The sequence below is a fragment of the Hibiscus syriacus genome, unplaced genomic scaffold (assembly GCF_006381635.1).
Source record: "Hibiscus syriacus cultivar Baekdansim isolate YM2019G1 unplaced genomic scaffold, ASM638163v2 tig00111311_pilon, whole genome shotgun sequence".
Classification (NCBI taxonomy): domain Eukaryota; kingdom Viridiplantae; phylum Streptophyta; class Magnoliopsida; order Malvales; family Malvaceae; genus Hibiscus; species Hibiscus syriacus.
The window spans coordinates 1,742,620-1,814,708 of NW_024063054.1; the positions used below are offsets into that span (position 1 = coordinate 1,742,620).

General features: G+C 34.5%; 3 protein-coding genes and 3 pseudogenes across 3 annotated transcripts; 3 read left to right on the plus strand and 3 right to left on the minus strand.

The window, feature by feature from the left end:
* Positions 1 to 12,014: 12,014 nt before the first annotated feature.
* LOC120158434 lies at positions 12,015 to 35,325 on the minus strand (annotated as a pseudogene).
* Positions 35,326 to 37,235: 1,910 nt separating this feature from the next.
* On the minus strand, positions 37,236 to 43,627 carry LOC120158296 (vacuolar protein sorting-associated protein 51 homolog). Its single transcript, XM_039169171.1, has 20 exons — positions 43,268 to 43,627; positions 42,952 to 43,091; positions 42,681 to 42,735; positions 42,465 to 42,572; positions 42,103 to 42,201; positions 41,904 to 41,981; positions 41,756 to 41,833; positions 41,447 to 41,602; positions 40,807 to 40,907; positions 40,633 to 40,700; positions 40,132 to 40,205; positions 39,927 to 39,993; positions 39,479 to 39,594; positions 38,852 to 39,118; positions 38,605 to 38,721; positions 38,341 to 38,412; positions 38,193 to 38,243; positions 37,838 to 38,056; positions 37,572 to 37,748; positions 37,236 to 37,463 (listed from the first exon to the last, which is right to left on the minus strand). Exons 1-20 carry the CDS (start codon positions 43,454 to 43,456, stop codon positions 37,353 to 37,355), a joined length of 2,343 nt encoding a protein of 780 aa, XP_039025102.1. The 5' UTR covers positions 43,457 to 43,627; the 3' UTR covers positions 37,236 to 37,352.
* Positions 43,628 to 58,325: 14,698 nt separating this feature from the next.
* Positions 58,326 to 62,610, plus strand: LOC120158344 (peptidyl-prolyl cis-trans isomerase CYP21-3, mitochondrial-like). The gene is made up of 8 exons (XM_039169212.1): positions 58,326 to 58,492; positions 59,079 to 59,262; positions 59,486 to 59,525; positions 59,820 to 59,870; positions 60,379 to 60,464; positions 61,146 to 61,283; positions 61,416 to 61,566; positions 62,124 to 62,610. Exons 2-8 carry the CDS (start codon positions 59,111 to 59,113, stop codon positions 62,208 to 62,210), a joined length of 705 nt encoding a protein of 234 aa, XP_039025143.1. The 5' UTR covers positions 58,326 to 58,492; positions 59,079 to 59,110; the 3' UTR covers positions 62,211 to 62,610.
* Positions 62,510 to 64,718, plus strand: LOC120158435 (annotated as a pseudogene).
* A 3,426-nt stretch (positions 64,719 to 68,144) lies between these two features.
* Positions 68,145 to 71,480, plus strand: LOC120158388 (ATP-dependent Clp protease proteolytic subunit 5, chloroplastic-like). The gene is made up of 10 exons (XM_039169244.1): positions 68,145 to 68,190; positions 68,225 to 68,379; positions 68,635 to 68,754; positions 68,858 to 68,972; positions 69,061 to 69,150; positions 69,281 to 69,326; positions 69,446 to 69,518; positions 70,710 to 70,744; positions 70,847 to 70,935; positions 71,183 to 71,480. The coding sequence occupies exons 2-10, from the start codon at positions 68,252 to 68,254 to the stop codon at positions 71,390 to 71,392; spliced, it is 906 nt and encodes a 301-aa protein (XP_039025175.1). The 5' UTR covers positions 68,145 to 68,190; positions 68,225 to 68,251; the 3' UTR covers positions 71,393 to 71,480.
* Positions 71,481 to 71,751: 271 nt separating this feature from the next.
* Positions 71,752 to 72,089, minus strand: part of LOC120158389 — a 1,132-nt pseudogene continuing 794 nt past the window's right edge.

Here is a 72,089-nt window from a genome sequence, read left to right on the forward strand (position 1 = left end):
AGCCCAATAATATCCATATCTCATTATTTTTCTAGCCATGGAAAGACCATTTGCATGTGTTCCACATATTCCACTGTGTACTTCTTCAATGATGCTTCTGGCTTCGCTGGTATTTAAACATCTCAATAGCATTTGATCATTGCTTCTTCTATACATAGTCTTGCCATCAAGAAAATATCCAGCAACCATTCTTCTCAAGGTTCTTTTATCAATTTCAGATGCATTTTGTGGATAACTTTGATTTTTGATATATTGCAGGATATCATAATACCATGGTTTACCATTTACCTCTTCTTCCACAATATAACAATGTGCAGGAATTTCATATACTTGCATTTTGATTGGCATCATATCAAATTTCTTAGTTGCCTAAAACATAGCAGCTAATGTAGCCAAAGCATCTGCCATTTGATTTTCTTCTCGAGGGAGATAATTGAAGGTGACTCTCTCAAATTCTTTCACTAATTCGAGGGTAAAATTTCGGTATTCCAACAATTTGGGATCTTTTGTTTCCCATTCACCTCGTAATTGATACACCACTAATGATGAATCTCCATATATCTTGAGACATTTAATTTTTCTTTCTATGGCTGCTTTCAATCCCATGACACAAGCTTCATATTCCGCCATGTTATTGGTGCAAAAGAACTCCAGTCTACTTGTAAAGGGATAATAAATATTTTCTGGAGAAATTAATACTGCCCCGATTCCTCGTCCCAAGGCGTTGGATGCTCCATCAAAGTAAAGCTTCCAAGATTCATCCTTTGTTATGAATTCTTCATTCATGGATATGCATAACACATCTTCATCTGGAAAATTAAAACTCAAAGGCTGATAATCATCTAATACACGACTGACCAGAAAATCAGCTATGACACTTCCTTTTATCGTTTTTTGGTTGACATATACAATATCAAACTCGGATAATAACATCTGCCATCTAGCCATTCTGTCTGTCAAAGCTGGTGATTCCATTAAGAATTTCAAAGGATCAAGTTTGTATATCAACCAAGTAGTATGATATAACATGTATTGTCTGAGTCTTCGAGTAGCCCATACCAAGGCACAACATAATTTTTGTATTGGTGGATATCGAATTTCACAATCAGTAAATTTCTTGCTCAGATAATAAATGGCTTTTTCTTTTCTTTCAGATTCATCATGCTGTCCCAGTACACATCCCATCGAATTTTCAAAGACTGTCAAGTAGAGAATTAACGGTCTATCAGGTATTGGTGATACTAAAATGGGAGAATTGGATAAATATTTCTTAATAATATCCAAAGTTTCTTGACATTCATCAGTCCAGACTTCAGGATTGTTCTTTCGAATTAATTTGAACACTGGATCACATTTATCAGTTAATTGAGAAATGAACCGAGATATATAATTTAATCTTCCCAAAAAGCCTCGAACTTCTTTTTTTGTATTGGGTGGTGGAAGATCTTGAATTGCTTTTACTTTATCTGGATCAATCTCGATTCCTTTTTTGCTGACCATAAGTCCTAAAAGCTTCCCAGAAGTTACCCCAAAAGTGCATTTAGCGGGGTTGAGCTTTAATTGATACTTCCTCAATCTCTGGAAAAGCTTTCTCAAATTTTGAATACGTTCTTCTTCAGTTCGGGATTTGGCAATCATGTCATCTACATATACTTCAATCTCTTTGTGCATCATGTCATGAAACAAAGTTACCATGGCTCTTTGATACGTTGCCCCTGCATTTTTCAATCCAAATGGCATTACTTTATAGCAGAATGTGCCCCACATGGTTACAAATGTTGTTTTTTCCATGTCTTCAGGGTTCATTTTTATCTGATTATATCCTGAAAAGCCATCCATGAATGAAAACCATGCATGTCCTGCAGTATTGTCCACCAATGTGTCTATGTGGGGTAATGGAAAGCTATCTTTCGGACTAGCTTTATTGAGATCTCTGTAATCCACACACATTCAAACTTTCCCATTTTTCTTTAGTATTGGAACAATGTTGGCTACCCATTCTGGGTATTTGGCTGCTTGTATGAAACCTGCATTAATCTGCTTCATCACTTCCTCTTTGATCTGCAACAACATTTCTGGCCTCATTCGCCTGAGCTTTTGTTGGACCGGTTTATATTCTGGACTGATTGGAAGTTTGTGCATCATTATATCTGTACTCAAACCAGGCATATCTTGATAAGACCAGGCGAAGATATCTTTGAACTCTTGAAGGAGATTTATCAATTCTTGTTTTATCTGGATTGTCAGAGTAGTACCAATTTTCACCTCTTTCATTTCTTCATCTGTTCCCAGATTTACAGTCTCAATCTCTTCTTTGTGAGGTAGAATTTGTTTATCTTCTTTTTCTACCAGTCTTAATAATTTAGTAGGAACATCACATTCCAGTTCATCCTCCCACTCATTGATTTCCTCCAGACATATGAGCTGCTCTAAATTTATCTCTCGATTAAATTTAGGAATAAACATGCTATTAACATTGTGACACCTGCAAATTTAAGTCGGATATATTTCCGAAAGAATATAGTAAATTTATGAAATAAATGAATGTAAAAATGTAAAAAATGTAAAGAATGATTTCCATTTGAAAATTTTAAAGAAAATTTCTTATATTTAATATTAGGTGAACTTAACATAATTTCCTTTACAAGATAACAAAAAGTTTTCATACTCTTGGGCTAAACATAAAGATTAGTTATGAATATTACTCTGTGTTAATATTAAAAACTACAGGAAGGTCTTCAGCGGTCCAATTGTTGAGTGTTTCTCCAGGAAAACAAGGGCGAATCCTAGCCAAGTATTTGCCAGTCTTGTTGTCATTCATGATCATGTTGATAAATAATCCTTTCATAGCTTCTTCAACTATGCTTTGATCTTTCCTCAACTTTTCTTCTTTAAAGGCCTCAATAATCTGTTGTTCTACATTAATTGTTCCCCCTGATCTGAATGTGGTCTTCAACTGTGGGAAAAACATGTGTTCCCAAAGGATTTCTTCTCCTTTCAACCTTGCCTTTCTATCTTCACATCTTCTTTTCATCTCTTTGTTCTTTTGCTGAAAATTAGGCTTAAATCCAAGCCCAAAACGATATTTCTTCATCTTCATACTTACAGGAACTGAACTCCCTTGAAGATTCTTTCCTAAACCTTTCCCAGTTTTAGCTCCGATGCCTAAAGTCTGTCGTACAGTCATCTTGGTGCAATCAGATAATCTGGGATGTGGAATTTTGCTTCCCTCTGCAATAAAGGTTGCATTGACAAATTCAAGAGCTCGGAAAGAGCATTCGAGAGCATCATCATTGGTTTCAATATACAGAACATCACTTGTTATAGACGCAATGATTGCTTCTTCAGCTCTTATGCATATTAGTTGTCCATCAACAACGAATTTCAATTTCTGATGTAATGAAGAAGGAACAGCTCCTGCAGAATGAATCCATGGCCTCCCTAATAAACAATTATATGTAGGGTGGATGTCCATCACCACAAAGTCAATATTGTACACGACTGGTCCGATTAACAACGGTATTTCCATTTTCCCAAGCACCTCTTTTTGAGTGCCATCAAAAGCTCGCACTATATTCTGATAACTTTTCATGTGTGATTTATCCACAGGCATTCTTTGAAGTGTGACTAGAGGCATCAAGTTAAGAGCGGATCCATTGTCAATCAATACTCATGGCAAAACATGACCATGACAATGTGTGGTAATATTCAAAGCCTTTACTGACCCCATTCCGCCTTCAGGTATTTCATCATCCGTGAACGTTATGTAATTGTCAGCGGCTATATGTCCCACAATTCTGTCAAGTTTATTGAGAGATATATCTTCAGGGATAAAGGTTTAATTAAGCATTCTCATCAAAGCATTTCTGTGTGCTTCTGAATTCATCAATAGATCAAGAATAGAAATTCGCGCTTGTTGTTTATGTAGTTGTTCAACCACACTATATTCACTATGTTTCAGGAATTTCAAAAATTCTTGCGCTTGTTTTTCTGTTACAGGCTCATTGAATGATGGAGGGGATTCATCATCAAATACCTTTTGGGGTATTACCATGGTTTTTCCTTTTTCTTTCATCTGTTCTGATGTATTGGATGTTTTGGGAGAGTAACATCTCCCACTTCTTGTAAAGAATCCGACTTCACTCACTGCTTCAGACGTCAAATCCAGACTCTGTATTTTCTCTTCTATTTTTTTCCAGAGAAACAGATCCTCCTACCATTGAAACATTGGTAGTATAATTCCAAGGTACCCTGCGGGTATCCTTGTATGGAAATGGTAAAGGAGTTGTGATAACTACTTTCGGCTTTGTTGGTGCAGGAATCACTGTAGATGATTTCACATTAATAATCATGGGATCACTTGTTCTCTGATTAGGTTTAGAATCTTCTGATGAGCAAACATCATCTTCTTTTTTCCCTGGTTCTTCTTCAAAGAATTCTATCTCTCTGTTATTCATCAATTTTTGCACCAAATCCCTAAATTCAGGACATAATTGAATTTCATGCCCCTTCTCTTGATGATATTCACAATAATTCTTGCCTTCATTATGCTTTGGCCTGAATTCTTATGGAATTATACTGGATAAGGAGAGTTGTTGAAATATCCAAACAAAAGGATATTTAATTTCAGAAACGTCAGTTTTTTCTTTCTTTCTGTTCTCTTCCTGAATTGCATTCACGTTTTTATCTCCATGATTTGGCAGCGGATGATTTTATGTAGATGGTGAATTGAATTCCAACTTTCCAGTGTTGATCAAATTTTGAACTACCCTTTTGAATGCCAAACAGTTTTCAATAGAATGACCCGTAATTCCTTCATGGTAAACACAGTGTGCCTTTACATCATACCATGGAGGGAATGGTGGTTCTATGGGAACCAAAGGATAGGGTCGTATGACATATGCTTTTAACAGTGAATCATAGATCTCAGCATAGGGTACTGGTAAAGGTGTAAAAGACAACCTTTCATTTTCCTTTCGAGATCCTCTGGACTCTACTCGATTAGTGTTTGTTTCTTCTTTCTTAACCCTTGGCTGGGTTATTGTAACACTTTTCGATGAATCCTTGTTGTAAGAGTTTGTATTGTTGACTTCATTCTCTTTTTTTCGGTACATAGGTCTTTTGGAACTAGATCCCTCATTTGATTCAATTTTTCCACTTTTCAAGACATTTTCAATGAGTTCTCCAGAAATGACCAAATCTGCAAAATTTCTGGTTGCATTCCCCATTAGATGATTTAAATAAAGAGCTTTTAACGTATGGACAAACATTACTGTGGCCTCTTTTTCTGATAGAGGTGGTTGAACTTGGACTGCTGTGTCACGCCATCTCTGAGCATACTGTCTGAATGTTTCGTTATTCTTTTTCTCCAAATTTTGGAGAGTCCATCTATCAGGGACCATGTCTGTTACGTGGCAGTACTGCTCTAGGAATGCCTTAGCCAGATCTTTCCAGGATCTAATGTTGGCTTTGGTCAATTGAGTATACCATTTTAAGGCTAATCCTGTCAAACTATCTTGAAAGCAGTGAATTAACAATTTCTCATCCTTTACATATCCTGCCATTCTGCGACAAAACATAGTAATATGGGATGAAGGGCATGTGGTACCGTCATATCTATCAAATTCGAGAACTTTGAACTTGATGGGGAGGATTAGGTCCGGAACCAAACTCAACTCACTAGCGTCAAACCCATAGAATGATTCAGTTATTTCCACGGATTTCATTCGTTCTTCTAAGCTCCTGATCTGTCTGGTTAATTCTTTATTTACTTTTTCTTTCTCATTCAGCTCATTCAAATCTGGGATTAGATGCTCAGCATTAAAATCCCATATTTTCACATATGATATAAGTGGATTTTTGCTTGAAGATGCAGGATCCACTTGTTGATTTTCATGTGGTTTGGCTTCTTGAAATGCTGATGTGCGAGCATTGATTTGTATAGGTGTAGTACCAGAGTGATGAATTGGTTCTGGTGGGAAACCTAGAGAATACATAGGTTCTTGGCCGAAAGATACAGGATTTTCATGCATTTTTCCAATGATAGCCTGCTTTTTAAACATGTCTTCTATTTTCTGCATCATGCTATCTTGTGAGTTTGCAATACTGGCTTCAATTTTCTCTAGCTTCATTCTCATCTCTGCTTGTTCTTTATTATGTTGTTCCTCAATAAGTTGTATTTTATCCTCCATAATTTTCTTAGTAGCTTGTCTAGTACTGTAGTGATGTTGTATTTCTCTTTTGGCCAGAATAACTACGATTGAAAATTCTTTTGATATTATTTTTTCAAATTTTAATTAATGAATGTTATCTTAATAATAAAAATTATACATAAAGAAAATAATGTAATGAATAATGAATGTATGCAAAATGCATGTATGCAAAAGGTATTGATCCCAAAAAGTTAACTGTCATAGAACAACTTTCATCGGCATACAAAAGTTTCTTTATAATAGTTCATAACTACAGATAAGGCGTAGCTTTCCTATTAAGCTCTATAATTTCTTTCATTAGCCATGACATATTCTTTCCGAACTTAGAAACTGGATCAACGTGATGCTCAATTATTTTTGCTTCGACAGCTAATTCCCCAACATATCTAGCAAGTTCGCTCATTTGTACCATGGCCTCGAATACCATATTACTTCTTTCTTCACTTCTTTCTACATAGAAATCAGTTGATTTTTGCCATTGTTCATTAGTTCCTTCGAGAGTTTGCTCTAACTCAGTGATTCTGACTTGACAATTGTGCAGAGTTTTTTCAAGATCTCTAATTCGTCTTCACAGTGAAGCACTTTCCTCATTACTTTCTTTAAGATCACTAGGTCCTAGACGAACCTTTTCTTGAAATAATGACTCTTCAAGTTGCAAAATGTAAGCATTAAACTCTGAGTTTTTGTTTCTAGACTGATCCAGATCTTCTTCAAGTTTTGTTCGTGCTTCTTGCGTCCTTTGATTAAGCTTCTGGATTTGAACATTCTTGTTTCTGTATCTTTGCATCCAATTGCTAGCCACTTCTTGCTCTACCTCAAGTTTGGTGTTGAAATTCTTTCTTTCCAGGTCCCATTTTTCTTTTTCAACATTGAACTCTTCAATCCTTTGGCCCCTGACTTCAAGTTTGGCAATCAGATGGTTCATTTCAGATTCAAATCCCTTGAACATGATATTTTTCTCACCTTCAAATTTATTAAAGATGTCATTCTTCATCTCTTCTAAATCTTTGGCTCGATCCCTTTCTCTTTGCATTTCATTCATAATCTCGCGGTGTTCAGCTTTGTGTTTTATAATTTGCTCTCTTCTATCAACCTCAAAATCTTCCATTTTCTGCTTTCATTTCTCAAGGCTTTTGAGTAGACGGCTATTCTTTCCTTTCAGATCTTCAACTCGACTTTTCTCGATGTTCAATTCTCTGGTCATATGTACTGTTGATCGGCTCGGTCCTGATGCTCTCCGGGATTTATATAACTCCTGGTAATTTTTCTTTAATGTTCTGAATTCACCATCAACTTTTTCTTTGTTTTCTCTCAACATTGCACATTGTGATGAATGAAAGTCAATGTCAACACCCAACATAGCTTTATCTCGTCTCATTTGCTCTAATTCTCTTGACCAACCTTCTTTTTCTACTTCAAACTCAGCTCTCAGGATTTCAATCTCTGATGGAACCACCTTAATGCGATCTTCCATAGAGATATCCTCATTTTGGTCTGGTAAAGGGATATTTTCATTTTTCCTGACAGATCTCCATTCCTCATAATCAGGAGTTAACATTTCTTTTGCTGTTTTAGCTCGGATACAAAAAGTTGTTTTCCAAGCTGTAAAGGCCTCCATGATATTTCTTTTATAATTTTTGCTGTGGAATACGAACTCAGAATAATGTAATCCAGTGACAGGTACAAATTGACGACCTTCATACTGTCTTATGACCAGAAGTGGTGCATATCCAATTCCTCCCCACAATCCGAGCAACATTACCCAGTTGTAATCACCACATTTGTAAAAGAATTCCCTTTGGATTTGCCACGGAGCTCGCCAAACAATGTCATCGCTTTGCAGATTTCGAAAGGCATTAATCCACATATCTTTCGTAATTTTTTTCGGCCATTCTTGCTCCAGAAATTCTTTTAATGGTGAGTAGTCCGTATTAAAGCGCCGGTATGAAACCTTTTTTGTCCTCCAAAAATGGCTACGGATCCATACATATAACAAATGGGTACACCCTGAGAATTATCCACCTCCTAGCTTTCTACAAGCGTTTAACGACCTGAAAGTCACTGCTAGAATTACAGAAGCAGGATTAATCCTTTTTGGTAGCTGCTCAAACAAATCTACTACTGCAGCTTTAATATATCCCAATACTTTTGGGAAGATGACCATACCATACATACCCAGAGCAAAGAGATCAAATCGTACTTTATTGTCTGGATGACTCTGAATAAGTTCTTTAATGTTGGTCCAAGCAATGCCTTCGCTTTCGCCCTTTTGTTTTGTACGGGATACCACCCATTCCTCTCGTACTCCTGCAATCTTTGCTAATTTAACTCGAAAAGGTTGAGTTTTAATTGACCTTGAATAAATTCGATTCTCCAAAGCCCCTTCTATATGTAGCAAAGTTGTGTACTCTTCAATAGTAGGAACCAAGTCCTCCTTATTGAGAGTGAAGCAATTGTACCCTGGATTCCAGAATTGAATTAGGGCTCGAAGTAAGTCATCATCAACTTCGACATAGAGCAAATATGGGATGTCTCCGTAAGTCTGATGAAACTGTAACTTTTTGTTTGAATCCCAACTCTCCCAAATGCCTCGCAAATCTTGCATATCATTTCTTTTTAGTGAAACTGGAGCATAACTGGCTAAGTCAGATACATAGTCATCCTGCAGACTGTCTCCTCCTTGTCTTTGTAAGTCCTCAACCCACTGTCTTACTTCTGAGTTTAGAACTATTTGATTTGAACACTTTTTATCCATGGATGAAAGTTTTCCAATGAGACAATTAACACGAGGATAAATGCCTTTTATCCTGTATGATGCTATGCAAACAAAATAAAGAACACAAAAAAATGAATTAGTTTACATAATAAAGGAAAAAATAATTTAATAATAATGTCTACCTAAATATCTTTATTTAAACATGCTTTATTCATACTTTAAATAATTTAAATTCACATGCAATTTATTCAGTAAGAAAATAAATAAATTAAAAGAAAAGTTAGAATTCATTTCTCCTGTGTGTACACCTATTTTGGACAAAATTTCGGCATGGCTTCAGATTGGAAGAGTTTCTAGGGTTTATTATATGCAGGGTTTCAGATCTAAGAATAAAGGTACCCGAATTGTCCTTGTTAGTGCCCCCTTGGGCAGTTAACCCTCAATCCTAGTCCATCACAGACTAAAGTGGATCGAGTTCAATTCGAGGGGATACACTTCTCTATGCCTGACACGGAGAATAAATTCTCACGAAGACATAGAGCATATGAACCCCGAAAGTTACTTGCTAGGTCTGACACGGAGAATAAATTCTCACGAAGACGTCGCTTTCACTCCCACTTAAAAGGGACAAACTCAATTATAGAGCTTTATGTTATGCAATGCAAGTGTTGTATGTGAGGAGAAATGTTCAAACCTTTAACAGAAAAATAAATAATGAAATAAAATGCTTGCAAATAATATATATAAATACTATGAAAATAATAAGTATATATATATAAAATTTGAAAAGAAAGAATTATAAATTAAATATATAAATTTTTAATTTATAATTAATAGAGACAATTTATAATTGATTTTAAAAGCTTGAATTGGGTCCCCAGTGGAGTCGCCAAGCTGTCGTAACCGGTTTTAGTCCGGGTGCGAAATTTTTACTTGGCGGGAAAAGTGATGTGAATAAACTAATGATTTTGATTTTTAAAAAAATATTTTGGGAGTCGCCATCGGCCTTTTGGGTCAGGTAGGTCGAATACCTAAAAAATCATCTTTTAAAAGAGTTTTTAAGAAAACATCATTTAAAAGATAAATTGATCTGCGTTTAACCAAAAATTCGTTCTTTTTAGAAATAAAAAGGGATTCGTGGTCGGTTACGTTTAGGGAAGGATTAGCACCCCTACAACGCCCAAAATTGGTACTTTTTAATTATAAATTGTCTCTATTATTAGAAATTTAAATTTTCAAAAATATATTTAATTTATAATCCTATTATTTCAAAATTATAATTATAAAAAAATATTAATTTATATATTTATAAATAAAATATTTATTTATTTAGAAATATCAGAAAAGGACTTCTAGGTGCCTTAAGAAAGCTATTTATTAAAAAATAAATAAATAATTAAAACAATTAATTTATAATTTAAAAAATGGGATATTTATTTATTTAAAAATATCAGAAAATGGACATCCAATTGTTTTAAGACTGTCCTTTCTTAATATTGAAAAATAAATAAATATTAAAATAGGATTAAAATAAGTTAAAGTAATTAAATAAGATTTTAATAAATAAAATAAATATTATTTATTATATAAATATATATATTTATGGTTAAATAATAATAATAGTAATAATAATTAAAAGTAAACATATAAAATTAACATATAACTAAACAATGAATAAAATTAAAACTATATATTTAAAATAAATAAAACTTGTAAAAAATAAATAAAAATTGAAATTAGTGACTAAATTATAACCTAATAGAATTAAATACCTAATTTATAATTAATTATTTAAAATTACAGGGATTAAATATGTTATTTTACTCATTTATTAATTTACGGACTAAAATAAAACTATATTAAATTCATATATCAAATTAAAAGAAATTAAAACATGTTATTCGGGGTTTAAAATATTAACTAATAAAGTTACAAGGACTAAATCGGTTATTTTAATTAAAACATATATTTTATGTTAATGACTAAATTATAAGTTAAATAAAATTAAGAGATCAAATTAAAACGATCATAAATTGATTTCAGTGACTATAATGGAAAATTACAAAGTTACTGGATTTCGGACAGGGTTTGTCCTTTAATTAATTACACACAGACCCCTCCCCAAAACGACGTCGTTCGGAGAGGGGTATATAAGCCCCAAACCAGACGGCCTTTCGGCCAAAAATCAGTTTCTCCTCTCTCTCCTTCTCTCTCTTTCTGAGAGAGTTTTTTAAACTCTCTCATCCCTCTCTAACTTCCCTCATCGGAGGGAAGCCGGTCACCGGCCGGCATCCTTGTGCCGCCGATAAACTCACCGTCGGCCACCGCTTCTGGTGGCCGGAAAAGCAAAAACCTCCCGAACGATAGATCCGAGTGATCTACGTTCAACTTTGTCCTTAGTTTTCCTTAAAACGTCCCGTATTTGCCTAGATCTAAGAAAAATACCTTCGGTATTTTGTTTCTACGGCGGCCTATGAACTCCGGCGACGTCGCAGCTTTTTCGGTAAGGCTTCTCTTAATTTTTGCTTTGATCTTTTGATGGTTTTGGTTGCTGTGTTCTCTCTGTCCTTTCTTTTTTTTTCAGGTTCGGTTGATGGCTTTATAGCCATCACCGGCGCTTGTCTCGGATCAGGTAAAAGAGTAGAGTTTGGTGAGTCACCAAACTTCCAGTGGTGACTCACCGTCGGGGCGACATGTGTGCGGTTGGAGTGGTTCTTCTGGAAACTTTCGATGAGGCGTGGCACTGACGGCGGCGTGGCAACAGCTGAAGCGTCAACGTGGAGGCGGTGGCTGAGCAGAGGCGGCGGCTGGCCTTCTGGAAGATTGAGGCGGCTGGGAGTTAGGGTTGATACAAACCCTAAACATTTAGGGTTACTGTTGGGCTACCAAATATGGGCCTTTGTATTTGGGTTGGGTCTGTAATAGTAAATAAATAAAATTATTTAATAATAATAATATAATAATTATAATTATAATTATAATTATAATAATAATAAAATATAAATAATATTAAAAAAAAACAAAAAAAAAAAACGAGTATCTTCACACTGCAAATACTTTACCACTCTAGAAATGGATGATAAGCTTCAGGCATCTAAAAATCTAATATCAAAGGAGTGGGGATGTATCTGCCACACGTTCAAGGCTGCATATTCCTCAAACATTTTTTCAGCTGTGCTTCACTATATCCCTGTCAAAACCCAAACAATCAACTTTAAGAGGCAATCTTAACAACCAAAACATTACTTATCCAACTAAGAACAAACATCTAACTCTTGTACTCAAGTTCTTAAACAACAACAACAATAATACATCAGCAAAATCCAGGAAAAAAAGGTCAAATCCTAGTGCTTTTCGATTAGAGGAACCAAATCATCTCAATAGTATATGCTCACAGATTAACAGCACCCTAGCAGTAATAATCAAATATTTATATTTTTTTTCATTGCTTACAAGCTAAGACCCAAAATATTCCCATCAGGTACAGAAATCCTAGAATATAAACAGTGGTGCATTTGTTATAGAGGTGATAAGTCAAACAAGAGGCCACAACACTCGATTACTCCATGCTATAATAATGATGTTGCCTTGCAAGATGATTGACATTAGTGTTGGACAACACTCGATTACTCCAATTCAATGCATGGGCATATCTCACGTCCATCTTGTTAGCCCTTGCCGCTTCATCTCGTAAGATTGAATATATATCAGATATGGCATCCAGACCAGATTTCTGACGATCGTCAGAATACAGGGAGAATTTTGACATTTGCATCAGCCTAAGAGCCTCATCCACATCACTCTGGGCCACAGTTTCGGAGAAACGAAGCCTTGATAGCTCCTGTGAGAAAATCATATCAACTTTACGTCAATTGCACTTCAAATGATAGAAAACTGCTCTACCAAGGGGCAGATATTTTTCCACCAGAAAGTCTTATTGTCAATCTACATGGCAGATTTCATATTAGCAAACTATGAGAAAAGAGAATTTCATTGTAAAGAATAAATCTGAGAGCAATGTGTGACACCTATATATTTCAGATCAAGGCATTCCACATCCTTCACCCTTCCCTTTGCCCAACCCAAAGAGAACTGAACCTCCCACCCCGTTGAAGCAGACCAACAGATAGTAAGGTATTATCATATCATAAGAAAGAAGAAAACCAGCACTTACCGCTGATATTCGAGAACGCTTAGTAGGGTTCTCACAGTAGTATATGAATGAGGTGCATTTCATTTAGCTTCTTCTTGCCGAATGCTGGAATAGGCTGTAGCAGTGTACTCTTCCAGCTCCTTCGGAACATAAGGGGATAATTTTCATGCAGCAGAAATATATGCACTACAAATGAAAAACATAAAACAAGATTAATATATAGAGAAATCAAAGCTTCTAGATGAAGATTGTGGCATAGTACATGAACTTAAAAGAAAATCAACAACTTTAAGAAATCAATATATGTAGCTACCATTACCAAATACATGTAATATGAACAGAAACAGGTATTTACACAGCACGCGTATCGTTATCAACCAATGAAACAGATTAGCTTCTACAAATCCAGAAAGCAGAGGAGAGATATGAGGACAAATTTCACAGCTTTTAGTCATTTGCATGACTTTGCACCCCAATTTCATCATGTTAATAAAAGATAAAACTATAATAGGAGAGAGTTATCTATTAAATACTGACAAGTTTTCCGTGGAAAAGCAGTTACTGTGCTTACCGAAGAACAGACAGCTCAAGTGGAGTGAACCCAAGAGCAGGCGATTCTTTATTCTGGTGCACATAAACAACATGCCTTGCCATCTCAAGATCACTATCCATATCTGCTCGATCTAAGATCTACCACAGAAGATCAAATATTGACAGAAGGGCTGGAGGATGGTTGATGTTTTCAACTGGAGTTCTACGTAGGTCATATCTTCCCCTTCAAAATAAGTTATAGGACTCAATAAATTTGATTTTGCTTATAGATCAAAAACTCTCATAGCCTGAGTTCTCTTCTTTTTCTCCCCCACTTATTTCCATTTCAACTCGTGAAGGATGGTTCCAAAAATAATAAAGCATAATTGAAACAAGTTTGAAGGACCTAAAACAAGTTTACCAGGCTGGATTAGCAGCAGCAAGAATTGTAGTTCTTGCATTCAGAGAAGTAGCGATCCCTGCCTTTGCAATACTGACAGTCTGCTGTCCCATAACTTCATGTATTGCTGTACGATCAGATTCATCCATCTTGTAAAACTCATCAATAGCACAAATACCCATATCTGCTAACACCTGAAACAGAAATAAGATGTCTCTATTAAACCATAGGAACCTTGGAAATAATAATTAGAAAAAAGAGGTCATATTTGTGATTAATGATAATTAGATGTAATGGACCATATTTGAGATTAGATGTACCAAATGCACATGCGAAACAGAAACCAACTCAAAATTATGATTTATAACCATTGGCAGAACAAGGCATACTTTTTAACATGGGTGATAGAGAAGGTTGGCAAGATCTATATGGTCCTAAATGTAAACAATTGTAGTTGCCACATTCTTCTATGCCTTATCATACCATAAACATATCCCTTTAAATACAATAAATAATAGAAAAAAGAAAAGAACACATCTCACCAAGGCTCCCCCTTCCAAGACCATCTCATTCGTGACAGGATCTTTCTGCACAGCCGCAGTTAGACCAACCCCACTGCTTCCCCGGCCAGTGGTATAGACTCCCCTTGGTGCTACATTTATAATGTGCTTTAGAAGCTGACTTTTAGCAACACCAGAATCACCCATCAAACAAATATGTATATCTCCTCTGATCTGAGATTTAAACAAGTAATTCATTAATGCTATTAGTCAGTCAAAATGACAAATACAAAAGGAAGCAACTACCAAGTATAAATTAAAGAAAATTCTTCGGTAGAAAAGAAAAGGGAGTGATGACATTAATGCCATATTGCTCATGGGCATAACTTGAACTTTCCAAGTAAAATAACAAAAAAAAAAATGATTTGACCAACTTTTGTAGTGAGTCATATTACTAGTGATAAATGATAACAAAAAGAATTAATGTCAAAAAATAAAAAAAGAACATAAGATGGCATACTACCTTCATCCCATCCTTTAGCTTACGGTGTGGAGCACCCACAAGAAGAAGAAGCAGAGCTTTTTTAACATCATCATGCCCATAAATTTCAGGTGCTAATGACCTTGACAACTTGTTATATATATTACCATCCTCAGCTAATCATGCAATTTGCTCCGCTTCATCTCCCCAAAGTTCATACCTGCAGTTGAGCATAATTAAGTGAAAATGCATGCACATGCATATTACTCGGATAATAATATGTTTCAGTGAAAGGAGATCCGTGACATCCATATCAGATGTCTTCTTTGTAAGCTAACATACTGGCATTATAAAGCATAAAGATGGATGTTGTCGTAACCGGTTTTCGTCCGGGCACGAATTTTTTTACTTGGCGGGAAAAGTAATGTGAATAAATAGTTTTTGAAATAATTTGGGAGTCGCCATCGGCCTTTTGGGTCAGGTAGGTCGAATACCTAAAAATCATCCTTTTAAAAGAGTTTTTAAGAAAACATCGATTAAAAGATAAACTGATCTGCGTTTTAACCAAAAATTCATTCTTTTTAATAATAAAAAGGGATTCATGGTCGGTTACGTTTAGGGAAGGATTAACACCCCTACAACGCCCAAAATTGGTACTTTTTAATTATAAATTGTCTCTATTATTAAAAATTAAAAATTAAAAATATATTTAATTTATAATCCTATTTAATTCAAATATTTTTAAGAAAATATATCAAACATAAATAAGATATTTACTTATTTAGAAATATCAGAAAAGGACTTCTAGGTGCCTTAAGACAGCTCTTTTCTTCGATATTAATAAATATTATTAAATTATAATTTTTACCATGATATTTAATTTTAAAATACCAGAATAGGACATCCAGTTGTATTAAGACTACCATTTTCTTTGATATTGAAAAATAAATATTAAAATATGATAAAAATATAATTTATTTAAAATCAAATTAAGATTTAATATAAATTATTATTTATTATATATATATTTATATGACTATATAATAATAAAAAATATTTAAATATAAACAAGTAAAATTAAAACATAAAAAAATAATAAAAAAAATAAAATTAGAACTATTTATTTAAAAGCAATAAAACTTTATAATAAATGAAAATATTTAAAATTAGTGACTAAATTATAATCTAATAAAATTAAATACCTAATTCGTAATTAATTATTTAAAGTTACAGGGATTAAACATGCTATTCTCCTTATTTATTAATTTGGTGACTAAAATAAAATTATATAAAATGCATATATTAAATTAAAAAAAATTAAAAAAATGTATTCGGGGTTAAAATATTAATTATTAAAACTAATGGACTAAATACGTATTTTATCTAAAATATTTAATATTACGATTAAGGGCTAAAATATAAATAAATAAAATGTATAGACCAAAATAAAAGGAACATAAACTTGATTCAGTGACTAAAATGTAAAACATATAAAATAGAGGGACTACAGACAGGGTTTAACATTTAAAAATTACACAAATAGCCCTCCCCAAAATGACGTCGTTCGGGAAGGGCTATTTAAGTCCCATAATCGGCTGGCCCGAAGGGCCAGCTCTCATTTCTCAATTTCTCTCCTCTCTCTAAACAGAGAGAGTTTAAACTCTCTCTCGTCCCTCTCTAGCTTCCCTCATCAGAGGGAAGCCGTCTGCCGCCGTAATTCCCACCGCCGGCCACCGCATCCGGTGGCCGAAAAAATTTATTTTTACACCACAACGTAGATCGGACCGTCCTAATGACGGTTTCGGTGTTCTTTTCTTTTAAATAGCTCTCGATCGGAGCAAATCTAGGAAAATACCTTCGGTTTTCAAAGGTTTTTGGTGACGTTTGGAGGCCGGTGGTGACTCCGATCAAGGTGTTGTCTTCCCCGGTAAGTTTCTTTCGCTCTTCTCTTTTTGTTTTGTGGTTTACTTTCTGTCTTTTTTTTTGTTCTCTGTTTTTGCTTCTTCTTTTTTTCTGTTGATTTTCGTGGTTGCCTTCTTTCTTTCTTTATTTTGCAGGTGTGGTGGCTTTTATAGCCACCACCGAGGCTTTCGTCGGACCGGTCCCTTAGGAGGCTTTCGGTGAGTCACCGAGTTATGTGGTGACTCACCCCTAGAGCTTGCGACATGGGCGGCGGGTGTTGAAGCAGCAAAGCTTCTGGAGTCTTCAGCGAGGCGGCGGCATCGTGGCTGAAGTGGGTTCGAGCATCTGGCAGCTGACCGTCGGCAATGGTCTCTGGCAGCTGGAGAGGCGGCTGCGGCGCTAGGGTTAGAAACCCTAGTTGAAACCCTAAATGTTTAGGGTTTCATTTTGGTCTGGGCCGATTGATTGGGCCTTTGATTTGGGCTTGTAATTATTTTTTTAATAATAATAATATATAATAATAATAATAATAATAATAATAATAATAAATAAATAAATAAAAATGGGTAAAAAAGTTAGTATCTTCAGCTGCCCCTCTTTGCTCATTATTGTGTTAACAAGAATAGGGCAAAGACGAAAAGATAATAAATTTTTTTTATCCATTCGACTTCACTTGATTATGATGGAGATGTTGAATAAATTCTTCTCTTTCTTCAGATGAGTTCTTCTCATTAGGAACTTTTCGCTGGGGATGATGTTGACCTATTTCCTTTTGTGATGTAATCTAGCAAAGGTTGAACAAGCTCTTCTCATTGTGAACTTCTTCTTCTTCAGATGAGTTCTTCTCATTGTGAACTTCTTCTGGAAATGCTGATGATGATATATCTCCTTCTGTGATAAAATTATGCAAAAGGTTGAACAAGCTCTTCTCATTGTGAACTTCTTCTTCTTCAAATGAGTTCTTCTCATTATGAACTTTCTCTGGAAAAGCTGATCCATCAAGTGATGGATTTGAGCAAAAGGTTGAACAAATTCTTCTCATTATGAATTTCTTCTTCTTCAGATGACGAGTTCTTCTCATTATGAACTCTACCTGGCAATGTTGATCCATCAAATGATGAATTTAAACAAAAGGTTGAACAAATTCTTCTCATTATGAACTTCTTCTTCTTTCTTCAGATGAGTTCTTCTTATTATGAACTCGAACTGGTAATGTTGATCCATTGAATCATGAATTCAAGCAAAAAGTTGAACAAGTTCTTCTCATTATGAACTTCTTATTCCTTCTTCAGATGAGTTTTTCTCATTATGAACTCGAACTGGAAATGCTGATCCATCGAGTGATGAATTTAAGCAAAAAGTTGAACAAGTTCTTCTCATTATGAACTTCTTCCTTCTTCAGATGAGTTCTTCTCATTATGAACTCAGACTGGAAATGTTGATCCATTGAATGATGGATTTTAATCTTTGCTAAAATCTTTGAAATTCCTGTTAAAATTCAACATGGATAAAATGAATGAAAATGCACCTATTTTTGCAAATGCCTAAATATGATGCATGAAAGTTAAGTTTATTTGATTTCAAATTGGTGAACTGAGTATTTCTTCAGTTGTGTAGAAATCCAATAAATCTTTCTTCTTCAAATCGGAGAATCTATCATCTTTGACAAATGTAGATGTAGATATAATGTCACAAAATCTCTTGAGAACAAAACTCAATGGCACAGGATCTTGAAAAGTTTGCACTCATGTAACATGTTGATTCTGATAACTACTCATCTAATTATGAAGTGATCTCTCAAGATGATTTCACAGATATGGATAGTTCTTTTGATACCGAGAAAATCCTGAATTCTGATTCTGATGAGGAGAGTAAACTGTTATACTTGATGGAAATGGGATACTCAAATGCTATGTCTTCAATAGCCATGGGGATATAATCCTGATTCATCAATTGCAGAGTTGACAGATTTTATATGTGCTGCTCAAATTGCTAAGGCTGCTGATACACTTCTTCCGGTAAAAGATAGGAAACCATTATGCAATGATCCCAATTACAAGAAAAGGCGAAACTTTGGCTATGATTTTCTTAAAAAAAGAAGCAGAGGAAGCTTGAAAAGAAGCTTCTTAATGAAGACGATCATGCAGTTCATCTTTCAATTCCAATGATTGCTTCTGTGGTTCCTACCGAACCAGATCAGATAACTCAAAGAACACTTCCAGAAGATGCTATTGGGTCTCCTTATTTCTACTATGAGCAAATTCATCTTTCAAATCTAATGATTGGTTCCGTGGTTCCTACCGAACCAGATCATATAACTCAAAGAACACTTCCAGAAGATGCTATTGGGTCTCCTTATTTCTACTATGAGCAAATTCATCTTTCAAATCTAATGATTGGTTCTGTGGTTCCTACCGAACCAGATCAGATAACTCAAAGAACACTTCCAGAAGATGCTATTAGGTATCCTTATTTCTACTATGATAACGTGGTACTTACTCCAGTTAATGTTTGGACTGGAATATCACAGTACTTATTCGATGTAGAGCCAGAATTTGTAGATTCGAATCATTTTCATGCTGCTACACTGAAAAGGGGCTATATTCATAATCTGCCAATTGAGAACAGATTTCTTCTTGTTCCATTTCCAAATAACTCTATGATGGTGATAATTTGCTTACTTTGTATTCCATGCCTTTAAAAGTATTAACATAAAGTGATATTCAGAAATCTTTAACTTATTTCAAAATTATGTTAATCCATTTACAAAATAAAAGAATAAATTAAATTTTCGAAAATAAATTGAATCTCAAATAAATTAAATTTAGAGAAAATAAACTTGGAATTTATTAATAAATAGATAAAATTGTATTCAAAGTTATGGCAAGCATAGGAATGATAAAAATTCAAGTGACTCAACAAATTATTGGCATAAGTATTTCTAAATTAATCAAATTGACACAATTTAGAGTACTGATGTAAGCTTTTGTCTGAAAGATCTCAAACGTTGTCAAAATGCTTGTAGATGTGAAGTTTCTCCCAAACTATCAAAATCTTAAGAGGGTTCAATTACTAGATGCCTAATATCAATATTCATTTGAGCCGCCCATTCAGGTTTTCAACTCAAATCCTTCCTTTGGTTACAAGATACCCTTTGCGAGTTTTCATCTTGACCCCTTTTTTTCTCTCTTCTTTTTTTTCATCTTTTCATTTTTTCTTCAAGCATAATATTTCTTGACAGAATCCGAGTTTATTGGATTTTTCAGAATTTTCCATCCATTTCTGCCAAGATTAACGCTCCTCCGGAAAAGGCCTTTTTTACAATGTATGGCCCTTCCCAATTAGGCATCCATTTCCCACGAAAATCTTTATGTATAGGCAAGATCTTTTTTAGTACTAGATCACCCTCTTGGAATTATCTTGGATGTACTTTCTTGTCATGAGACTTCATCATCCGTTTCTGATACATCTGTCCATGGCAAATAGCTTTCAATCTTTTCTCCTCAATAAGGTTCAATTGATCAAATCTAGCTTGGATCCATTCGGATTCATCCAATTTTGTTTCTCTCAACATTCGAAGCGATGGAATCTCAACTTCAATTGGTAAGACTGCTTCCATCCCGTAGACTAAAGAAAAAGGTGTTGCCCCAGTAGATGTTCGAACAGTAGTTCGGTATGCATATAAAGCAAAAGGTAACTTCTCGTGCCAATCTTTGTAAGTTTCAGTGGTCTTTGTAATGATTCTCTTGATGTTCTTATTTGCTGCTTCAACTGCCCCATTCATATTTGGACGATATGCCACTGAGTTTGCATGTTTGATCTTAAACTGTGCACAAAGTTCGGTCATCATTTTGTTGTTCAGGTTCAGAGCATTATCTGTAATGATCCTTTCTGGTAGGCCATACCGGCAAATTATCTCTTTCTTTATGAATTTGCAGACTGTGGACCTCTTAATATTGGCATATGAAGCAGCTTCAACCCATTTGGTAAAATAATCAATTGCCACAAGGATGAAGCAATGTCCATTCAATGCTTTTGGTGTGATTGCCCCAATGACATCTATTCCTCACATAGAAAATGGCCAGTGTGCTGTCATTACATGTAAAGGAGATGGGGGTACATGAATCTTGTCTGCATATATCTGGCATTTATGACATTTCCTTGCATAATCAATGCAATATGTGTGCATGGTAGCCCAATAATATTCATATCTCATTATTTTTCTAGCCATGGAAAGACCATTTGCATGTGTTCCACATATTCCACTGTGTACTTCTTCAATGATGCTTCTGGATTCGCTGGTATTTAAACATCTCAATAGCATTTGATCATTGCTTCTTCTATACATAATCTCGCCATCAAGAAAATATCCAGCAGCCATTCTTCTCAAGGTTCTTTTATCAATTTCAGATGCATTTTGTGGATAACTTTGATTTTTGATATATTGCAGGATATCATAATACCATGGTTTACCATCTACCTCTTCTTCCACACTATAACAATGTGCATGAATTTCATATACTTGCATTTTGATTGGCATCATATCAACTTTCTTAGTTGCCTGAAACATAGTAGCTAATGTAGCCAAAGCATCTGCCATTTGATTTTCTTCTCGAGGAAGATAATTGAAGGTGACTCTCTCAAATTCTTTCACTAATTCGAGGGTAAAATTTCGGTATTCTAACAATTTGGGATCTTTTGTTTCCCATTCACCTCGTAATTGATACACCACTAACGATGAATCTCTATATATCTTGAGACATTTGATTTTTCTTTCTATAGCTGCTTTCAATCCCATGATACAAGCTTCATATTCCGCCATGTTATTGGTGTAAAAGAACTCCAGTCTACTTGTAAAGGGATAATAAATATTTTCTGGAGAAATTAACACTGCCCCGATTCCTCGTCCCAAGGCGTTGGATGCTCCGTCAAAGTAAAGCTTCCAAGATGCAGATGCATCATTTGTTCCGACTTCTTCATTCATGGATATGCACAACAAATCTTCATCTGGAAAATTGAAACTCAAAGGCTGATAATCATTTGATACACGACTGGTCAGAAAATCAGCTATGACACTTCCTTTTATTGCTTTTTGGTTGACATATACAATATCAAACTCAGATAATAACATCTGCCATCTAGCCATTCTGCCTGTCAAAGCTGGTGATTCCATTAAGAATTTCAAAGGATTAAGTTTGGATATCAACCAAGTAGTATGATATAACATGTATTGTCTGAGTCTTCGAGTAACCCACACCAAAGCACAGCATAATTTTTGTATTGGTGGATATCGAATTTCACAATCAGTAAATTTCTTGCTCAGATAATAAATGGCTTTTTCTTTTCTTCCAGATTCATCATGCTGTCCCAGTACACATCCCATCGAATTTTCAAAGACTGTCAAGTAGAGAATTAACGGTCTATCAGGCATTCTTGATACTAAAATTGGGCCATTGGATAAATATTTCTTAATAATATCCAAAGTTTCTTGACATTCATCATTCCAGACTTCAGGATTGTTCTTTCGAAGTAATTTGAACACTGGATCACATTTGTCAGTTAATTGAGAAATGAACCGAGATATATAATTTAATCTTCCCAAAAAGCCTCGAACTTCTTTTTTTGTATTGGGTGGTGGAAGATCTTGAATTGCTTTTACTTTATCTGGATCAATCTCGATTCCTTTTTTGCTGACCACAAATCCCAAAAGTTTCCCGGAGGTTACTCCAAAAGTGCATTTAGCGGGGTTGAGCTTTAATTGATACTTTCTCAATCTCTGGAAAAGTTTTCTCAAATTTTGAATATTTTCTTCTTCAGTTCGGGATTTGGCAACCATATCATCTACATATACTTCAATCTCTTTGTGTATCATGTCATGAAACAAAGTTACCATGGCTCTTTGATACGTTGCCCCTGCATTTTTCAATCCAAATGGCATTACTTTATAGTAGAATGTGCCCCACATGGTTACAAATGTTGTTTTTTCCATGTCTTCAGGATTCATTTTTATCTGATTATATCCTGAAAAGCCATCCATAAATGAAAACCATGCATGTCTTGCAGTATTGTCCACCAAGGTGTCTATGTGGGGTAATGGAAAGCTATCTTTCGGACTAGCTTTGTTTAGATCTCTGTAATCCACACACATTCGAACTTTCCCATTTTTCTTTGGTACTGGAACAATGTTGGCTACCCATTCTGGGTATTTGGCTGCCTGTAGGAAACCTGCATTAATTTGCTTCATCACTTCTTCTTTGATCTGCAACAACATTTCTGGCCTCATTCGCCTGAGCTTTTGTTAGACCGGTTTATATTCTGGATTGATTGGAAGCTTGTGCATCACTATATCTGTACTCAAACCAGGCATATCTTGATAAGACCAGGCGAAGATATCTTTAAACTCTTGAAGGAGATTTATCAATTCTTGTTTTATCTGGATTGTCAGGGTAGTACCAATTTTCACCTCTTTTATTTCTTCATCTGTTCCTAGATTCACAGTCTCAATCTCTTCTTTGTGAGGTAGAATTTTCTTATATTCTTTTTCTATCAATCTTAATAATTCAGTAGGAACATCACATTCCAGTTCATCCTCACACTCATTGATTTCCTCCAGACATATGGGCTGCTCTAAATTTATCTCTTGATTAAATTTAGGAATAAACATCCTATTAACATTGTGACACCTGCAAATTTAAGTCGGACATATTTCTGAAAGAATATAGTAAATTTATGAAATAAATAAATGTAAAAAAGTAAGAAAATGTAAAGAATGATTGCCATCTGAAAATTTTAAAGAAAATTTCTTATATTTAATATTAGGTGAACTTAACATAATTTCCCTTACAAGATAACAAAAAGTTTTCATACTCTTGGGCTAAACGTAAAGATTAGTTCTGAATATTACTTTGTGTTAATATTAAAAACTACATGAAGGTCTTCAACGGTCCAATTGTTGAGTGTTTCTCCAGGAAAACAAGGGCGAATCCTAGCCAAGTATTTGCCAGTCTTGTTGTCATTCATGATCATGTTGATAAATAATCCGTTCATAGCTTCTTTAACTATGCTTTGATCTTTCGTCAACTTTTCTTCTTTAAAGGCCTCAACAAGCTGTTATTCTACATTAATTGTTCCCCCTGATTTGAATGTGGTCTTCAACTGTGGGAAAAACATGTGTTCCCAAAGGATTTCTTCTCCTTTCAACCTTGCCTTTCTGTCTTCACATCTTCTTTTCATCTCTTTGTTCTTTTGCTGAAAATTGGGCTTAAATCCAAGCCCAAAACGATCTTTCTTCATTTTCATACTTACAGGAACTGAAATCCCTTGAAGATTCTTTCCTAAACCTTTCCCAGTTTTAGCTCCGATGCCTAAAGTCTGTCGTACCGTCATCTTGGTGCAATTAGACAATCTGGGATATGGAATTTTGCTTCCTTCTGCAATAAAGGTTGCATTGACAAATTCAAGAGCTCGGAAAGAGCATTCAAGAGCATCATCATTGGTTTCAATATATGGAATATCACTTGTTATAGACGCAATGATTTCTTCTTCAGCTCCTACGCATATTAGTTGTCCATCAACAACGAATTTCAATTTCTGATGTAATGAAGAAGGAACGGCGCCTGCAGAATGAATCCATGGCCTCCCTAATAAACAATTATATGTAGGGTGGATGTCCATCACCACAAAGTCAATATTGTACACGACTGGTCCGATTAACAATGGTATTTCCATTTTCCCAAGTACCTCTTTTTGAGTGCCATCAAAAGCTCGTACTACATTCTGATAACTTTTAATGTGTGATTTATCCACAGGCATTCTTTGAAGTGTGACTAGAGGCATCAAGTTAAGAACGGATCCATTGTCAATCAATACTCCTGGCAAAACATGACCATGACAATGCGTGGTGATATTCAAAGCTTTTACTGACCCCATTCCGCCTTCAGGTATTTCATCATCCGTGAACGTTATGTAATTGTCAGCGGCTATATGTCCCACAATTCTGTCAAGTTTATTGAGGGATATATCTTCAGGGATAAAGGTTTGATTAAGCATTCTCATCAAAGCATTTCTGTGTGCTTCTGAATTCATCAATAGATCAAGAATAGAAATTCTCGCTTGTTGTTTATGTAGTTGTTCAACCACACTATACTCACTATGTTTCAGGAATTTCAAAAATTCTTGCGCTTGTTTTTCTGTTACAGGCTCATTGAATGCTGGAGGAGATTCATCATCAAATACCTTTTGGGGTATTACCATGGCTTTTCCTTTTGCTTTCATCTGTTCTGATGCATTGGATGTTTCGGGAGAGTAACATCTCCCACTTCTTGTAAAGAATCCGACTTCACTCACTGCTTCAGATGTCGAATCCAGACTCTGTATTTTCTCTTCTGTTTTTTCTAGAGAAACAAATCCTCCTACCATTGAAACATTGGTAGTATAATTCCAAGGTACCCTGCGGGTATCCTTGTATGGAAATGGTAAAGGAGTTGTGATAACTACTTTCGGCTTTGTTGGTGCAGGAATCACTATAGATGATTTCACATTAATGATCACAGGATCAATTGTTCTTTGATTAGGTTTAAAATCATCTAATGAGCAAACAACATCTTCTTTTTTCTTTGGTTCTTCTTCAAAGAATTCTATCTCTCTGTTATTCATCAATTTTTGCACCAAATCCCTAAACTCAGGACATAGTTGAATTTTATCTCTTGATGATATTCACAATAATTCTTGCCTTCATTATGCTTTGGCTTGAATTGTTGTGGAATTATACCGGCTAAAGAGAGTTGTTGAAATTTCCAAACAAAAGGAGATTTAATTTCAGAAATGTCAGTTTTTGCTTTCTTTCTGTTCTTTTCCTGAATTGCATTCACGTTTTTATCTCCATGATTTGGCAATGGATGATTTGATGTAGATGGTGAATTGAATTCCAACTTTCCAGTGTTGATCAAATTTTGAACCACCCTTTTGAATGCCAAACAGTTTTCAATAGAATGACCCGTAATTCCTTCATGGTAAACACAGTGTGCCTTTACTTCATACCATGGAGGGAATGGTGGTTGCGTGGGGACCAAAGGATAGGGCCGTATGACATCTGCTTTTAATAGCGAATCATAGATCTCAGCATAGGGTACTGGTAAAGGTGTAAAAGACAACCTTTCATTTTCCTTTCGAGATCCTCTGGACTCTGCTCGATTAGTGTTTATTTCTTCTTTCTTAACCCTTGGCTGGGTTATTGTAACACTTTTTGATGAATCTTTGTTGTAAGAGTTTTCATTGTTGACTTCATTCTCCTTTTTTCGGTACATAGGACTTTTGGAACTAGACCCCTCATTTGATTCAATTTACCACTTTTCAAGACATTTTCAATAAGTTCTCCAGAAATGACCAAATCTGTAAAATTTCTGGTTGCATTCCCCATTAGATGATTTAAATAGGGAGCTTTTAACGTATGGACAAATATTACGGTGGCCTCTTTTTCTGACAAAGGTGGTTGAACCTGGGCTGCCGTGTCACGCCATCTCTGAGCATACTGTGTGAATGTTTCGTTATTCTTTTTCTCCAAATTTTGGAGAGTCCATCTATCAGGGACCATGTCTGTTACGTGGCGGTACTGCTCTAGGAATGCTTTAGCCAGATCTTTCCAGGATCTAATGTTGGCTTTGGTCAATTGAGTATACCATTTTAAGGCTGGTCCTGTCAAACTATCTTGAAAGCAGTGAATTAACAATTTCTCGTCTTTCACATATCCTGCCATTCTGTGACAAAACATAGTAATGTGGGATGAAGGGCATGTGGTACCGTCATATCTATCAAATTCGGGAACTTTGAACTTGATGGGGAGGATTAGGTCTGGAACCAAACTCAACTCACTAGCGTCAAACCCATAGAATGATTCAGTTATTTCCACGGATTTCATTCGTTCTTCTAAGCTCTTGATCTGTCTGGTCAATTCTTCATTTACTTTTTCTTTCTCATTCAGCTCATTCAAATCTGGGATTAGATGCTCAGCATTAAAATCCCCTATTTTCACATATGATATAAGTGTATTTTTGCTTGAAGATGCAGGATCCACTTGTCGATTTTCATGGGGTTTGGCTTCTTGAAATGCTGATATGCGGGCATTGATTTGTATAGGTGTAGTACCAGAATGATAAATTGGTTCTGGTGGAAAACCTAGAGGATACATAGGTTCTTGGTCGAAAGATACAAGATTTTCATGCATTTTTCCAATGATAGCCTGTCTTTTAAACATGTCTTCTATTTTCTGCATCATGCTGTCTTGTGAGTTTGCAATACTGACTTCAATTTTCTCTAGCTTCATTGTCATTTCTGCTTGTTCTTTATTATGCTGTTCCTCAATACGTTGTATTTTATCCTCCATAATTCTCTTAGTAGCTTGTCTAGTACCGTAGTGATGTTGTATTTCTCTTTTGGCCAGAATAACTGCGATTGAAAAATCTTTTTATATTTTTTTTTAATTTTAATTAATGAATATTATAAAAAATTATACATAAAGAAAATAATGCTATGAATAATAAATGTATGCAGAATGTATGTATGCAAAAATGTATTGATCCCAAAAAGTTAACTGTCATAGAACAACTTTCATTGGCATACAAAAGTTTCTTTATAATAGTTTATAACTACAGATAAGGCGTAGCTTTCCTATTAAGCTCTATAATTTCTTTCATTAGCCATGACACCTTCTTTACGAACTTAGAAACTGGATCAACGTGATGCTCAATTATTTTAGCTTCAATAGTTAGTTCCCCAACATATCTAGCAACTTCGCTCATTTGTACCATGGCCTCGAATACCATATTACTTCTTTCTTCACTTCTTTCTACATAGAAATCAGTTGATTTTTGCCATTGTTCATTAGTTCCTTCGAGAGTTTGCTCTAACTCAGTGATTCTGACTTGACAATTGTGCAGAGTTTTTTCAAGATCTCTAATGCGTCTTCGCAGTGAAGCACTTTCCTCATTACTTTCTTTGAGATCACTAGGTCCTAGACGAACCTTTTCTTGAAATAATGTCTCTTCAAGTTGCAAGATGTAAGCATTGAACTCTGAGTTTTTGTTTCTAGACTGATCCAGATCTTCTTCAAGTTTTGTTCGTGCTTCTTGCGTCCTTTGATTAAGCTTCTGGATTTGAACATTTTTGTTTCTGCATCTTTGCATCCAATTGCTAGCCACTTCTTGCTCTACCTCAAGTTTGGTGTTGAAATTCTTTCTTTCCAGCTCCCATTTTTCTTTTTCAACATTGAACTCTTCAATCCTTTGGCCTCTGACTTCAAGTTCGGCAATTAGATGGTTCATTTCAGATTCAAATCCCTTGAACATGATATTTTTCTCACCCTCAAATTTATCAAGAATATCACTCTTCATCTCTTCTAAATCTTTGGCTCGATCCCTTTCTCTTTGCATTTCATTCATGATCTCGCGATGTTCAGCTTTGTGTATTATAATTCGCTCTCTTCTGTCAACCTCAAAATCTTCCATTTTTTGCTTTCCTTTCTCAAGGCTTTTGAGTAGACGGCTATTCTTTCCTTTCAGATCTTCAACTAGACTTTTCTCGATGTTCAATTCTCTGGTCATATGTACTGTTGATCGGCTCGGTCCTGATGCTTTCCAAGATTTATATAACTCCTGGTAATTTTTCTTTAATGCTCTGAATTCACCATCAACGTTTTCTTTGTTTTCTCTCAACATTGCACATTGTGATGAATGAAAATCAATGTCAACACCCAACATAGCTTTATCTTGTCTCATTTGCTCTAATTCTCTTGACCAATCTTCTCTTTCTGCTTCAAATTCAGCTCTCAGGATTTCAATCTCTGATGGAACCACCTTAATGCGATCTTCCATACAGATATCCTCATTTTGGTCTGGTAGAGGAATATTTTCATTTTTCCTGACAGATCTCCATTCCTCATAATCAGGAGTTAGCATTTCTTTTGCTGTTTTAGCTCGGATAAAAAAAGTTGTTTTCCAAGCTGTAAAAGCCTCCATGATATTTCTTTTATAATTTTTGCTATGGAATGCGAACTCAGACGAATGTAATCCAGCAGTGACAGGTACAAATTGACGACCTTCATACTGTCTTATGACCAGAAGTGGCGCATATCCAATTCCTCCCCACAATCCGAGCAGCATTATCCAGTTGTAATCACCACATTTGTAAAAGAATTCTCTTTGGACTTGCCACGGGGCTCGCCAAACAATGTCATTGCTTTGCAGATTTCGAAAGGCATTAATCCACATATCTTTCTTAATTTCTTTCGGCCATTCTTGCTCCAGAAATTCTTTTAATGGTGAGTAATCCGTATTAAAGTGCCGGTATGAAACCTTTTCTGTCCTCCAGAAATGGCTACGGATCCAAACATATAACAATTGAGTACACCCTGAGAATCGTCCACCTCCTAGCTTTCTACAAGCATTTAACGATATGAAAGTCTCTGCTAGAATTGCAGAAGCAGGATTAATCTTTTTTGGTAGCTGCTCAAACAAATCTACTACTGCAACGTCAATATATCCCAATACTTTTGGGAAGATGACCATACCATACATACCCAGAGCAAAGAGATCGAATCGTACTTTAGTGTCTGGATGACTCTGAATAAGTTCTTTAATGTTGGTCCAAGCAATGCCTTCGCTTTCACCCTTTTGTTTTGTATGGGATGCCACCAATTCTTCTCGTACTCCAGCAATCTTTGCTAATTTAACTCGAAAAGGTTGAGTTTTAATTGACTTTGAATAAATTCGATTCTCCAAAGCCCCTTCTATATGTAGCAAAGTTGTGTACTCTTCAATAGTAGGGACCAAGTCCTCTTTATTGAGAGTGAAGCAATTGTACCCTGGATTCCAGAATTGAATTAGGGCTCGAAGTAAGTCATCATCAACTTCGACATAGAGCAAATATGGGATGTCTCCGTAAGTCTGATAAAACTGCAACTTTTTGTTTGAGTCCCAACTTTCCCAAATGCTTCCCAAATCTTGCATATCATTTCTTTTTAACGAAACTGGAGCATAACTGGCCAAGTCAGATACATAGTCATCCTGCAGACTGTCTCCTCCTTGTTTTTGTAAGTCCTCAGCCCACTGTCTTACTTATGAGTTTAGAACTATTTGATTTGAGCACTTTTTATCCATGGGTGAAGGTTTTCCAATGAGACAATTAACACGAGGATCAATGCCTTTTATCCTGTATGATGTTATGCAAACAGAAAAGATAAAGAACCCATAAAAATAAATGAATTAGTTTACATAATAAAAAAATAATTTAATAATAATGTCTACCTAATTATTTTTATTTAAAGATGATTTCTTCATACTTTAAATAATTTAAATTCATATGCAATTTAATCAGTAAGAAAATAAATAAATTAATTAAAAGGAAAGTTAGAATTCATTTCTCCTGTGTGTACACCTATTTTGGACAAAATTTTGGCATGGCTTCAGATCGGAAGAGTCTCTAGGGTTTATTATATGCAGGGTTTTAGATCTAAGAATAAAGGTACCCGAATTGTCCTTGTTAGTGCCCCCTTGGGTTGTTAACCCTTAATCCTAGTCCATCACAGACTAAAGTGGGTCAAGTTCAATTCGAGGGGATACACTTCTCTATGCCTGACACGGAGAATAAATTCTCACGAAGACATAGAGCATATGAACCCCGAAAGTTACTGGCTAGATCTGACACAGAGAATAAATTCTCACGAAGACGTCGCTTTCACTCCCACTTAAAAGGGACAAACTCAATTATAGAGCTTTATGTTATGCAATGCAAGTGTTGTGTGTGAGGAGAAATGTTCAAACCTCTGACAGAAAAATAAATAATAAAATAAAATACTTGTAAGTAAAATGAAATATAAATATAAATATTATAAAAATAATAAGTATATAAAAGATTTGAAAAGAAAGAATTATAAATTAAATATATGAATTTTAATTTATAATTAATAGAGACAATTTATAATTGATTTTAAAAGTTTGACCAGGTCCCCAGCGGAGTCGCCAAGCTGTCGTAACCGGTTTTCGTCCGGGCACGAATTTTTTACTTGGCGGGAAAAGTAATGTGAATAAATGGTTTTTGAAATAATTTGGGAGTCGCCATCAGCCTTTTGGGTCAGATAGGTCGAATACCTAAAAATCATCCTTTTAAAAGAGTTTTTAAGAAAACATCAATTAAAAGATAAACTGATCTGCGTTTTAACCAAAAATTCATTCTTTTTAATAATAAAAAGGGATTCATGGTCGGTTACGTTTAGGGAAGGATTAGCACCCCTACAACGCCCAAAATTGGTACATTTTAATTATAAATTGTCTCTATTATTAAAAAATAAAAATATATTTAATTTATAATCCTATTTAATTCAAATATTTTTAAGAAAATATATCAAACATAAATAAGATATTTACTTATTTAGAAATATCAGAAAAGGACTTCTAGGTGCCTTAAGATAGCTCTTTTCTTCGATATTAATAAATATTATTAAATTATAATTTTTACCATGATATTTAATTTTAAAATACCAGAATAGGACATCCAGTTGTATTAAGACTACCATTTTCTTTGATATTGAAAAATAAATATTAAAATATGATAAAAACATAATTTATTTAAAATCAGATTAAGATTTAATATAAATTATTATTTATTATATATATTTATATGACTATATAATAATAAAAAATATTTAAATATAAACAAGTAAAATTAAAACATAAAAAATAATAAAGAAATAAAATTAGAACTATTTATTTAAAAGCAGTAAAACTTTATAATAAATGAAAATATTTAAAATTAGTGACTAAATTATAATCTAATAAAATTAAATACCTAATTCGTAATTAATTATTTAAAGTTACAGGGATTAAACATGCTATTCTCCTTATTTATTAATTTGGTGACTAAAATAAAATTATATAAAATTCATATATTAAATTAAAAAAAATTAAAAATATGTATTCGGGGTTAAAATATTAATTATTAAAACTAATGGACTAAATACGTATTTTATCTAAAATATTTAATATTACGGTTAAGGGCTAAAATATAAATAAATAAAATGTATAGACCAAATTAAAAGGAACATAAACTTGATTCAGTGACTAAAATGTAAAACATATAAAATAGAGGGACTACGGACAAGGTTTAACATTTAAAAATTACACAAATAACCCTCCCCAAAACGACGTCGTTCGGGAAGGGCTATTTAAGTCCCATAATCGGCTGGCCCGAAGGGCCAGCTCTCATTTCTCAATTTCTCTCCTCTCTCTAAACAGTAGCTTCCCTCATCAGAGGGAAGCCGGCTACCGGACGGCAGCCGTCTGCCGCCGTAATTCCCACCGCCGGCCACCGCATCCGGTGCCCGGAAAAATTTATTTTTACACCACAACGTAGATCGGACCGTCCTAATGACGGTTCCGGTGTTCCTTTCTTTTAAATAGCTCCCGATCGGAGCAAATCTAGGAAAATACCTTCGGTTTTCGAAGGTTTTTGGTGACGTTTGGAGGCCGGTGGTGACTCCGATCAAGGCGTTGTCTTCCCCGGTAAGTTTCTCTCGCTCTTCTCTTTTTGTTTTGTGGTTTGCTTTTTGTCTTTTTTTTTTGTTCTCTGTTTTTGCTTCTTCTTTTTTTCTGTTGGTTGTCGTGGTTGCCTTCTTTCTTTCTTTATTTTGCAGGTGTGGTGGCTTTTATAGCCACCACCGAGGCTTTCGTCGGACCGGTCCCTTAGGAGGCTTTCGGTGAGTCACCGAGCTATGTGGTGACTCACCCCTAGAGCTTGCGACGTGGGCGGCGGGTGTTGAAGCAGCAAAGCTTCTGGAGTCTTCAGCGAGGCGGCGGCGTCGTGGCTGAAGTGGGTTCGAGCATCTGGCAGCTGATCGTCGACAATGGTCTCTGGCAGCTGGAGAGGCGGCTGCGACGCTAGGGTTAGAAACCCTAGCTAAAACCCTAAATGTTTAGGGTTTCATTTTGGTCTGGGCCGATTGATTGGGCCTTTGATTTAGGCTTGTAATTATTTTTTTTATAATAATAATAATAAATAAATAAATAAATAAATATGGGTAAAAAAGTTAGTATCTTCATATGCTACATACATTAGACATGTGATATGCCTTCTGTTGACTAGATCAGGAAAGTGGCTTACTCTTCATATTTTTTCTTGAAATGAGTGACAGACATGGCTTCCAAATATGTATCTGCAACTAATCCAGCGCGCATTGCCCTAAATCCGGTGTATGGAATAGGAAGAAAGATACCTCATAATTCAACATCATCTGGGGAAAACTGAATTGGATGAAGGTAAGACAAACACGTTATTAGCACACCTGAGTTAGATTTCATTATGAACAGGATGTGATGTCTCCAGCCATGCAATGTAGTGTTACAAGGGGTGAAAAGGGAAAAGGAAACAGGTGCAACGTGTACATGTAGAAAATTTATGAAAAATCTTTTGGTACTTTGATTACATGTAATTAACATGAAAACCAACCTTTCTCGTTATTTCTCCTCTAAAATGAACTGTCATTGTCCGTAGAATGTGGCCTTTGGGAACATGCTCTGCCAACTCTTGAATCTTGGCCTGGAAAATTTAATCTTACACATTATAAAGAGTACACAGAGATTCCATGCTATTATTGTATCTTAATAAACTATGTTAAACTAGAACCTCGTGGAACTTCAACAACTTGGATGCTCTAAGTTGATGTATAAGGTTCCCTTTCGTCTTGTTTACTGAACAACGGATTGATGGGCACTGATACAACGGCATGAATACTCGAGCGGTTACATCCTGTTTGGCACACAAATGGCAAGACAATAATGCAAGCATTACAAGTGATGTATATGACCCTTAGAAACTCAGCCTATCCTTATTGGCAAAGAAACAATTAATATTTAGATATAAAAAATAACAATAGTTAGTTACCTGATAAATTTCACAGCCACATTCTTCACATGTGTATACAGCCACCTGCATCAGAGGCTTAACATCTGAACAACGAGTCACAATACCAGCTATTCTTACAAGCTGGCCAATATATGAAGCCTTCACCTCCCTAATGGAGAATGGCCTCCCCTTCGAAGGTGCTTTGATATAAACTTCACTGAATGAAAAAAAAAAAGTGAGCATCAGCCAGCACAGTTATACTTATCCTGAACAGAGTAGGTGCTTCCACAATTTAAACAGCATAATGCATGACAGAGCATGCTAAACAATATCTCTTGCATGGATATCATAAGAACAAAATATAAAAACGCTAGAAAAAGCTCTTGCAACAAATTTATCCTTTAATAACAATAGTAAGCCTGACTAGAAAATAATAAACCGTACTTAGAATCATGCGGCATCTAAAGCTAGTTGTATTTGACTTCAGATAGCAGACCAATTCTGGGGCTTCCACTTTTAAAGGGAACATCTAACTTACCAATTGCAATAACGAACAAATAATAAAGGAAATAAAACAACGTATTAAATAAACAACATCACATAAAAGCATTAGTAGAATAAATCAGGCATAAAATAGAAACAATTATCAAAATTCTTTACTTTAAACTATGTATCGAATCTGTATATTTTATTTTAGTTTGTATCTTTGGCCATTATACTATTATGAGAATCTATGGTACGTGAGTCATATAAGTGAGGGCCCAATATGCAGTCGAAACTGCTACAGTAGTACTCGTAAAACGCACTGAGTTACTCTACCTCGTGTATCACTAAAGCACATGAGTCTTATGAGTAACTGTGTCATATCAAATAACATATGAAATATCTTGTAGATTGCACTAGATCACTCCACCTCGGCACCACTGTGGTACACGAGTCTCATGAGTAATCTATATTGGTGTATGCTTGTACTTATTCACTCCACCTCTTGACATGCCAATTGTACATATAATGGGCTTATCACAAATCATATATTATTTTACATATTAAAAATTCATATGTTCGATTCAAATAAAATCTCATAACAACTATATTGGGCAATTCATACATAAAACAATCATATAGTATGAAGTAAAATAAATTAATAAAATTTATATTCAAAAATACTATTTTAAAACCTTTTTCTATAAAAACGGTCGAGGTTGACTCATCGCAAGCCTTTCTCGTATTATTTCGTTAAAATGTTAACTGCACTCACCTGTTGTCTCACTAGCTTTCTACTGTTACTATCGATTACTCTCGATCTTATTCTCTATCTTTCAACTCGCTCCGTTCCAAATTTCAATCGCAATCTTCACGACGATCATTTCCCCATCGTAAACAAATTTCAATGTACGTTAGTAGTTTAACTAATATTATAATCATATACTCAAACAAATTTCTAAAAAAATACGATCGAGACATATTCAAAATTAATTTCTCTCCCTTGATTTAAATCAACTTTACTTCTTTTAAACCTTCTAAGTCCCTCTAGTTCCATTCTTTACCCATTATTCCTTTAATCTTGTACTTCCATCATTTCACCACTAAGCTTTCTCCAACTTACAAATGGGTCCCTAAACTCATAAACTCTTCCAAATCAGTCCAATTTAATGTTCTAATACTAAATTTCAGCATAGGACCTCAATTCCTTAACAATTGCACATTAACCCTTTAAAATTATTAAGTCTTACTAAAAGGTCTTCAACATCTAACAAGGTTCCAATTTGATCCCAAACATCATTTCAAGAACCTAGAATCATTCTCAAATTCAATCTAAACCATTAGGAAATTTTTACAAAAATTTCCTAATAACCCTTCACTTTAACCAAAACTTTCAAAGTAGTCCCCTAATTATCTCCAATTTGATTTCAAGCTTAGATCATCATCCAAATTCATTCCTCAAACAATTTCCAACCATTCCAATATCAAACACATCAAATTCAACCATTACTCATGAAATCCCAATATGAACGAGAATTTCACTTTAGTCCCTCCAAGCATTTTTAATCAACTTTCATGCTTAGTTATTCATCCATAACGCTCTTAAGATTCAAATTCAACCTTAATTCAATCAAAATCAACTTCCCCTTCATCCACCATAAATACCCACATTTTAACATGAAATAAAGCAATACTTATACCAATTTATAGAGAATTTAGTGTAGGTAATTTTATTATTTCACATCTTAGTCCCAAAACTCAATAAATTGGATCAAAAATGAAAAATAAAATAAAAAAACCCCTTATCAATTTCCCTCTTTGCCCTTTCAATTTTCCAAAAATTCAATTTAGTCACTAAATTGCACTATTCCACTTTATAATGAAATTTCCAACAAATTCCATCAATCCACTTAAAATTCTACTAATTAAAAATATAAATATAATTTTTCTAACCCAAAACTACATTCCTTCAAATTTTTGTAAGCTTCCGATCTGATTATCCGAATATCCTTCTGATCTTTATCATTTAATAAACTTTTATGCAAATTCTAGATCAAAATTTTAAAACCCACTATAATAATTGTATTGGGCTGAAATACTTATTTACAGACCCAAAATATACATTTTTAGTCCCTAAACTTTTTTAATTTTACACTTTGGTCCCCAAACTTTCACGTTTTACATTCCAATCACTAGTCCAAAATCTGGGATATTACAGATTTGACATCATCACGATTGATCAATATGACGATTGTCTATTATCTCGTTGATCTTCCCTGGTTTGGACTCTCAAATTGGATTTGGAAACCCGATTTGCGTTCGTGGACATCTTTTCACATCACTCGAGTCTGATTTGCAGTTTGTTAGTGGTCTTTTAGTAGCTTAATTCTCTTTTATGATTCGTTTGTCGATGCAATAAGATATGTTTGTATCTATCTCTGTTTGGAGTTTCTTGATTAGATTTTTAATCTTTCATTGTATACTCCGTATGTGATATTAAGTGCTAGTTATTGTTTCAATGATTACAGGAAATTGTCATAACTATGTGCTTAATTTACGATTATGATTGTAATTTAGGATACTTCCTATTTCTAATAAAATTAATGACTTATATATATATATATATATATTTATTTATTAATGATAACCTATTTACATTTTTGCCATTGGTTTTAAAATAATTAAACTGCATTAAGATTGAAATATAATAATTGGGATATAGGGGGTGTGCATAGTTTTAAACAGGCTTTTGAGGTAGAATTATAACGGAACATTAACGTGGGTGCTAAACGGATTACCAGGCACATTAACGTAATAACGTGGGTGCTATGAATTTTAATGTATGAGATGAGATAGATCACATACCCACGAGCTAAATGGACCTTTTCAATCCATGCTTAGATAACTGAAATGTTTTTATACATTTTTGTCATTTCAAATAAAATCTCCATAAATTCAAATGAACTTTTTGACTAATGAATTACATCATCTAAAAAATTGCATATGACGATCGAGAAAATTATAATTCGAGCAAAAAAGAATCGGGGCCATTCATAGCAAATCCACCTACCAAAGTCCAGGGGGTTATTTGGATTGTTCCTTTGATCTTGCTAACTTCACTTGGACAAGTTTGTCCAAAATTGGAGGCTCTAGAGGAACCGGGTCAAAACAACGCTCTGAAGCAGCAACAATCACCTACCAAACGTATTACACCCGCATCCTCATTTGGTTACCAGCTAAACAAAAATCAGATAGAAACGAGCAATACACAGTCATATAACATGGAAAGATCGGAGTTCATACCTCGTCAAGTAAAAAGTCGATCGCATCTTCAACTTCTATGATTTCCCTCAATATAGTCCTTAAGAACTGGACATCCAGCTGAATTTGTTGGAAGCCACTTCGATTAAAAGTCTTGAGCCTGACAAATTCTTGCAAACTTTTAAGGCAAAGTTTTACTATAGTTGTTTCAACCGACTCCTGCAGTTACAATGAAACTAGGTTCATTTTGTTTCAAATAGCAGCAAAATGACATTTTTCCCATTAGCACAAAAATTCACAGGTAATACCTGTGTGGATTCAACTTTTGTAAATATTTCAACTTTTTGCTTGAACAATTTTGCTAGATGTGTTTCCAAGAGCTGGCTCCTGCCTTTCTGTGTCATTCTGTCATCTAGTAATGCATTGCTGCGTGATGAGTTTGTGCTTCCGTTGCTGTCGGACCGATGATGCTTACGCATGAGCCCTACCGGCAAAATTTGCTTCACTTCACTTTGTACTGCTCTCAACTAGACCAAAGAATTATGAGATCAAGCATAATGCAATTTAGAAGTTCTGCATGGTCCGAATATTTAGAAGTACGCTATATAGGGAGAATATTAAGATAATATCCGTGTGAAATCAGAAATGTTTAAAGACACTAACCTCTTGCACAAATAGATCAACAAACATATGAACTTCTCTAGGCTCCTTATGCTGCAAATATTAAAAATAAGATATTATTGAAAACTTCAACTGTTTTTGTGATGGGAATTTCTTTCAAATTGAGGACCATAGCACACAGTATACTAACCTTAACCCAGTTTGGTGTTGTGAACCTCTTTCTTAGCAAAGTGGATACTCTTTGAGTTCTCATATTTATATACTGAAAAATGCAAAATGAACTTATAATTAATAATGGAATAATTGGATTTGCTTTAAATGAAGTATATATGAAATGGTCCATGCAATGCTAGAAAATAAGATCGCAAAAAATATGTGCTCCCTTGAGGTAGCGAATGCCAGCTTAAGTACTAATTTCGATAAATTCAAACTGAAGAAGAGAACTAAGTCCTACATGATGCAAAAGCTTTTCAGCGGCAGACCGGAATATTTGACGTATCTCCCCAGAAGCAAAGGCATGTTCATTTTCGTAGCCTCGAGCCCCATCACCAGAGAATGAAGCAGCTATTTCCTGAGAATAAAACATGAAAAAATTGAATGAGTCCAAGACAGTAATAAGAGAACTATAAGTATTCCGCTTCAGATTTTGAAATAGTTGTCAGCTGTGAGGGTGAAGTTATTAGGCGAAGAGAAAAAGTTGCCTCGGAAATTCTTGGGATGGTGGTTTGTTCAAAGAAGACAGAAAGCTGAGCCAGCACCAGGACAATACCAACAAGAACTTTCTCACCAGGAGCTCCCTCTGACAATCCTTGATCTTGACTTGATGGATTCTTTCTCCCAGAAAGTAAGAGAAAACGATCATCAAGAGCCCTGAAAAAGTCTTGAAATCCTTTTTGAACCCAATCAACTATAAATTCTCTCAGTTTAACTAGCAGCCCTAAGTCATCATCAAGAAGTTGGCGAAAATCCTGTAGTGAACGAATAGGTTAAAAAGAAAGTTCAATGAATAGATTAACCGTATATGATAAACACATACGCAAAGAACAATCAAAATGTAGAATGTAAAATGTACAAGTTCGAAAAAGAAAAAAGGGTAACTAAAAAATTAAACGGCAACATACATAATCACTGTAAAATTGCAGCCATATTAATATTATTTTTCAATCTAGGAAGTATATCAAGCATTTCTAAATTCAGTTATATGCAATCCAAATGAAGAATATAAAAGATGGACATGCATTGTTTACATGAAGTAGCACACAAGAGATGCAAATTTTCAGTTGTTTATGAATGCATGAAACAACTCTAGTCGGCATCTCATGAGTTACCAGTAAGAGATCCATGCTGCCTTGGAGCACGGCTTTTTTGCTGGCCTCCAAAGCAAGCTTCAAGGCATGCTCCTCTGCTTCCTCTTTTGGGCTAACCTTTACTTTCAAGAGGGCATCTGCAAATCGAACAGAATGAACTCAAACTTAAGGTAGTTTTAATCAAATAAATCTAAAATGATAAAAAAAACAAGTTTAGTCAAATTTGCAAACTTTTAGAAGTTTATGAAGAATATACGCATATAAAAGGCTATATGTGGCTTAACAAATACTGAATCAATCATTTTCCATAAATAACTGCCAACTAAACATGCATTTGAAAAATATTCATGCCGCTGCTATGGAATTAATTCTAGATCAGTTACAGTAGTAAGTGGCAGATAATAAATATGATTTTGCTAAGCTATGTTAGGGTATATACATTTTTCAGGACAATGAATAGTAAAATAACCTGATATGTCCTGCAGAAGGTAAGTAAATGTGCTGGCAACATACTTTTTAACAGTTACTTGACCAGCCTGAGACCACACAGAATATCATTAGATGGAGCTCCATCCCTTAATATGAAAAATGCGTATCTTTGTACTTGGATTAAAGTGAGGGGAAAATGCAACAGATTAGAAAGAAAACGAGTTCACGTGAAACTCAAGAAAGACCTCTAGAGAAAAATCAGCTAGAGAAGCCTCACTTAAGACTTCGTCCATCAGAAGCACATCAGTCCATATAGTCCCTGCAATGGATTTGGTAATGGACATGAAAAGGTTAAATAATTTTAAGTTGCAAAATAAGAATAAAAAATATAATAAAAAACTGCAACCAGCAAGTCAATATCAAAGCAAAAGAACAAATACATTTATATTCACATCATTATGAAAAAAACAATGCTTTATCAAGAATCAATATCTTAGTGGACATAAAAGAAGCCTCGGTTTTAGTTGGGGCATACTTTTAACAAGCACACCATCAAGAATGATATGCTAAAGACACCTCTAAGTGTCAAGGAAGATGATAAATTATTTGACTTATGCAGACATTTTTAGAATGGGATTTTGCAAATAATGATTAAGACTTTTGGGTTAGTTTTGTTACATGCTAGGGGTTGCACTGCAGAAATCATGAAGAGTAGGAGAAAGAAAAAGCAAATGCACACTACTTACGAAGAGCACCAAGGAAATTGGCAGAAGAAATTCGTCTCTTTACACATTGCTTGATCATTTCAAAGTGCCTAAAGAAAAGGAAACATTTGAGTGAAACATTATCATGTTTTTTATTATGAGAAACAGTAGAACTAGAACTTGTAAAACAAGGGGAATTCTAAGGGATCTGCTTACTTGATGACCAAGTTTTGTGCAAGTTTAATTAGTTGACTTTCGGAATCAGGAAATATTACTCGATAAGCACGAATAGCCTCCGCAAATCCATGGACAGAAACCTATTTTAGATAATTGAAAAGGGCCTTCATCAGTCTATATGGCACTTTTCTACCCTCATATTACCTCCACCCTCCTTTTGTTTTAAGGATGCTGGGGACGACTAGTTTAACCACAATAAAGAACTACAAACACAAAAACAGAGTTCTAAGGGCTAATTAAATTGGAGATAAGTTTGAAAATCATCTAGTCACATACCAATATATGTAATACTAAGAAAATGTTGGATGTTGAAGAAATTCATAGTTATTTGCCATTGTAGAATCTAGAATTGTAATGCAGTAGTAAAATATTTCATGCATTCCACTGAATTACGCATCATCTTTAGTATTGAAAAAATGAACCATTAAACGTTGATGGCTTGATTCCCCAAGACAAGATGAGTCTCACAAAGAACTTGCATTATAGAAAATTAACATGGTTCAGAAAGCCATGCATTTGCTTTGCACAAAAACAAATTTCTTTTTTCCTTTTCCAATTCCTTTATCCACCCTACTTCCTATCTAACTAGCCTTCAAAATGCTACTTTCAGTTCAGTTACCTCGTGACCTGTACTAGGAATTGACTCAAAAGGTTTTCCCTGTTTAGAAGGATCATTAGACTCTCGTAAAATATTCTCAATTCTAACAGTTTTCAGTTGAAGGTCCCCGAGAGATTGCTCTAACTTTTCAAGGAGTTTTGCCTGTAAGCTATGCACCTGCCCAATTACATATATTATGCGTCATGCATATGTATTTGTCAAACAGATAAAAATCAAGTGACAACTTTTCAATTTTTTGCTAATGCACTTTCATGTGGTGTTTAAGCTTTAAACTAATTTAAAATCTAATCCGAAAGTTTCAATACAAACCGGAAAATCTAACTGCTTCAAAAGCACTGCAGCTTCAGCCCTAGCTTGAATTGATTCAGAATCTGAGAATAGCTTTGCCTGAGAAGAATTTTTTATCAAGCACTACAAATTTCTTTTATGATAAGCAAAAACACATTGACAGATATACCTGCAAGTTTTTTACTACTGTAACAATCGCTTCTTCTGATGCTCCTTTACAGTCCTGGAAAGATGAATCTCCATATGCCTGGCAAGGAAAACGAATATATATGCAGATTGTTTGAATATGAGTTTATGGCATAAAAGCAAAATATGTATCAGAACAAAACTAATATACAAAATCGAAGAACAAGGCAAGCAAGAATGACCTTAAAAATTGGCATTGCTCCAATGTAGAACTTGACTGCATCAGCATATGCTTCTGATTTGATGCATTTAGAAAGTCGAGCGGGAAGATCATAAATGAACTGTACTTTTCCCCAAAAGAGAATTTTGGGAGATCAACAATGCATATATAAACAGAAAGTAACATTATAATCATCCTATTTGAATTTTCCACTAGTACCTTCTAATTCAAGTAGTAACACTGAAAACCGTATATCTAATACAAGCTTTTGCTAATAAAATATTTCTAGTTTGCTACCTCTGGATAACATGCCTTCAGTTTAGTTCTATAACCATTGTCACATTGCTAACAAGTTACCATGAACATTTGATAGTTTTTTAATACCTGAACTTTACGCAGAAGATTCCTTGTCCGGTGCAACTTCTCTATGTGTTCTCTTTTCTCAAAAAGTGAAGTATTGACCCCATCACTTCTAGATTGTACCGACATTATCTGCAATAATAAAAAAAAAAATCTTTGCAGTAATCCTCTCTTTACATATATTCTTAAATCTAAATGCATTGCTAAAAGAAATTTACTTACGAAAATATTCTAACACACCTTGTCAAGAAGTTGCTCCATATCAGCTTGCATGCCTACAATATTACTTTTCATCCTGTTAGAAACCAAAGTTTGAGTTGGGTTTCATAAACAATCTGTATATATTGGTTGAATACAATTAATACAACATCATAATCTTGATGAAACAAAAAACAATAACATAATTTCCATGGGAAATGTATGTTGATAAACCCTATTCCATTACTCCCTCGTTAAAAATACCGGAAAAGGAAATTGTTAACTAACGATTTTAAAGATGGAGTGAAATTACCATTTAATTGCATCCGTGGCACTGATAAACTTGTTGTAATTCTCGTAGACCAACATCTGCAAATCAGTGTCGAGATTCTTGATTTCAGCTGCCATTTCGACGTGCCTCCGAAGAAGCCCTTCCAAATTCGACTTTTGTACCTACAGATTTAATCCAATTCATGCTGTAAAGGATCGAACCTCCCAATTCAAACCCAATCTAAGACAGCAATAATCCAAACGGACTGCATTCCGAATAGTTGAATTCTATAAATCTAGTATTAGATTCCGTTAATCTTAAAACGTGATTAGGATCAAGAGAATTAGGAGAAACGTACAAGGACGTTCATGTAGTGATCGGGATCAAAAGAGGTGGAATTGATGGCATCTAAGTTCTCGTAATCTGAAGGAGGTTTGGGAGCCGAAGAATGGTCTGGATTATAGAAGCTGGACAGTAGATCTCTCATTCTCTTGGCCTTGTCGTCCAACGGAACGTCGTCCGTCCTCGTTTTTTCTCGTTCAACCATTTATTTGTTCTACGTTTTGAATCTAGATGGGGGAAGAATGGAATTTTTGCAGTGAAGCGAATGAATGAACTACGTCAGGAGTTGTTGAATCAAACGATTTGGTTTGTCGATTAACGGAGAAGCATCGAGCCTTGCTCCACACATTTTCGGTGCTTTTTCAATTTTGTTTAATGTTCACCACCTAATGTGCCTAAATGCCTGCAAATTTAATCTCACTGCCTCTTAAATAAGATTCAAATTGGAGTGGTCAAGACGCACAGTTGATCTAATCTGCGTTCGAAGGAGTATTATAATTTAAAATTATTTATATATAGTTATGATATACAATTCAAAAATAAAACATTTTTTCAAAAAAATACAAATATATAAATTTTTAATTTTAATTATCTGTTTTTAACAATTTTGAATTTTTTTTGAAATAAACAATTTTAAATTAATACTGCTAGAAAACTGTAAAACCCCAAATATCGGGTCAGTGACTTTAATGAAAGGATTTAAAATTTGGAGGATTAAATTAAATAGATGTTAAGTATAAATAATGATTTAGAAAATGGTGTTTAAGGCTAATTATTAAGAATATATGGGCAATTTGGTCTTTTAGAATGAATGAATTTAATATTCATTTAAATGAGGATATTTAATAAGGTTGGAAAAGGGAAATGGTAAAAAGCTGGCAAACTTGGTTCTCTTCTCCTTTTTCTCGTCCCCGTGCTTTCCTATAGTCAAATGTAAGATTTCTTGAAGTTGGGTTTTCCTTTAGTTTATGGGTTGATTTTAAAGCCTTAAGTGATATAGAAGCTTAAGGAAAGCTTAAGAGTAAATAAAACTAAGTGATTAGTGAATTATTTGAGATTTAAGAAAATGAGTTTTTAAATGATATGATGAAATCTGATCTTTTATTGAAGTTTAAAAATATATTTGAATTGTCAAAAGTAAATAAGTGATTGGGAGCCTTAGAAGTGATTAAAAACATGTTTAAAAAATTAGTGTGATTCTTAGTTTGGAGAGTTCTTTAGATATTTTAGATGTTATAGGAAGATTAATGGAGGTAAGTTAGTTAGGTCAAGTGATGATGAGTTTAATGGTATAGTTGGAGATAAAAGTAAGAGATTTAAACGAAATTTGGGTAAAAATCGAAGTGAAATATGAAAAATTTGGGTAAGGGTATCAGTACTGGAAGAACAATATCGATACTATAGGATTAAATTTGAGGAAAGAGGATGAAAATGATGAACAATATCAATACTGCGTTGGGGTATCAATACTAAGAGGAATGTATCAATACTATAGATTCCAGAATGCAAAAATGGTACCTCACTGAAGGGAGAATCGGTACCATAGTATAGAAGCATCGATACCATAGCAATTGTACCGACACCAGTTGGTTTGAAATTTTAAGATAGGATGAAATTAAATAGAATTCGAAAATAATAGTACTTTTGAGTATTATTAGATATATAAATGTTAGAAAGTATACTAACATTTGTATTGAATGTGTAATTATGGATGCTTGTGTAGATCGTAACCAAGATCCTAAGTCAAGCAAGAAAAAGGGCAATGATAAAGTTGTCGAATAGTCGGATATCATTAAAGCATACTAGTGAGGCATATCAGGTGAGTGTGTAACATCCTCAATACCGGGTTAGTGACCAAATTGTAATATTTCAGGATTTGGTGATTAAAATGGAATAGTTGAAAAGTTCAATGATTTATTTGGAAATATTACCTTAAAGATGCTAGTAATTATAAAAGGTATTAAAGGGCAAAAGGGTCATTTGATTAAGAAATGAATTAAAAATGGGATATTGGTAATGATATATACACGTGGGAAGGAGAGATTTCTCCAAAGCTTTCTTCTTTCTTCTTCTTCTTCATACGTGAAAGAGAGCCAAGCAAAGGTAAGCTTTTTGATATGTTAATTATTTGTTAATTTAAGGTTTGGGTTTTGATCGTTAGATGATAACTAAGCTTAAGGAAAGCTTAAGTTATCTTAAAATCAAAAGATAAAAGAGTTAGGGAAGATTAAAGATTTGGAGTTCTTGAATGAAATTTTGATATAGAGTTGATAATTAGAATTGGAAGTTGGATTTGACTTGTCATCAATCTAGTTAAGACATATGAAGTGTTAGAAGTGGAATTAAATCATGTTGCAAAGTTGGTATAATTCTTGAATCTCATAATGAGGATAGGATTTTGGAGTTTAAGATGAAATAAATGAGTATAGATTAGTCTAAATAGGTGTATAAGAGTTAAGAATAGAAAAAGGGATGAAATATGAAGAGTTGAGAGAATAAAGAAGGGATTTCCGTGCTCAAAGTATTATTTCTAGGTTGTGTGCATCGATGCATCTTCAATGTGCATCGATGCACTCTCAAATAAATGAACATCGAATGCAATTAGTGCATTGATGCATAAGGAGTGCATCGATGCACCTGCTTAAAACGCAAACATCGAATAGGATTTATGCATCGATGCATGGATAGTGCATCGATGCACCTGTCCAGGGATGCATCGATACATGGTGTATTGCATCGATGCATGCCTTCATTAAAAGTTAAAAATGGCTTTCTTCTAGCCTATGAAGTGATAGTTTAGAATATATCAATTAGTATATTGATATTTATCAATGTGTTATTATTATGTAGATATAGAATGAAAGCTTGTTCCGGAATAATTGAAGAATTAGAATCAAACCAAAGCAAGCAAGGCTAAGGTGAGTGCAATTTTATTGTACTTATGTTATCGAATAAGCATTGGCTTGCGATGAGCCAGTGACGGAGTTACTATGGTAATAAGTAACTCGTCAAATGTTATTTGATTTGTGAATTCTATGTATGCATGAGAATATGTGACATGATTTGTATGATTCATATGATATATGATACTGAACTACAGGAATATATGAGAATATTGTATCAGTGGAATGATAGGTTTGACATGTTATTTTATGTGATACGTGTTTAAATGATCACAAGACATGAGTTATATGAAAGAGAAAGTATATATGATACGTGAAAGTGAATCATATGTTTACATGAAAAGTGACATGAAAGTAAACCATGTGACTATATGCACATGTGATATGTGACAGAAGAAAAGTAATATGTGATCATAAGAGCAATAAAAGTGTATAAATGAAAAATGCCCATGTTATGTGTATTGAGAGCTAGAGGTATAGTTGGCATGCCAAGAGTCGAGGGTTTACCTATGTTCTAAGGAACATATGGACAGTTTACCGAGGATCTTTACGACATCTGGATAGTTACTGAGGATCTTTATAACCTCTGGATAGGTCCTTCGGGACATTTATACGAGCTGTGGTTACAGCATAGTGGTGCACAACCTCAATAGACTCACGTATCTACAGTTCTCACATGTGTATCATGGGCTAATAAAGAGATAATATTAATAAACTGAATATGATGATATGTTTATTTCCTTGTGAAATGTTATGTGTGATATATGATAGGTATATAAAAGATCATAGGAATAGGAGGTAAAAGTATATGAGTTGTGTGAAATAATGGTAATAATTGTTTATGTATGATTGCTAGTTAAAGTTACATTATATATTTATTGCCTCACTAAGTCTGTGACTTAGCGTGTAAGTGATTTACACGTAGGTACCAAGAATCAAGAAGAACAAAAATAGGAGTGGCAAGAACAACAGCACTGCTAGAAGATCAGATAAGAAGTAACGGATAAAGTATGTCTTTTGTCGTGTATAGTGTTAGCATGTAAGAAAAGTGTTAGTTACAAATGTTCTGATCAGTTTTGTCTTGTTTTGGTTAACTCGTGTACAATAAAAATGTTATTTTAATAAAAGTTTTAAATTTCCTTGGTTTTCGTCAAAAATTAAAGTTTGAAAAGTCAATGTGACACCTCAGACTTGTATCTGGGTCGGATACGAGTTGAGGGTGTTACATTTAATGGTATCAGAGCTACGATTTAGTCGATTCTCGGCATAAACCGAAGTCTAGAGTGTTTTATAAAGTATACATGCCAACAAATGAGTGAAAACTTCTGATCTGATATAATAGTAAGTGTGTTGTTTTGCTGATAGAATGATATGGGTATGTTTTTATAGATGTCCGGACATGATAGTTCTCGATGTCAAGCGGGAGATGATCGGCCCGCTGAAAGTAGTAATTCACCTGCCCTGGCCCGGCAAGGTGAAGAACATGTACTTTCTGGAGTGCCTATAGCTGATCAAGATGTGTTCTTTAGAACATTAGATGTTGTATTGACGTGTTTCCAACCTCCTGCTACTTCAACTCCAAGAATAAATGTTGTAAAGGAGTTGAAAGAGTTTAGGGGTGAAGCCGAAGAAGGTCCTGTTACCGCAGACCTTTGGCTTAATGATGTAAAGGTTATGTTAGAAGGACTTCACTGTTCAAATGTGGAGAAATTAGATGGAGTGATCTCCTTGCTTCGTGGGCAAGCTAGAATTTGGTGGACGAATGTTACTCTGAGATTGACAAGTGATCAAGTGACCTGGTCTTTATTCTTAGAAGAATTAAGCACAAGTATATAGGAGACCAGTTTATTCAGAAAATAAAGCAAGAATTCTTGAATTTGAAACAGATGAATCACACAGTGTATGAGTACGAGTGCGAGTTTAATAAGTTAAGTCATTTTGTGACTGAGTTGGTCCCAACAGAGAGGGATGCGTGTGAGTGGTTTGTAGAGGGTTTGGGCCCGAGGTTGTAAGAAATGTTAATAGTGCTGAACTTGTCTTAGTTTCAAGAAATAGTAAATCGTGCTAAAGCTCTAGAGAGAGCTCAGAATGAAAGGTTTGGGGATCAAAGAATCCAACCCTCTAAAAGAACAGGGGCTTCATCGAGTTCTGCACCACCCAAGAGAGGTAGAGATTCTGGTTTTCAGTCTCAGGCAAGGACTGGATCGGTGGTATCCTCCGTTAGAGAATCAAATCAGACAAGAACTAGACAGGCCCAATCAGTAGGGTCTGGTGATGGAAGAGCACAACAGAGACATTGTCAGACTTATGGAAGATATCACGGTAGGACGTGTAGAGTTAAATCTGGATCTTGTTTCCGATGCGGGGAAACATGACATTTCATGAGAGATTGTCCATTGGGGACAGAAGAGCATGCACAGTTGGATCGATCTGCTTCTATGTCTCAAAGAGGAAGGGGTAGAGGAAGAGGCAGAAGTCAACCTGAATCCTCTACTCCTGAATCCTCTACTCAACAGGAAATACGTTCCACTGCTCGAATGTATAATATTAATACCAATGAAGATTTTGATGATCCAGAGATAATAGCAGGTATTTTTTTCTATTGTACAGTAAATGCGTTATGATATTGGTTGATCCGAGTTGTATATAATATGCATGAGTAGTGAATGGGTGAGAGAATTGAGAATGTAGATAAAAGTCATTTGTAGTAATATTAAAGTGACAAATTTAGTAAGGCATAGTGCTCAAGTAAATTAGATATGTTGGAGATGTTCCATTCATATTTAGGGAATTGAATTCTTGGTTAACCTAATGGAGTTATTCTTCAAGGGATTAGAAGTAATATTGGAGATGGACTAGTTATATAGTTAGTATGCAAATGATAATTGTAAATTAGGAAGAGGTACAATTAATCAGCTTAGATGGATTGGAAATGTCAGTGTTGAAGGATATGTGTTATGAGAAAAAATATTAAAAGACCAATAGGAGTATGTTTTGGAAGAGTTTGGGGAATATATGTGTGTGTGTGTGTATGTGTGTGATCAGTTTATAAGACAAAGATAAATGAATGTTTGAATTTGAATCAAGAAAAAGAAAAAGGAAAGAAGGTTTAATAAGTTAAGGAAATAAAGGATGAGTTATTTTGATTAGAAAGAACATATATGTGGATGATTTGACGAAGGTTTATATTTTTCTTTGGAGAAGTGGGTTGAATAACAAAGTAATATGAGAATGAATGTGGAGTCGATAAGTTAAGTAAATTATTGTTGTAATGATTTTGATTGAAAAAAAAATTGGTTACTGTTTATATGGTAAATGACATTAGAGGTTAAAGAATGAGGTTCTGTATAAGTAAAGTAGATTATCAAAGTTACAAAGATGCGATGAATATCGGTAATCAGAAATGAGTGTAAGTGATATGAGAGAGTATGAAGGACATGATATAGTTTGATTGTGTATAAGAAGATCTTGATTATAACAGGATAAGTGGATAAAGAAATAAAAAGAATTGAGTTCAAAGGATCAGATATAAGAGGGACTATATGGAAGGGTAGATGATAAGTTCGATATAGAAGTGAACGAATAAGTTGGGAAAAGCCACATGAGAACATTAAAAGATATGTTCTTATCAAGATGTACAGTGAAAAATTCGATGACGAATTTTCTTTAAAGGATGGGAGATTTGTAACATCATCAATACCGGGTTAGTGACCAAATTGTAATATTTTAGGATTTGGTGATTAAAATGGAATAGTTGAAAAGTTCAATGATTTATTTGGAAATATTACCTTAAAGATGCTAGTAATTATAAAAGGTATTAAAGGGCAAAAGGGTCATTTAACTAAGAAATGAATTAAAAATGGGATATGGTAATGATATATACACGTGGGAATGAGAGATTTCTCCAGAGCTTTCTTCTTTCTTCTTCTTCTTCATACATGAAAGAGATCCAAGCAAAGGTAAGCTTTCTGATATGTTAATTATTTGTTAATTTAAGGTTTGGGTTTTGATCGTTAGATGATAACTAAGCTTAAGGAAAGCTTAAGTTATCTTAAAATCAAAAGATAAAAGAGTTAGGGAAGATTAAAGATTTGGAGTTCTTGAATGAAATTTTGTTATAGATTTGATAATTAGAATTGGAAGTTGGATTTGACTTGTCATCAATCTAGTTAAGACATATGAAGTGTTAGAAGTGGAATTAAATCATGTTGCAAAGTTGGTATAATTCTTGAATCTCATAAGAAGGATAGGATTTTGGGGTTTAAGATGAAATAAATGAGTATAGATTAGTTTAAATAGGTGTATATGAGTTAAGAATAGAAAAAGGGATGAAATATGAAGAGTTGAGAGAATAAAGAAGGGATTTTCGTGCTCAAAGTATTATTTCTGGGTTGTGTGCATCGATGCATCTTCAATGTGCATCGATGCATCTTCAATGTGCATCGATGCACTCTCAAATAAATGAGCATCGAATGAAATTAGTGCATCGATGCATAAGGTGTGCATCGATGCACCTGCTTAAAATGCAAACATCAAATAGGATTTATGCACCGATGCATGGATAGTGCATCGATGCACCTGTCCAGGGATGAATCGATGCATGATGTAGTGCATCGATGCATGCCTTCATTAAAAGTTAAAAATGGCTTTATTCTAGCCTATAAAGTGATAGCTTAGAATATATCAATTAGTATATTGATATTTATCAATGTGTTATTATTATGTAGATATAGAATGAAAGCTTGTTCCGGAACAATTGAAGAATTAGAATCAAACCAAAGCAAGCAAGGCTAAGGTGAGTGCAATTTTATTGTACTTATGTTATCGAATAAACATTGGCTTGCGATGAGCCAGTGACGAAGTTACTATAGTAATAAGTAACTCGTCAAATGTTATTTGATTTGTGAATTCTATGTATGCATGAGAATATGTGATATGATTTATATGATTCATATGATATATGATACTGAACTCCAGGAATATATGAGAATATTGTATCAGTGAAATGATAGGTTTGACATGTTATTTTATGTGATACGTGTTTAAATGATCACAAGACATTAGTTATATGAAAAAGAAAGTATATGTGATACGTGAAAGTGAATCATATGTTTACATGAAAAGTGACATGAAAGTAAACCATGTGACTATATGCACATGTGATATGTGACATAAGAAAAGTAATATGTGATCATAAGAGCAATGAAAGTTTATAAATGAAAAATGCCCATGTTATGTGTATTGAGAGCTAGAGGTATAGTTGGCATGCCAAGAATCGAGCGTTTACCTATGTTCTAAGGAACATATGGACAGTTTACCGAGGATCTTTATGACCTCTGGATAGTTACCGAGGATCTTTATGACCTCTGGATAGGTCCTTCGGGACATTTATACGAGCTGTGGTGACAACATAGTGGTGCAAAACCTCAATAGACTCACGTATCTACAGTTCTCACATGTGTACCATGGGCTAATAAAGAGATAATATTAATAAACTGAATATGATGATATGTTTGTTTCCTTGTGAAATGTTATGTGTGATATATGATAGGTATATAAAAGATCATAGGAATAGGAGGTAAAAGTATATGAGTTGTGTGAAATGATGGTAATAATTGTTTATGTATGATTGCTAGTTAAAGTTACATTATATGTTTATTGCCTCACTAAGTCTGTCACTTAGCGTGTAAGTGATTTACACGTAGGTACCAAGAATCGAGAAGAACAACAATAGGAGTGGCAAGAACAACAGCACTGCTAGAAGATAAGATCAGAAGTAACGGATAAAGTATGTCTTTTGTCGTGTATAGTGTTGGCATGTAAGAAAAGTGTTAGTTACAAATGTTCTGATCAGTTTTGTCTTGTTTTGGTTAACTCGTGTACAATAAAAATGTTATTTTAATAAAAGTTTTAAATATCCTTGGTTTTCGTCAAAAGTTAAAGTTTGAAAAGTCAATGTGACACCTCATACTTGTATCCGGGTCGGATACCGGTTGAGGGTGTTATAGAGTGCATTTTATGTATTTATATGCGATGAGGATTACTTGCGATGAGTCAACCTCGAACATTTTGATAAAAGTATGTTTTACAGTATTTCGATATGTTTTCATAATGTGTATGGAAATTTTACTATGAATAATTTTAGAGTATGAACTGCTCTAAAATGAATAGATGAACTATTATGTTGTTTTAATGGTTATCGATGTTCAGAAATGAATGGTAAATATGCGAATTTGACTTAAAAGCCCAATGTATGTGCATTGCGAGTCATATTTTCATTTCGACATAAATTGTATGTAATGGTTATCGATCGATTTGGTGTAATGCATAATGGAGCATTTTCGTATTAGTACTATGTGTACTTTCGACACTAAATGTGTAACCATAGTATTCATAATGAGTTTATGAATTATCATTTTGACATATAATTATGTATGAAAGTTATCGATCGATTTTGTTTAATGTATAACAATGCATTTTCGTATCAGTACAATGTGTACTTTTGGCACTATAGGTGCATCCATGGAATTCATAATGAATTTGTGAATTTCTATTTCGGCACTTAGGTGCAATGCATGCACCTTGCATTCTCATTTGACATACATTGGGCAAATAAATGATAAATTGAAAAACTATTTATTGATATGTGTACGGGGCATACTAAATATAGTTTCGCAGGTTATATGTGAATGGACATTGGTTGCCAAGCCATATTATGTATCAATATGATTTATACGATTTGAATTCGTAACTTGGTATTTTATGATATACCTATGTTTAGATTACATCTTATTATATTATTATGTCTCACTAAGTAAATACTTAGCGTGTGTTGGTTTCATGCATATGTAATAGCAAAGACTAGCGGAGTAAGGAGTGCAGCGAATATCATCAATCAATGGTTGCCTCATCGGTAACTATAGGACAATTATGTCTACTTTTGATAATTAGATGACATGTAATAGATTTATGAAAATGCTATGAAATGTATTTGAATTATGACTAATGTAGTATGCTATAACTTTAAGATTATTTTAACTGCTGAAAGTTATGAACGTTTTATTTTATTTCTCTAAAATGTTTTATTTATTGGAACAAAATTTTATGGGTTTACAAATAAGAAAATGTTTTTAAAAGTCATGTGACACATGTGACTTGTGTACGAAAAACATATACGGAAAATGGGTGTTACAAAAACTACACAAAATATTACCATTATACTTTTATGATAAAAATTATAATGATATAATCCACTGAGTATTTTCCAATAACCAAAATATTAGAAAGTGAAAAGAAAATGTTGATGTATCACGTTACACGCCAGCGTGTAACACTAACACCGAACTCAGTTTGTGTGCGTTTAATTCATGGAATGTAACATTATCTCTGGGAATATGATTATCGGAATGTAATATTATATGGCACATTACTGGGAATGTTGCATTGCTATATTTGATTTTGTTTAGTAGAAATGTAAAATTACAGTGTTTGGTTAAAGGAATAAAAAATTACTAAAATGTATATTTTATCAATTTGTCCTTATTATATATTTGTTCTTTAACAAGTTGAATTCTAAATATTCAAATGAAAATATTTGTATAAAAGATCATAGAAAATATATAATTTTATTGTTTTTAATTTATATATTTTCTATATAAAATTTAAATTCATAAAATTTATATAATGTTTTACAAAATTTAAAAGATAAATAGGTTTAATGAAAGGGTTTAATTTTATTTTTAACCCATGAACTTTATATAAAATTTTAATTTTGGATTTTTTGTAATCTAAAACAGTGTAAGGATAAATTTGTCATTTTCCCTTCATAGATTTTTTATTCAATTATTAGGAGAAGGATATTTTTGAAAAAGAAAATTATTTTAAAGACATTTTAATCCAAATCCATTAGAAATAATAAATATCTAAGGAATTGGGGGATAGACATTTTTGGTAAAACACTCCCAAAATGCCATTGTTGAAAATAGTTTATTACCCATATTGGAAAGCTATGCAATCCAAACATACATATTACATTAGAAGAAACTTTTCCCTCAAGTAATTATCTTTTCCTCATCCAACAACCTTTAGGGTGCGTTTGGTTCACGGAATGTAAGATTACCAGTGAGAATAAAAGATTACCAGGGAATAAGATTACTGGGAATGTTGTATTTTGTGTTTGGTTGGTTTAGCAGGAATGTAATATTATCGTGTTTGGTTAAAGGAATAAAAGATTAATGAAATATATATTTGACAAAATTGTCCTTATTATATATTTGTTTTTAACAAGTTGGAAAATATTTATATATTTTCTTTAAAAAAATTAAATTCATAAAATTTATATAATTTTTTTTACAAAATTTAAAATATAAAAAGGTTTAATGAAAGGATAAAATTTTATTTTAACCCTTGAACTTCATATAAAATTTTAATTTTATTTTTTTTGTAAATCTAAAATAGTTTAAGGATAAATTTGTAATTTAACCTTTGTAGAATTTTTATTATTCAATGACAGAATAAGGATGTTTTTGAAAGAATTTTTTAAGGGCATTTTAGTCAAAAACGCCAGTAATCCAATAATACCTAAGGAAAGGGAGGTAATGACATTCCCGATAATATACCCCAAAAAATTCACTATTGGTAATGTAAGATTACCGGGAATGACATTCCCGGCCAACCAAACGGTGGAATGTAGATTCCACTCCTATGAGAATCTCACATTCCCCCAACCAAACACACCCTTGGCGTTTGGTTTGCATGAATCCCTTGGAATTATGGGGAATTGGAATCTAATTCTACCACTTTCCCATGTTTGGTTCAAGTTTTCCAAGGGAATTAGAATCCCTCATGGCTTCAACTTTCCATCAAATGAGGGAAAGTGAATTCCATCCAAGAATGAATGGAATTCAATTCCCTTGTTGGAGGGAATTGAAATTTGACCATACTACCCTCATCAATCTTTTGGAGGGAATTCCATCCAACTGCTTATATCCAGGCGATTCGTGATATGTACTGTAGATCTACTACTTACGTCAGGACTACAGTTGGCGACACCGAGGCATTCCCGGTGGAAATCAGACCCACCAGGGGTCGGCTCTTAGCCCTTACATCTTTGCCTTGATTATGGACGACATCTATTCTGCGACACCAGACGGTGTTCCATTGTGTATGCTTTTCGCTGACGACATTGTCCTAGTAGCTGAAACAAAAACTGAGCTAAATAGAAGACTGACTGCCTGAAAGACTGCTTTGGAAGAAAAAGGTCTAAAGATCAATATTGAAAAGACAAAGTATTTATGCTCAAACTTCAGTGGGAACCAAAACGATGATGATGTAGAAGTATGTATAGAAGGACATGTGATCCCCTCAAAGGAATGTTTCAAGTACCTAGGGTCTATGATACATAAAGATGGGGGTGTAGATGATGACGTTACACATCGTATAAAGGCGGGATGGTTAAAGTGGAGGGTTTCTACTGGAGTTTTGTGTGACAAGAATGTGCCTTTAAAACTTAAGGGAAAATTTTATAGAATTGCAATAAGACTAGCGCTGTTGTATGGATCAGAATGTTGGGCAATCAAGAAGGATCACATAAGGAGGATGGAGGCCGCAAAAATGAGAATGCTTCGATGGACATGTGGTAGGACTCTGTGGGACATGACACCAAACTCTTCTATTAAGATATCCTTGGGGGTGGTGTCTGTATCCGAAAAATTAAGAGAGGGAAGACTACGGTGGTTTGGGCATGTCCATAGCCACTTTGCCTAGAAGGCTGCCAATACTTTGTAGAACCTTTGTGTTATATATATTTTTGGTAAACTCGAAAGGCAGATCCAAGCTGCGATTGTCGTGGGGTAGGCTTGGGACGTTCAGAACTTCATCGTCCAAGGTTGTACCGTAAGATATTGACCGTACACCATCCAAGGGCCCTCGGCTAGCACTTCGGTGTAATCTGCTTTTGATCTAAAGCACGCCAAGCAGTAGCCACTTTTCAAGTCCATAAGGGTAAACAGTTGGGAGGGTTTTCATAAGGCATAGGTTCTGTTGTTGAGGGCGTTAATTCCGACATTCCTCCCTAGCAGTTTAAGTATTACTGTGTTCGCCATATTAGCCTCCATTAGTTTGAAACACGCTCTGAAAAGTGGATGGATAGGAGGTCATTCTGAGTCCCTATGAGAATATCCTCGTCCAATATGTCAATCTCATCATCAGTAAGGTCTTGCATTCCTTCATTCTTGTCCGAGTCCCTTGCAGATCTGGACAGGAGTCTGCATAGAATGGTTCTTGAGATTTTTTCTCTTCTGTGCTCATCACTGTGTCGTGGATGGGAGGTTCCACTGGGTCCTTAAAGTTTACCTTCTTGGTTGCTTCATCCTCCGTTGAGGGAGAATGGTTAGGAGCTGTTGGAGAGGTAGCGACATTAGGGGTTCCTGGATTCATCGTAATTCAACGAAGATTTATTCTTCCCCTTATAATCACCCTAAATTATTAAAATAAAAAAATTAACATAATTATCAATGATATGCAATAACATAAAATCATCGTAATGTAAATGTTTTTTTTTTTTTGAAGAATTGATTACCTTTCTACTTAACTTCAACTTTGAAGGGGCAGTTGACAGCCGAATAATTTTTCCAAAGTTCTAGCTGTGATTGGAAGGGTTCCACCCGTCTGCAAATACTAATCCCATATTAGAATTGCCAATTATATATCATGGTATTTATTAATTGATTATGAAAGAAAACCTTTACATTTAAAATGTCATTTTAATGCATGAACCAAATGATCTTGGCAGTTAATGATGATTGTTAGTTCTAGAAGTTTTGAGTTTGAGCACGACCAAGGTCGGTTCTAAGAGGAGTACCTTTAGCAACCGCTTAGGGCCCATATATTTTTGTATTTATAATCAGGGCCCTAATTTTTATGTTTATAATTAGGGTCCTTAATTTTTATAATTTCATAAATTTTTTAGTTTTTACCTTTTTATTTCTCTTATTAATTCATTTTAATTTCGAATTATATTTAACTAATTTTTTATATTTATAATTAGGGTCCCTAATTTTTATAATTTCATAAAATGTTTAGTTTTGACATTTCTTTTCCATTTTTCTTATTTATTCATTCAATTTTGAATTAAATCTAATCATTTTTCTCTCTCTTTTTTTCCAATTTTTTCTCTTCAATTTATCAAATATTCTTTAATTTTTGGTCTTCTTCAATCTAAATCTAACAATAAAATAATATACAATTCTTTTTGCTTATTTATTATTCAAAATCAAGTTATGTATCATACATGCATTCAATTTTTTTTATATTTATTCATTTTTAGTTGTCTTTAAGGTGTTTTCTTAATAAAATAATTAAAATAATATATTTTCTAAAAATTTAATCATTTTTTATGTCTTATTTATGTAATATTAAATTAATTATTCAAATTAATGAAATATACTTTCATTTTATAAAGACATATTTTTGAGTTTTTGCTTAGGGCCCGAAAATGTCTGAAACGATTTTGTGCACGAACGTCTGTAGGGGTGTTAGAGCGTTCATTGCCAAATGGGAGAGAGTCTTTCAAATAGATATTACCTTATAATCACTTTAGATTAATAAAAAAAATGACATTTTAGTGTTAGTTTCAACCAAATAAGATAATTGTAGAGGTGATGGGGATGTAACAAATGATAAATATTATAGGATTAGAATTAAATATTGAATTGATATTTTATTTAAAAGTTAACAGTTAAATTAAACACTTCAAAACAAATAACAGTTAAATTAAAAAAAAATATTATTTTGGTTATCAATATAATAAGAGTTAGCGTCTCTATGATTAATTTGCAATTAATCAATAATATAATTGATCAAAATATAATAATTGAAAGTTAAGTTAAAAATTAAAATCTACTTAGAAAAAGGGGTACCATCACTGTAATTTAACCTTGTTAAATTTATACAAAGTAGCAGACGTGAATGAAAACAAGTTGCATTGAGTTGGCATGTGGGGTGATTTGGGTTTGTTTTACAGGTCCAGTCGTCTTTTATTGATTTGGGTTTGTTTTACAGGTCCAGTCGTCTTTTATTTGATTTGGGTTTGTTTTACAGGTCCAGTCGTCTTTTATTGATTTGGGTATGATTAGATCTCATTGAAAGAGTTCTAATAAGTGGGTAGAAAATTTCTAAATTGAAATTAGAATACTGGAAGAATCGTAAAACGTTTTAGCTGGATCTTCCCTGTGCTCACGAAGGTTATCAACTCCAAAGACCAGAAAAAAAGTAACAAAAACTACCATTTTCTTTTCGGATTCTTACTCTTTGGCGACTGGACTAACGCTCAATCACAGGTATTTCCTCTCCCTCTCTCCCTCTCTCTCGATTGATTTGAAGTTAACCGATTTGGACTTTGATGGTTTCATAACTGTTTTCCACCAATTTCTGCTTTTTACGCTCGCTTTTCTGGGGTTTTTATTCCCAACTGGGTGAAAAATTCAAGTTTTCATTTGTTTCAATTTACATCTCTCATATCTTACGATGTTCAATTTCCGCCTTGGGTCTTGATACTGTAAACTTTGGAAATTTCTTGCAGCGTTGGTCTATTTTTGCTTGTCTGGAATTTATGCTTAACAATTGGGCACTTCTTAGATCCGTTGTTCCGAATCTGCCAAGTATATTGTTATAAATTATAATCTATGTTGCGCGGACTACATGACGAGTGTCACGAGTATACTTAATTTGTTCTTAGCCTTTTTATATATTTGAGATATCATGTCTTACACTCATATTAAAATATGTGGATTTTCGCATGCTCAATAAAATATTTTTCTGTACATATCTTAAACTTAGAAAAATCATGGTTTTTTTACTGCTTCATAGCTAGTGATGGGTTTATTGGCTCCAGGATTTGACATGAGTTTTTGTTTCTAAATTCAGGGTTTTATTGTTGGAACTGAAGTCTTAAGGTGATGGCGAGGATCAAACCGCAAGCTCTGCTACAACAAAGCAAAAGGAAGAAAGGGCCATCTCGAATAAGTCTTACAACAATTATAATGTCGACTTTGATTGTTATTTTGATTGTGTTTTTTGTCTATGCCTCGTACAGACATTGGACTCAAAGGTTTGTTCAATTGTGTCTTTGGCTGTGGGATTTAGTGCTGCAATGCTTTTAAACTTTTATTTTGTGCATGCTTTGTTGATTCATGTGATTTACTGCATGATTTGCTGATCGTAGAGCAGTACATTTAGAAATGAAATTGCTTGTAGAAAAATAGATTATGGCTTTGGTCTGTGATTTTTTACGTATTTATTAGTAAAATTTGACCTACTTTTCTTTTATTTAGGTCGAGAATTCATATAGAGAACAAGAAATCAGTTATCGAGGTACTTTATTTGAGAATCTTACTTATTCATTTTAAAACGGCTTTAATGATCCTCGTGGTCTCATATTTTATTTTCTAAGTCTTTGTTTCGTCGATAACGATAGCACTCTCAACTCTGTGCCCAGTATCGATATACCATCCTTTCAGGACATATGAAGGCAACTTTTTTCTGTTCTTGTGTGCACATGTATCCTTAGTTTATGAGGCATTCCATAATAAAGCATTTTACCTGTTTGTTATTATTGTTTTTAATTTTATAGCCTCTCTTATGACCGTGACCACTTGTATCTGGTAGGGGGACAACTCTTTCATGGATTCCAAGAAATCTGATCTCCCAGGATATGCCGTAAGTTCCTTTACTTGCTAAGCTCTTCCCTAATTAGTATACTGTGTCTGTGTGAACAATGTTTACTTTTTTGTAATTCTGGCCTGGAATGTGCTTTGCCTGATTCTGAGAAACAATATTGGCCCTAGATGATTAACTTATAGTATGGTTTTATATCCAATGAAAACATTTTTTGTCTATTTAACCAGCTTTCTGCTAGTAAGTTTTTCTTCACCTTGCAGGCATTAGTCTTACATACGTGACTTCATCAGAAGACATTGCAAAGTAAACTCTTTTATCATTTTCTTGGTTGCATCACCTATTAAGAAAACATATTTCATTAGCACCTCTCAATAAGGCATCTTGATATGGTATTCCTTTGTGTTTTTTCAATTGTATCTTCATTTGGTAATGAAGGAAATTTAGCTGATATGTTCATTTAATACTTTGTTAGTATTTAATTGAATACTTATTTCAAAATAAGTCCTATCCATCAACTTAACTCTGTTTTCCCCCTTCTTATGGTTAGATTTTAGATACCTCTAAAGGCTCTATAACAGTGGAGCTCTTCAAGGACAGTTCTCCTGAAGTTGTTGATCAATTCCTTGATTTATGGTCAGTACTGGAATCAGTGTTATTTTTACTTGAAACGATGTATTTTCTTTATCTATAACTATCATAAAATTCTGTGTGATCAATATTTGAACAAGAAAACATGTTGTAGTTAGAGCTGAACAGTTTCTGCTTTGAAAGAATCAGGAATAGTTTCGAATTAGTTTTTCTAAATAAAATTTTAGTTTCATTGCTGAATTTCCATCTGTGTGTTGATTTTGTTGGTTGAGCATTATGCATCATCTATCTATCAACAAGGCATGGAATTTATCACTATAGTTTAATTCTTAAGAGTCATGCTCAGAGTTTGGTCTAAATTGGCAAATTTGTTTGACGGAATCGATGAGGGCACCATTTAGTTTAGGTTCAGTGGTAAATCAAGTTCAGCCACATTTTTGTTGTCTTAATCTGCCATTATTGGTAATAAAGCAGATCAATTTCTTTTGTTCTTTCAAGTAGTTGGTGTAGTTGGGATGAGCAAAATGCATGGTTTATTTAATCATGGAATAGGCAGGCTGGCTATTACCTCTAGGAAGCGCAGTGCCAGAATGTCTTTTCTTTTTATTTTAAAAAATATTTTCCCTTTCCTCCTGCTGAACATGGTGCACGTAGAATTTCATTAATTGGTGCAAAGGAAAACTTGTGTCCTCTCATCCTCCTTATCGTGAATTCAATGATATGCAGTCAGAGAGGACGCTTCAATGGAATGCTTTTTCGCCTTGTGATAAAGCACTATGTGATTCAGGCCAGTGATAGTGATAAGTTAGGAGCTGTAGAGGGCTGGACTTTGAAAGGAAAGCAATACAACCAACTCGATACAAGGTTAGTGTACATTGGTTAAACTCAATCACTCTTATCGTCCTCTCCTTTTTACTTCATTGATTTACCATCCCGACGAAGGCTAGGCACTACATGCTTTTTGTTGTAACTTACATTCTCTGATGATCAAACCAGTTTGAAGCATGAAGCATTCATGCTTGGAACATCTAAGGCAAAGCATGAGGATAAAGAATTTGAGCTTTTCATTACAACTGCACCAATCCCTGATCTAAATGAGAAACTTATCGTCTTCGGGAAAGTCACTAAGGGAGAAGACATTGTTCAGGTAACAAACAAGCTTTTGTTTATATCCGTTGAAGTGTTTATGCTTACCCTTTTTCCCAGTGTTGTCAAGGCATGCGTCTAGGGGGGGGGGGAAGGCTGCCTGATTGAATTTGTCTTTAATTTCTTTTATTTTTCACTTTTTTTTCTTTCATTTGATATATCTTTACTAGTAAGAAAAGGATAATATCAACCTCGTTACATTGTAATTTTTAAGCATTTGACGACAAACACTGACCATAGAGAAATCATTCACATACTGACCAATAAAAAAATTGCATGTTTTGTAGATAAACTACAGTCTAGACTCCCTTTAGAGTGTATTGTATATCTTAACCTTCATATCTATATATACTATATGAAAACTCGCACATATACATATTGCGCCTAATTCCTGAGGCAATGTAAGAGTTTATGCGCCTAGAGTGTCTTGTGCCCTTGACAACATTGTTTTCTTTTTCTTTTTACCGTTACTCTTGGTTGGACACATCTAAAATGTTCCCACTATCCTATCTTTCATGTCGTTATCGGTTAAAGTCGAATGTGTTTTGTTTTACCCAGGAAATTGAAGAGGTGGACACAGATGAGCTTTATCGACCTAAATCTTCGATAGAGATCCGCAGTGTGACTCTGAAACAAAGCATCTAAAATCAAACATAAGGAAATAAATATTCCACTCTGTATGTTCTGTTGTCCAAACAAAGTTTCAGCAGCAGCGTTAACATGGTTCAGAAGAAAGTGTGGTGCATTCCTTTTTTGAGCTTCAGATTTATCGGTCCCGCTCGTGGTATTTACTCGAACTCAAGGTCTGTAGGTCAACCACCTTGTTATTGTTTGGTTCGACTTTTGGCTATCCTTTTTTTTTTGCCCCAACTAGCCTCAAGCATTTTCCTTTTTGTTTTTTGTTTTTGGAGGGTATCTGCTTCCGTGTCTATTTTGCTATGGTAATGGACACTGTACTTTTGTAATTTAAGTATAATAAAATTGGATGAGATGTAATTTACATGTCCAACTCCAATAGAGAAGTTGAGAAAGGTGCTTGTAATTTTGAGAACTCTCTTACAAGTGTTTTCCAAATATAAAATTTTCTAATTTTCGTACAATTTAATTATTTTTTTTTATATTTTTTATTGTTAATATATTTACATCTTTTGAAATTTTATTAGTTTACTTCGTAATATAAAATCTTATATATATATATATATATTATTAACCACAAACATAATATTTTAAACTAAACGGGAATATGTGATTAAAAAAATTATCTCTATATTTTTGGCGAACCAAACATAAGATTAATATCTAAAAACAAAATTAATGAGGTATTACATGCTTTTTCTAATGCCCTATTGTGACGCTGCGTTTCTATCTCCAAATTGAAAGATAAAACGCCTAGATCTCACAAAACGGGAAAAATAAAATAAAACACCTAGATGAAAATGAAGCCTCTGGCTCTCACTCCAAATCTTTGTTGCAAAACAGAAGATTTTGCCCTGCCTTTTGCTCCTCAGTCTCATCCGAAACGGTGGGTTTTGATTCATCTATTATTACTATACTTGCCGCTTGCCTCATTAATCTATTCTGAAAATTGAAACCTTTGATTCCATGCTAGTAGTATTTGTTTCTTCAGATAGAAACTCAAGGTTCAAAGCTCGAGCATAAGACAGGAATCTTGGACGATTTTTTCCCGAATTCGTTTCGTAACAAATTGGTAAAGGTAAGTTCGGACTAAATATTTGCAGGAAGTATTTCAGCCACTCAATTTTTGTTAAGAAAAACTTGATGGGTTTTTGTTTCAAGGGCTATTACAGGAAGTTGGATGGGATTCGGAGAAGCCTGGATATGATGGACTCATTGAATTGGCCGAAGCTCTTCTGATGAACAGCTGAAGCAATTCTGACACCAAAGATTCTGCGGTGTTCCGATATAAACCCTTTCATCTCTCTGTTTTCTTCTTTAATATTGTTTAGTTTTATATTAGTGTGATCGTTGTTGTTGTCTTGGACATGACAGGTTCGAATATTGAAGTCACTGTTTCCGCCATTTTTGTTAGAGCTTTACATAATCCTTATAGATCCCATAGATGGAGGGAAGGTCGCTGCAATGATGGTTGGTGAGTTGAATCTTCATAAGATGTGGTTTTCATGGCTGTGACTTTTTTCCCTCCTTTCATTATGTTTTTGTTAAGCAAGGGTGACTGTGTTCGCTTTTCAATGGCTGATGGGCGTATGCTAGGTGAATTCTCTGGATCTTCATGGTGGGACCTCTTGCAATAGCGGGGTAAAATTTGATTCAAGTTTAAGATGACAATTATCAGCAGAATAAGATTCATTTTTTATGGATGGAATGCTTCAATTTCTTGTAGGTTTTTGTAGAGAGATGCAGGTACTTGGAGGAGAGTAAGTGTGTTGGGGTTTGTATTAATACTTGTAAGCTTCCGACACTGGTTAGTAGTTATATGCCGGAAGTTGTTTAGCGTACCTGCAATTTCAAGGAGGCTTTAGTTTAAGAGTTATTGCAGAGTTTCTTCAAGGATTACATGGGGGTTCCTTTGGTGTTGGAGCCCAACTTCAGTGATTATAGCTGTCAGGTAAGATTTGTTTTTGGCGAAAACAGGGCTAACCAACCAACATGTAATTTGAACCATTCAGTTTCATTGGTTTACCATTAGCAAGTATCCTTTCTGCGGAAGAACTAGAAGCAGAACTAGCTAACTGCAAAAAGGAAATCTAATGATGCACTGTTATATCTTTGTTATCACAGCCTGTGGTCTTACCAGTCACCAATTGCCTGTACTAAGTTGTATTGACTTTGTTATTACAGTTCAAATTTGGGGTCAACCCGCCATTGCCGGAGAACGATGACACCCTAAAACAGCCCTGCCTGGATGTATGCCCAATTGCAAATAAACGGAGGGATATTCAGAAGAACGTGGATGTGATGAAATGTCCGAAGGCCTAGCATCATGATTCAGGTTTCACACCAACTTTTTGATGCCGTCACGCACTCAATGTATGTACGAATTGCTGATGCATGTAAAAAGGTATCATTACATTACATTTCTTCTGTTTTTGCAATCTACTGAGCTTGTTAACCTTGCGGTTTAGACGAACAATATACACGAAACAAGAGTCATAATTTTATACCAGGATTTCTCTATAGCTTTATTGGTCTACAACTGACTACGGTTCTCTCTCCCGTGATCGCATTCAAAATAATGCCCACAAGCATCGCCGGTTGCGCTATACCTTTAAAATTGAAGCAAGATGAATTAAGCATTTTGCAGCCCTTTCAGCTGATAACAATCTCAAGCCTACGAGACAACTTACACAACAACCTAATTTCTTCCCAACATTTCCAAGCTTAAATTTGATCAAATCATGAACCACAACTCGTAAGGTGTACCTTGCAACACCCTCCAATGCCTAGGATATAAAACACTTCATAACTTAGGGCAACCTTTAAGAAAGAAAAAGATCATTCCCTTCCAAAGCTATATGTACTTATTGATTCCATTAAAGCACATGTTAGATCCACCAATCCCTTAATCTTCCTTTTCTTATTGATTCCATTGCTTCTTGTTTGCCACGTACGTAGTGTCATGGAATGGTTTTGATTGTTTACTGCAGTGAATGATACGGTTTTGGACCTATTTTTGCGGATGTTTACACTGCTTTAAAAGTTATTATTGACTCTATCAACAAACTAAGATACTCCTCAAATAAAAACACGTGAAGATGGAAAGATAGTGTACAAATAATCATGCAGAAACAGTAAATTATAGATGCATATACTGGGTTAGGATCTAGTTACATAGTATAAAACATTTTTAGTTTTACATATAGGACCGTTAGATGAGTAGAAATGAAATAAACGGCTAATATTAAATGTAGAAACTAGGAAATGAAAAAATATTCACCGATCAAACCTTGAACTTGTGTAAAACTAAGAAAGTGTTGCATTATGTAAGTGGATTTTAACCCTCTATATATAAATAAACTGAACATTATGCAAAGAAAAAAAAATGCAGAAAGATACTAAGCATGATTCATAGATGTACAAAGGCTAACTGTCCCATCCAGAGGGCCTCCGTCTTTCTCTAGGCCTATCTCTTGAACTGCAAGAGCAGAGCCAAGAATGGGCTTAATTGAGCACAGAAGTCATGGTAATTTTTTCCCCAAAAATAAAGAATAAAAGAGGCATTGAAGATAGCTAGCATAAGAGATTAGCAGAGAAAAGGGACGTCTCTGAGTTCCTTTGTTCAGTGTTTTGTGAAGTATTCAATACTGATGACGGAGCTGTGCTGAATGAATTTGCCATGGGAGACCTATTTAAGTCTCCACCATATACAAATTCAGTCAAAGTTGGTCTCCTGACGCCTCGAGCTGTTACCGGAGCGATAGTTTGATGAGGCAACAGCCAAGTTACTCCTAAATTGTGCCATCATGCCAGTTTACATAGAATTTACGACCTGATGCCTCGACACACAATTGTTTGAACTCGAAATTAGTCCTCTAAGGAAAATAATATTCCTTTTTTATTAAATAATTTGATGGATTCATCAACGAGATAGACTTGATTCATACGACAAGGTAAGGTATTACATCCTTTTTCTGCTGCCATGTTAATTTTTAGACCTGTATCCATCTCCAAATTAAAAGTTAAAAAGCCAAGATAAACACATAAAACGGAAAAAATAAAATAACAAGGGAAGTGGAGTTAGATGAAAATGCAGCTCTTCATGCTCCCCAAACACTGCTCACTCCATCTCCCCACACCAAATCCTTGCTGCAAAGCCCAAGCTCTTTCCCTGTCTTTTGCTCCCCAGCCTCATCCGAAACGGTGAGTTTTGATTCATCCGTTACTACTATACTCAAATCTATTCTCAAAATTCAAACCTTTGATTCAGTACTAGTAGTATTTGTTTCTTAAGATAGGGATTTAAGGATAAAAGCTCCAGTATAAAAAAAGGAATCTTGGACGATTTTTTCCTGAATTCCTTTCGTAACAAATTGGTAAAGGTAAGATCGGACTAAATATTTGCAGGAATTATTCAGTTAAGGGTGAGTATTTGATGAGTTGAGTAAAAAAAAATTGAATTATGGTACACTTTATGAATCAAATTTAATTTGAATTTCTTTTAGTCGAATCGAGTTTTTATATAAATTTAATTATAATTATTTATAGTATTGTGGTATGCGTTGATTCTAATTTTGATAATTTTCTCTAATCTTCATATTCACTTGAGTTTATAAAATAAGAATTAAAGTTATATAGGTATTTTATAGTGTTAAAGGAACATATGGTTCAAATTTGATTAAAAACGAAAGAAATAAAGAAATCATAAGAAGTTGAGCCATTAAATTAAAAAAATAAAATTTATTATCAAATAGAGAAATTGAAAATGCTCATGTATTTTATGATGATTTAAGATCATGTAGTTTAAATTTGATAAAAATGGATTTAAAATAAGGATTAATTGAAGAAATAAAAAAAAATTATGGACTAAATTATAAAATTGTTAAAATACTTAATAATTTTTAAATTTTTTAAGTGGCTCTAGATTTTCAAATTTTAATCGGAACTCAAAAATCTATTCGATAATTGAGTTAACTCGAATAATTCGATTCAAATAATTTAAAATTGAGAAGAAAAAAAAAAGAGTTTTTGAGACGTATTTTAATCGCTCCTAATTTCAACCACTCAACTTTTGTAAAGAAAAACTTGGGTTTTTGTTTCAAGGGGTATTACAGGAAGTTGGATGGGATTCGGAGAAGCCTGGATACGATGGACTCATCGAATTGGCCAAAGCTCTTATGAAGAACAGCAGAACCAATTCTGCCACCAGAGATGCTGCGGTGTTCCAATATAAACCCTTTCATCTCTTTTTTTTTCTTTAGTTTTATATTAGTTTGGTCGTAATTGCTGTTTTGGACACGACAGGTTCGAATACGTAAGTCAATGTTTCCGCCATTTTTGTTAGAGCTTTACAAAATCCTTATAGCTCCCATAGATGGAGGGAAGGTCGCTGCAATGATCGTTGGTTAGTTGAATCTTCATAACATGCTCTTAAATGGCACTTGATATATTAGATACGTGGTTAACTTACATGGCCGTGCCACCTCTTTTTTCCCCCACTGTGTTTTTGTTAAGCGAGGGTGCTTGTGTGCACTTGTCAATGGCTGATGGGAGTATGCAAAGTTAATTATGTGGATTTTCCTGATGGGACCTCTTGCAATAGCGGGTTAAAATTCGATTCAAGAATAAGATGAGAATTATGAGCAGAATGAGATTCGTATTTTCATGAATGGGTCTGCTTGCAGGTTTTTGTAGAGAGATGCAGGTACTTGGAGGAGAGTCAGTGTGCAGGGGTAAAACTGTCACGGTATTAATATAATAATTTATCATATTAACGTGATAAACTCCTGAAAGATAACAGAGAAACGATGTAACATCTGCTTCAGGGCGGTAACCCATTCGCAAATGCAATACAAATTGGGGTGAAAGTGGAGGGTTTGTTGTTTCTGGATAAAAGATAACGAGGAAGTCGCTGTTTAACTAAAAAGCTAAAAACTAGTTTCTTGTTCCACTACACTTGTACAGAGAGCTACACGCTACCCTTATCGTTCCCGACTCATACCTCGCCATTTCCAAGGCCACCCTTACTCCAATTACAAAGGAACCCAGAAATGGCACACGCCTGCATTTCGACATCGGCATCGTCTCTTCGGTTGATTTCCACGGGCTTCTCTTCAAACTCCAGCTCCAATCTTGACTCTCATAAGTTATCTCTTCCTTTCCTTCCACTTCGTCCCAGGTATTTTATCTTCTTCTTTCTCTTATCCAAACTAGGTAAATTTAATAGAATCCCAAAGTTCGAGTCTTATTTTTTTTTAAAAAAAAAAACTAAACGTTTAGTTCGACGTTATAGGAAAATGTAATAGATTTACTCTTCTTCCAACCTTAATTAAAACCCATGTTTTGTTTTAATGCTTGTTTCTTTAGGATGGGTGCAAGATGGATTTTTAATCTTTGTTTTTTTCTTTTTTACTTTTCACCTAATTGGTTAAAGGAAACTGAAGAAGCTAATTGGTAATCGAAATAATGTGAGGAGCCCGCAGGCAAAAGCTGTTTACACAGGAGAGTTTTGGGCTCCAGAGGCAAGCTCTCGTCAGGGAATTTGGTCAATAAGGTAGAAGAAACTCGTATGAAAAATACAACCTTATTCTAACTTTTTCTCTTTTAATAATGTTTGTTGATAACAGATTAGATTTGTTATATTGAGATATATGCAGGGATGATTTGCAAGTCTCATCATCACCTTACTTCCCTGCATATGCACAAGGGCAGGGCCCTCCTCCAATGGTGCAAGAGCGATTTCAGAGTGTTATTACCCAGCTTTTCCAATATGTACGAATTTGGTTTGGTCGTTTTTCAGCTTCATGAGACTTGGTTTTCTCTCCTATCAGTTTATTATATTGGCTTATTTGATTGTTAGAGAATAATTCGCTGCGGTGGAGCTGTTGATGACATGGCAAACATTATTGTAGCTCGGCTTCTCTATCTTGATGCTGTTGATCCTGAGAAGGTCTAGTTGATTGCATGCTTTCTCTCTCTCATTTGCTCACACTTAGATTGGTTTCATTCATGAAATAAGGAGGCTTGAATTCTAGTTATGAATGGTATTTAATACTTGTGCATTTTTTTATCGTCAACAGGACATTGTCATGTATGTCAATTCCCCTGGAGGGTCAGTTACAGCTGTTAATGTACCTATCATATGAGAATAATGTATTTGTGATCTCACTGGTGTGTTTCAAATAGCGAGCAACATACAATTTTCTATTATTTATTTTTGACTTGCTTGATTTGAGTTCTCATAGGTATGGCTGTATTTGACACTATGAGGCATATCCGACCTGATGTCTCGACTGTGTGTGTTGGACTTGCTGCTAGGTATAAATTCAATGATGCAGCCATTTATGTTTCTTATGCAATTATTTTCACTTCAGTACGGAACATTAGGAAATGATATTCATTGATCTTAACTTTGTAACTTAAATCATGTTGTCTGGTTCATTCTAACAGATATTTGATCCTTGCTTAGAATATTTCTTAATATGTATAATATATATGGCCAAACTGTTTGTAATTCTTCAATTTGTTTGAGATAGAAGAAGCATTGTGACAGATATGGGTTTATTTGTCATATCTCCCATGGTTGGCTAAGCCTTGTATTTCAAAGCCAAATTCAGTTTGCTCCCCACTTTTGGCAAAAAGGTTATGCATGGTTGTCTGGTTTCCCAATTGCCAGGATGTTGTAGGCTAAGGCCTAATTCTGACATGTACAGCTTCATTTTGCTACATGACTCACTCTCGGTTTTGATTATATATCATAATGCATGATAACATATTTTATGGGCAGTGGGTAGTGAGGCGGAAACTGGTTGTTTGGCATAAGATGGGTAAAGTGAAAAGCAATAGCCCTCAGTTTAGGGATGGGCATGGGACCCGACCCGATCGGGTCGGATTTTTTTATAAAAAATTCGGTTTTGGGTCGGGTCAGGTTTAGTTTTTTTAAAATGTGATGTTCAGGTCGGGTTCGGGTTTAGGGTGAAAAATACCCGACCCGACCCGACCCTAAAAAATATATATAATTTTACCTTATATATTTAGGAATAATTACAATAATATCCATCTATATATTATTTTTTTCAATTAAGTCACTGTTTTTATTGAATAAAAATAATTTTTTTTATTATTTCGGGTCGGGTTTTTAAGTTATATATCGGGTCGGGTGAAAACTTGTTTTACTTGGGTCGGGTCGGGTATTGGGTGGAGGACCCTTTGTTCTCGGGTCGGGTGGACCAAAAACCCGACCCATGCCCATCCCTACCTCAGTTGAGGGTGTTAATGATGGGTGAAGGAATTGGAGGATAGGGTGGTTCTGAACTGAGTACCTTTTAGCAGAAAACCCTACCTTGTTAGAAAAATTCGAAAGGATTGCAACTTTTAGATTGCTCTTCTAGTGTTTTTACCTCTGCATTCTGGATGCAATTCTTTGCTATTACTAACGGGATATATTTTGCATGTGGATGCGATTCTTTGCTATTACTAACTGGATATATTTTGTTCTTAAATGAGCAGTATGGGAGCTTTTCTGCTTAGCGCTGGATCCAAAGGTATACAATGCTCGTGATTTATACATTCATCGCTCTGTTATTCGGAATAGTTCCCCCCGTCTACAAGGTGTACTTTACCCTTTGTTTTCTTGACACCTCCAGGAAAACGATACAGTTTACCTAATTCAAGGATAATGATACATAAACCTCTTGGTGGAGCTCAAGGAGGTCAAACTGATATCGATATCCAGGCATGTGTTTCTTTTGGCAAACCTCATGTTGTTTAAACTTTGTTAGTAAAGAGGAACCTTTTTTTTGCGTGTTTGGTGTTTTTTTTTTTGTGGGGGGAGGGGATAGAAAAGTTTAAATAGTGCAGCATGGGAAACCTTCATGGCCAAATATCAACAGTTGTGACTTCTTTAAGAAAACTGTCTAGTATTAGCTTCAACTTCGTTCGGTTGTTGTACAGTACCCTGACTGATACGCATGATTTCTCAGGCAAATGAAATGCTGCATCATAAGGCAAATATATACGGGTATCTGGCTTACCACACCGGTCAAAGTTTGGAGAAGATCAATCAGGATACTGACCGTGATTTCTTCATGAGTGCAAAAGAAGCAAAGGAATATGGATTTATTGATGGTGTTATCATGAATCCTTTGAAAGCACTTCAATCACTACCTTCTACGGCTGATGGTAATGAATAGCCGTTGCGTGTAATGTGTGTTTAGGTATTTTTGGTATCAATGTCATGGCTATACTATAGAAACGAAATGATTGTCCACTTAAGTGTCTCATTGAGTATTGAATAATGATGATAATCTGGTAAAAAGAAAAATGGATTTTAAACAGGGAGTATGAATTTTGCCTTTTTGCTGCAAATAAACGTGCTGAAAAGTTTAGTACTATAATTCTTCTGTTTGCCAAAAAAAGAAGAATTTTTATTTTGTTTTTCTTTTGTCGGTGCCCAAGTGATCCAACTTTCTCATTTTCTGAATCCCCGAACGAGAAAAAGAGGGGGTAAGGAAAGGATATGCTAAACTAGAATCAAGCATAATCACTTTCAATATTAACATTTCTATTACATTCTTCTAAGACCGAGAAATACGTAGAGACCAAGATGGGCAACAGAGATTCCTTGGTCGAAAACCTTGCTTCTCATGAAACTTGTGAAAGCTGAAGATATGGGTATAGTTCTTCAAGCTCATCAAAGAAATCGATTTCATCTGATTTTGGCGTCGACGATGTCGCTATATGAGGGCAACACAGTGGCTCCTCATCCAACACAAACCCCAACGAGTCATGGGTTTTCTCTGGATTCCAGGTGAAACAATCTTCTTGGCTACTGGTAACATTTGATGGGGTTTGTAAATAGTGAAAACGTTCTTCACTTGCCTCTTCATC

Coding starts and splice junctions, on each gene's coding strand:
- LOC120158388 (XM_039169244.1), top strand. CDS start 68,252: ATGGCACACGCCTGCATTTCGACATCGGCATCGTCTCTTCGGTTGATT. Junction 68,380..68,634: donor TTCCTTCCACTTCGTCCCAG/GTATTTTATCTT, acceptor AATTGGTTAAAG/GAAACTGAAGAAGCTAATTG. Junction 69,327..69,445: donor TGGAGGGTCAGTTACAGCTG/TTAATGTACCTA, acceptor GAGTTCTCATAG/GTATGGCTGTATTTGACACT.
- LOC120158344 (XM_039169212.1), top strand. CDS start 59,111: ATGGCGAGGATCAAACCGCAAGCTCTGCTACAACAAAGCAAAAGGAAG. Junction 59,263..59,485: donor TACAGACATTGGACTCAAAG/GTTTGTTCAATT, acceptor TCTTTTATTTAG/GTCGAGAATTCATATAGAGA. Junction 59,871..60,378: donor CTGATCTCCCAGGATATGCC/GTAAGTTCCTTT, acceptor TCTTATGGTTAG/ATTTTAGATACCTCTAAAGG.
- LOC120158296 (XM_039169171.1), bottom strand. CDS start 43,456: ATGGTTGAACGAGAAAAAACGAGGACGGACGACGTTCCGTTGGACGAC. Junction 43,092..43,267: donor ATCACTACATGAACGTCCTT/GTACGTTTCTCC, acceptor TTAAATCTGTAG/GTACAAAAGTCGAATTTGGA. Junction 41,603..41,755: donor TGAAGCAGTTAGATTTTCCG/GTTTGTATTGAA, acceptor GTAATTGGGCAG/GTGCATAGCTTACAGGCAAA.